Here is a 72,089-nt window from a genome sequence, read left to right as displayed (position 1 = left end):
ATCCAAGTTTACACAAAACCGAAAGGTACATGACCTTCAACAAAAGGGTAGTCCTATACATGCCATTTCAAAGTTCAACCAAAATTATACCAAAATGGAGGCTTTGATAGTGTGGATGACTTCGACTTCAATGATCCCGAATCCGATAGCTAACGAGCAAAATCTATAAAGCAGAGAAACAGAGAAAGCGGAGTAAGCAATTTATGCTTAGTAAGTTTGAGCAAGAAATTCCAACACAACAAAAGCATAGCATTCATAAAGCTAACGGATAGTTTCATATGCACAAATTCTCAATATCATACTCATTTCAAATTCCAACCCCTATGTTCATACATAAGGGATCACCTTAGTCAAATCTGGAAACTCATTACTCGATCGAGCGAATATTATTCGAAAGGAATCAACTAATTCAAGCTCATATGAACATACCTCATTGCTGGAATTTTTCAAGCGTATTAACTGAAATTTTACAGCAAGATCGCTTATTCTCGAATCACGTACCTTGAATTTAACCGGATATAATGACTCGCTCAAATGCCTTCGGACGAAGCCGGTTATAGTGACTCGCACAATTGCCTTGGTCTTAACCCGGATTTGGTAACTTGCACAAATGCCTTGGTCTTAGCCGGATATAACAACTCGAGAATGCCTTGGTCTTAACCCGGATATAATTACTAGCACAATTGCCTTGGGACTTAGCCGGATATCATTCCAATGTTCATTTACACATATATCAATATTCACGACACATCCATAATTCATTTTCGTTACTAAGGCTCAAACACAAAAATATTTATCAAACCTTTACAATTTCTACTCAATAGCCACACACACAAGGAGCATGATTTCAATATAATTCAAGTAGGGTCATTACTCAAGACTTACCTAGGATGTCGTCGAACGATTTCAATGGCTATTCGACCACTTTTTCCTTCCCTTTGTCGGATCTAGTTCCCTTTGCTCTTGAGCTTAATTTAACAAATAAATCGATTTAATCATTTGAGCATCGAAGAGGAATTCAAGGTACTTAGTCAATATATATACTCATTAGGCATTAAAGTCGCATATGTATGAAATCATGAATCGAACTCAACACATTAGTTAATATTCCTCTTAGCGAATTTTCTAAGCCAAGAATAGGCATCAATATGCTTGCCTCTAACCGAATGCATGCACACCAAATTTCCCTTCATGTGGCGAATATGCATGTCCATGTTGAGGCCAATTATACACTTAATACCACACAAAACAGCATACATTTTACTAACTAACGATTACATATCGTAGCTCAATACACATCTCTCATTTACTTCATAACCGAAACATCATCACAAGCAAATATACACTTGAAATAGTATATATGTCATACCAATACATCATGTGCAAACATATACTCATGTAGGTGCAAGGGCCGATTCTCGAGTGGCTTATATCCAAATATATACACATCCAAAGCTTAAATCTTACTTACCATGCAACATGCATGAATCATACTTATGGATATACCATGGCCGAATACACCACAACACCATTCCGTTTCAATTTGGTCATGGTTAAACAAAGAACTTAGTATCTCATTCAAAGATGCTAAAAGAAAATCTAAGAGTCCTCAACCCCCCATCACATGTATCATTATCAAGCTTGATATTTAGCATGCAATGGCATTAACACCACATCCACCTTGGCCGAATGTCATTCCCATGACATAGCAAGGATTTGAACCATGGGCTAACAAGAACATCAAGCTAGCAACTAAAAACATGCATGAATCTCATGGCACAACCTCAAACATACCTTAATCTTGATGCAAGTATAGCCAAACCTCTTCCTAATCCTCTTCCAAACCAAACATGAGGCAAAATTCCTTCCTTCCTCTAGTATTTTGGTCAAGAGAGAAAAATGGATGAGCAAAATTTTTTCTTTTCTTTTCTTCCATGCACTGCAGCAATGGGGGGTTCACTCACACACACATTTTTTTTTTCTTTCTTTATTACCCATACTTATTTCTTTATTGTTTCTCCCTAATGCACCAACAAAACATGTTTCATGACATGTTTAGCCCATACTCTCTTGTCATGGCCGGCCATCACTTGTAAAAAAAGGGGTATTTGACATGCAAGGCCATTGTTTTGCATGCATGCTTTAATTAGTCATCACACATTCCCCCATCATACTTTCAAAGTTTTCTACTAGGTCCTTTCTAGTGAAATTCACATTTATAACTCTAAATTAGAGCATCAAAAATGTCACACATGAGTTAACACATATTATAGGCAATAAAATAAATATTAAATTATTTTTATGCCTCGGTTTTGTGGTCCCGAAACCACATTCCGACTAGGGTCGTTTTAAGGCTGTCACATGTACAGTTTAAGTATGTATCTTTCTGTATACGAGCATGTTAAGCATGTTTAATCTAATATATCTACATCTATGTATCTGTGTTTGGGGTGGGAATTTCATATGTGGAGGAAGCGATCTGTTTGGCGACTCTTCGCCTATATTCTGGCAACCTAACTGCATATTATCTGTTATGTGTTGTATCGACACTATATGGTGTGTAGGGATGGGTGGGGTGTTTTTAACTCCACATGGTGTGATGGGATGGATGAAAATGGTGTAGAGGATGGGGGTAGGATTCAGTTTATCTGTTCATCATATCTGATTCTGATATCTGCTTCTGTGATGGACTTAGGTCTGGATTTGTATCTGATTGTATATGTTACATGTCAATCTCTAATGGGTTACACACTGAGTTTACATAAACTCATATATATTTATTTGTTCTGTTTAGGTAATTCTAGACATAAGTGGGTTGGTGCAACGGAGGTTCAGCAGTGACCATTCGATGGGAAACTGTTTCCATTTATTATTTCATGGTTTTTACTTAAATTTTAGGCTTTCGTAAGAGTATTGTATTTTTTGGACTGTTAGGTTTAAACTTTTGGTTTGTTTGCGTCATGATTTCTAAACTGCAACGATTCGACAAAATATCGATTTCACGCGAACAAATGTTATTTTTGAAAACACGAGCATGGTTTTGTTTTTAATGGTTTTTCAAACTTCTTCTACAAAATAATTTTCTTAACCTTAAAGGATAAGATGTAATGGTTTTAGTAATAAACATATAAAGGAATACATTTTATAACTTAGATGTTATATCAAAATGTCATTGGTTTCAAAACCTTTCTTCGTAACATTCTTGGATTCAGCCATAACGTCTAGGTTGGGTTTGGGGTGTTACATTTAATTTATTTATATTTTATTTATCTTTATTGAGATTTACTTAAGGTTTTAGGTAATGGATAGAAAACCTTTAGAGGATAGTGGTGTAGCGCATCAAAATTTTTTGTATTGAGTTTCACGAAATTTCAAAAACTTATCAAAATTTTATCGAGGATTAAATTGAATAGAGTAATGCAGTTTTAAGGAATGTTTTGTAAAAAGGGATAAGTTGGGAGCTTTTATATGGATATTTGACAAAAAATAAAAAATTTCCTTTCTCTTTTTGTGTTAAGCATAAATATATAGATATCATGGAATTCTCTTCCATTTTTGTCACTGTTCACCATGGTAGCCATAGAAGAGCAAATTTTTCAAGTTTCATCATCTTCCATCAATTAATCGTTCAAACTAGTGAGGAAAACATGTTTCTACCATCTTTCGAATGATTTTTGCTTCATAAAAATCGATTTTGAACTATCGACAACAAAACTCTCTAAAAAATATCTTTCATATTCCAAAAGGCCAAAAATTGGTAGAGAAAGTGGAAATGATCGATTTTGAACTATAGAAAACAAAACCTCCCAAATAATATCTTTTATATTCCAAAAAACTGAAAATTAGTAGAGAAAGTGGAAATGATTACTTCCGATAATAATTCTTCATATGTACTTTGATTTATATTGAGGTCTTGAAGCAACTAAAATCATGTTCAAATTGTTTGAAACAAATTTCGAATTAGTTCGGTAGCGACAATAAGTATCAAATTAGTGTAACGTAGTTTACTACATAGTTTGCGTGCCATGTGTTCGATTCAATGTTTATTATAATTGATTATTTGAATGTTATTGCTAAATGACATGTCGAATATTTTTTTAAAGCAAATAAGGCTATCGAGTCATCAAAACTGAAGGGCAAGGTGGTCGAATGAGACAAGCGAACATTACTAAGCATCAAACGTTTAGGAAATTCAGTTTGTGATTCTTTGCATTAAGAATTTACCTTGTGTTGTGTTAGTTTGATTAAATTTCTTATTTCAAGTGTATTGCTAAATTGTTAATTTAATAAATCAATTGAACTTCCAATAAAATTGCTTATTGCTCATTGCTCATTGCTCATTGTGTATTGTGCAAACTGCCTTAAGTGTCTAGGAATATTGTCATTGTAATGCTTCGTACATGTGATGTACGGATGGCATTGTTTAGTCATATTCAACAAGTAATGAAGTATTGACATTGTAGGTGTTTGCACCATTGCTCATTGTGGTAGTTTGGTTGGACACTCAAGTGTCCAAAATTTTTTCCTACTTGAGTTACTTAGGAAAAAATGATTTACTAAATAGATTAATTTAGTGATTGAATTGTCATTGATACTATGGAAAATTTTGAAAATGTAGTTGTTATTGAAACTATTTCAATCATTGAAATCCTTTAATTGATATTACATGATTTTCTACAGCTTAGTGAAACCTTGATTGTTTTCTCGCTATTGGAAATTATTATTTATTATGCATTGAATCAAAATTGATCGATTTAGCTTAATGTATAGATTGTTTGTCTCGAGAGCAGGTCAAGGGCAGCGAAGGGAGTTTGTAGCAGTAGCTTTTCTCAAGTCTTTGTGCTCTCTTAATTCGTTCGTAATGGAACACTTTTGGTTTTCAGTTAAACTTTTATGAAGGCATGACCTAAGACCTCATTAGTTATATAGTTGTTACAATCTTGTTCTAAACATTAAGGGTATTAAGCTTGTTGATTGGTAATTGGAATTTGTATGTTTATTGGAGTATGTTTGCAACATGGTTGGTTTAAATTTATGTTATTGGTTGTTTTATTATAGGTGATTGCTCCATATTGCTAAATATGTGTTTAAATATGTGTTTTGGTCATGTTTTGATGGTTCAATTGTGTTAGTAATACCTTATTATCATGTTAGGCTCGTTTGAGTACCTTAGGAAATTATTGATGCATGTTTCAATGTGATTTTTTTTTTTTGGAAATTCTATAGGCTTAGCAAGAAGTATCGGTACTTCTGGCCAAGTATTGGTACACTATGGGGTTAGTATCGATGCTTATACCTATATATATCAGTACAATGTTGATAGTAAGTTAATTGAAACTTTAGGGATTAAGGGTATCAAAACAAGTGTTCAAGGTATTGGTACCCCCAGGTTAAGTTCTGATACCTATGCCTTTATGTATCAATACAACAACCCCCGGGGTTTACTATCCCCTTTGTATTGGTACCTACGACCCAAGTATTGATACGTGGGATGTAATAGTCTATTTTTCGGTGGTGTCAGAAATAGTGGTTTTAGGACCAAAATTTTGTCGAGTCTGTAAATATTATTGTTAATATTTACAAGTCAAAGACAATGTTATAGTGAATTTTGATTTGATAAATTTTTCTAATTGGACGTTTAATTAAAGTACAAGTGGTTTGACCTTAAAGTTAGTGGTTATGGAAAATGAGGTACCGAGACCTCGTTTCCATAAATCGAGCCTGTAAATATTTTTATTAAATATTTATGGAGTTTTTATATAGGTGTATTTAATTTTGATCCAAAAATTTTAGTGATTGGATGGTTAATTAAGGTACAAGAACTAAATCATAAAAACCACAAAAGTTAAATAAATGACTTAGATGGTAAAAGTGAGAGGACTTATATGACAATTAAGCCATAATATATATTTGTGTACGGTTAGTACATGTTTTTAACACATGTTTTGTTAAAATAATAACAGGTTAATGTTTAGATAAAAAGATTAAAAAAAAAAAGTGAGTTGAAAGAGAAGGTTGTCTTCATTATCATCTTCCACCATTCGATGCAATTGAAGAAGAAATTGGAAGCTTCAGAATTCTTCCAAGTTTTTGGCCTTTGCATGTAGTGTAATTAATGTATGTTTTTCGTAATTTTTATGTTTTTGAGATAGTTGTAGCTTAATCTAGCAAGCTCGGGTACTGAATCGTAAAATTGTCAAAGTTTTGAAAAGTTACCATTGATGAATTTTGATGTTCTTAATTTTATATCATTGAGTTTAAAGCTTTGATGGTAAATAAAACTATTTTATAAAGTGATTTGTGCTAGTTTCGAATTTAGGGACTAAAACAAAAATATGTTGAAATTGACATGAAATATTTATATATATATATATATATGTTTGAGGGCTTTATAAGGATGTGTTAGAAGTTCTATTTAAATTTTGGGCCTTAAAAATGAATTATATGCTTATTTCGACTTTAGGGACTAAATTGAATAAAAAGTAAAATTTTAGGGAAATTTTGAAAAATGTTAAAAGATTTCATATACATGAAATAAGATGATTTAAAGTCTTTGAAATTAATAATTGGAAATAAATTACTGTATATATTAAGAACTAGTAGGTAATCGAGGAAAAAAGAAAATTGCAGATTAGTCCCTAACACTCTTGCTTTTGATGTTTGCCCTTGGTAAGTTCATACAATTTTTAACCATTATATATGTTGATTAATTGTGTTATAAATACTTATATATATACTTAATGAATCTTGAATGAAATAACATTTATATAGAAGTTGTGTTTGAATTTAAATGAAAGGTATTTAGATATGTATGGTATAATTAAACTCTGTGTGGAGTATTGCACAAGATTGTGATGAATTTAAAATATGCTTTAGTATAGGAAATGTTCTGATAACATGATTGTCCTAAATCCTGAATAAGTGCTCTTAATAGTACTTTCGTACTCTTGATAGCACATCTGTGCTCCTGATAGCATATTTATCCTCCTATTTGCATTATGATGCTTTGATTACACATTTGTGCCCGGTTATGCACTCCGGTGCTGTTTGCACGTCGATGCTTCTGTATGCACTTTTGTGCCCTGTTTATCACCTTGGTTTATCTTGATACGGTAAATCGTGTATCCAAACTCTTTTACTATTGTTCATTGATCTATCTTGATTAATAAAAGAAGTGATTGACTTGATGAATTGAATATGTATTAACTACTTTGATTGATTTGATTGAATTGTGTTATCAATTGCCCTGTTACATGAGTATATGAAAGTCACACCTGTTTCTTGCGAAATGAAATACTAGAATTAAAAATGACATATATACATAGTTATATAACTGTATTTTTGGTTGATAAGGTAAATTAATGTACATGTTATTATATGAACTTACTAAGCTTTCGTGAAGCTTATTCAGTTTTTGCGAAACAAGGTTGTCGGATCAAATCCAAAGCTCACACTAATAAGCTTCAGTCTTGATAGATCTTGAAATCGTTTTTACTTCGATTATGTGGCATGTATATAGGTTGTTTTGGGATCATGTGTTGGAGTTTTAAAGGTTAATGTTGTAATGTGACTATCATGGTTTAAATGTATGGTTGATCTTGAAATTCATATGGTATATTTGGTTGGCATGAATGGTAAATGGATGCTTAGTTGATATGTGAGTAGTCTTGAATCATGAAAGATTATGAGAATAGTGATGCTTGGATGAAAGGTTAAGTTGTACATGTTATAAGATAGTTATAATGTGTGGTCTATTTGGTCAAATTAATTTTGTGTTTTGGCAAGATTAAAGGTGGGAATTCGTAAGTTTTTTTTGGTGTTATGAGTAATTTAAATTATGGATAATTTTGCATTTTGAAATTTATAGATTTATCAATTTAGTATTAAGTGAATTGGGATATGTGGTAGAATTTTATAACTTGTTTGTAATGGTACCAGAATGACATATTTGTTAGGCACTATTAGGATGTATTGTTCAATGTTTTGGCTTGAGTATTTTAAATGTTTTGAGTATGGTTTTAATGTATCTAAATGTGTTCTTAGAAGTACTTAAGTGTTTGGTTTGAATCAATTTCATAGTTAACATTTTTTGGTGTTACACGGTTGTCCACACAGTCATGTGTCACATGTGGGCTGGTGATACAGTTGTGTGCCATTGGTAATTAGGAAGCATAGTTAATAACACGGGCACAATTAGTTCATGGCCCAGTCACACGACCTTGTGACTTTTTTTGGAATTTTACTCTTTGATCCACACAGTCTAGATACACGGTCGTATGACTCAGCAATACATGGCCTCAACCTGACCACACGGCCGTGTGACCCCTGTTTTGCATTTTTCCTCTCTTTTGTATAAAGTTTCAATTTAGTCCCATTTAATCCCAAACTTGTTTTAGAGCTTACAAAAGCTCGATTGGGACTCGAATTAGTTTGTTAATCATGTTTTACATGAATTATGAAATGAAAAAAATTGATTTTTAATTTGAAATTGTATGTGATGATCTTTATTTATTGTAGTGACATCCTGTGGCTTGGGTCTGGTGATTGGACTGGGTATGGGGTGTTGCATGGGACACTAATTCACTTATTGGATCTCGAATAATATTTTAAGGCACGTTTTGAGTTTGATAATGATGTTTGAAGATCCATGGATGCTTAGAATGATGGTTTGTGATTAATTATTGTATTGTATGTGCCATTTTTATTGATCATTGTTTCGTGTTGTCCTGGCAACCTAAGTAAAACTTTGTACTCAGGTCGGGTAACTGGATTGGGTATGGGCTGTTACAAGTGGTGTTATCTTATCATATCAAAGATAGAGTCTTGTAGGTTATACCTTATCCTTGAAAGGTACCAATTAGTGGACTGGGGAAAATTCTTAATTGAAGAACACTAAGTTAAAAAAGGTAGACAATTAGGTTAATCCACTCTAAAATTTTTATGCAATCTTTTTTAGCTTTATTTTCTTTATTTTTAAATACCAATTCACCTCTATCTTGGTGTATTTTGAGGATAACAGTTGGTATGATAGCAAGTTTTCTAAAGACATTTTGACCACCAAAAAGTAAAGATCTAAGAGAAGCTTTAGAAAACAGTTATTATAGGTACAATAGAAGTTTTAAAATTTTTCTAAAGTTGAGCATTTTGTGATATTTATAGTAATAAACCCTAACCAAAATTATACTTGTGCTTTGCATGGGACGAACTCAATTGGATCCTAACTTTCAACCAACGACCTTCTTCGCTATCCTCAAACCATGAATCTTGTCGCATGAGCAACATGAACCAGTAAACACAGAAAAGAAAATTTTACTTACTTTCAGTAAGAGAGTAAGTTCTTTCTATAAACCAATAAATTTCGTAATTTCCAGAAAATAGAATGTATTCTTAGCAAATAAATTTACACTACTTTCAGATAGAGTAACGATGTACTTTGTAGTATATTTGTAGGTCAACTGGTGTTCTCTATTTATAGGCAGGTGTACAAGAGTTCTGGTTGAATAAGTCATTGATGAATAATATTAATTAAATAGAAAAAGAAACTCCTACTAGAAGTAGAGTGAGGGGTGGCACATCCTTTTAATTTTACTAGGGTTGTCACCCCTTTTGTTCACACAAGGACTAAGTTGGTCCTCTCATGTATTAGGTTCAATTATATATACTTTCTAGACTTTTTACTCAACGCTTTATAATTTAATCCAACTAAATATTTTTTTTCTATTTCTCAAAATAAATATTATTTAATCAATTAATTTAATGACTTAAATTAACTAAATTAATTTTTCAATTAAATGATTTTCTCAACCCAAATCTAATTTCATTAAAGTCATAATAACTTTACCGTAATAGAATCTATAATGAAATATATTTAATTTCCTTATTCAACAAATCTCATAAATGACTAATTAATTTAATTTCATCTTTGAACTTCAATTATTTAATTTATAATAATTTGAAGAACCTGAAATAATTCTCAAGTCATTTTTGTACTTAGCGAGAAAATACAATCACTGCAGATAGTGATTCATGCAATCTATTTCTTACTTTATTGTTTCTATTCATTTTCATTTATTGGTTCTACATGCATTTTTTTTTTTGGTTATTTTGAGCTAGCAGATGGATCAATTGGATATATATAATTAAGGCTCAAATAATTTATAATTTTGTTTCAGCATTTCGCCTATTAATTACAAACTTATTTAGTCACGAAGTCATTCCACTAGAGTAATGTGAAAGAGCTCTCCCTTGTTACATGTCATTATGAAAGCTACTTACTAAGTACTCGTCGAATGACCTTTCTATAAGTGTGTTACCCTCATAGGATATTTTTAATCTCTTTTTGATAAATTCGTTCTCCCATATGATCCTATTTTATCTCATGGTAGCCATTACATCTTTCTTCATGAAAAGTTGATTACTATGAAATATTAATTAAATCATTTATCACAAAGACAAATAACCCATGACCATATTTACTTTTCATCTATCATGTAATATCAATTACCCTTTAATTGGGCAATGAATTCCAATGTTGTGGAATGATGGTACATACTACAAAAGTCGTATACCCAATGCACCAGCTTTCAATTTCTTATCTATTTAAACTTAGGCTTTTATTTACATCGAAAGTATACAAGTCATGCTTACATAGTCCACCATCCATTCAAGATTAAGGTATGCCAAACTATGAATTTCACAAGTGAATAAATCCATAAACGAATCTAGAATCTATTTTACTTGGGTGTTGTCCAAAGTACTGTCAGTCCATTCAGTCACATATATTGTAACACCCCTAACCCGAATCCTTCGCCGGAAGGGTTACGAGGCATTACCGAAAATACACATATATTCATATCAATCATAAGTAATCATTTTCTTAAACTCTTAAATCAATCAAAGATCTCATTAATGAATCTTATAAAAACATACATAATCGAATATGCATCATCTTTATCTAACCCTATTCGGCACATGAACATTACTACTTGAAATATCCAAAACATCAAAACTACAAACAACATATCAAGCATAGTCCAAACTTATAATATACTTTGGTTGATTCCTCAACATGTGTAACCTCATTTAATCAAAGTACTAAACTAATTTGACATAATAAACAAGCCATTTTCGTATGGCTTATATGTGTACAAATCAAAATGAATCGTATCGAAACTAGCCTATACATGCCACATAACCAATTCTCAAAACACTTATTTACTGAAACAAAAACTGGATAGTGTGAAGATGTCTCCCAGACTTCCAACCCGAGCAAATCTCCGAAGCTCTATAGACATAGGAAAAACACACAGAGTAAGCTTTGAAAGCTTAGTAAGCCATAAGCAAATAAATCATTTCAATGATAATTATAATTCCATAACACTAAACTGAATTTAAACAATCTCAATCACATGTACATCCATTGTACTTTTAAGTTCATATAACCTCATTAAATAGTTTCACTTATTTTATTTATCAATAACATGTAACTATGCTTTTAAATTCGAATAATAACCGTTAGCTCAATTATATAAATCAAACTTGTACATATTCATTACGTAACCAACCAAACCATTGTCATTGCTTCACTAACTGATTTATAAATATAAAAATCATGCATCATAATATCACCATCTTAATATCCATTTCATGTCTAAATTTCAAATTAAGACCTAGTCATATCTCAAAACCATTTTTCTTATTTCATATTTCCCATGTTCAAATCATGGGACCACAAGTCCATATAGCAAGCACATATATCATATATTCATCTGTGTACCTTTCTTTCATTCATTGTAACATGTTTCACATATTATTATTAAATACATAATCACTTTACATTTCTGAGTTTCAAAGATAATTCACATGTACCAGAATCATATATTTACGAACACGGTTACCATATCACGTTTCCTATATAATTTCTTTGATTATAGTCACTTGCCATTAATCACATCTCATTTTCACATAGATCATATATTATCGGATCATAATCATATCCACTTCTAATCCAAATAATCATAATCATCATACATACATTTATCCATATAAACAAATCCAAAATTCATAGTATAATATCACTCATATGTATACATAGCCTACATGGCCGATGATACCAAATCATGTAAATGTCATTATACATTCAACTATAATTCCACTCATTTATGCAAGCTCACAAGACAAGATTTAACTTCATATACAAGCATCTCTTAATTGGCCGAAAGATACCATTGGGAACATACTTTATCTTAGCTAAGTGAACTTGGCTGAATCTACTTAGCTAATTTCAACATCACATGATTTCTTACTCATAAGATCAAATGTATAAAATTCACTACATTGTTTATATCCCGAAATGATGAATAGGTATACATGTACGAATTCAATATATCATCACATGACATTTAATAATTCACTTCAATAGATTATTTCACAAGGTCGAATATACAAACCTTGTATAATCTTATGTATATATATACAATTGAATATGTCACTTCATTATAAGTTCATACCTAATCTCATATGCCAAATCACTTTAAAATCACATATAACCAATTATACCAAATGTTCATTGACAATCGAATTCGTATACATACTTATTTCACAAATATACATATTTTGACAATAAATATCGAAACACATACGTACCTTATTTCAGATAATTAATAATCCAATTTATCCAAACCTTTAGGGCTCGTTTACCACATTTGATCTCACATCGGTGTATAACCTTCTAGACTTATAACTTAATACAATTCACTGGCTTAAGGCCTGCTAGGCACGGACCCCGATTTTATTCACTAGCACGAAGCCTGCTAGGATTATAACCTGAAATCTTACATCGGCACTAGGCCTGCTAGACTCAAGGTCTGATATTTAATCACCAGAAATAGGCCTTCTAGGCATAAAGCCCGAATAAACTTAACAACACAAGACTTGCTAGGCTTTTAGCCTGAATGAATCCACCGGCACAAGGCCTGCTAGGCTCGGAGCCTGAATATCTCAATCACATGTCTTACGCTACCGATCATTAACAGAACACTATCAAAGCCTTTGAATGATCATTTCCAACTCAAAATCACATTGGGCCATCACATTTAACTCATCACAATAGTATTCACCCTTATAAATCACATTGGCATTCACATTAAAACATAAAAAATATCCTTCATATCATAATACACATTCGACTTTCACATTGAAACATAACATATATATTATTCACATTATAAATCATATTTGACTACCTCAATATACATCCATTAAAACCATTCATCATTTTAGATCACCTTCGGCATTCACTTTTTCACCATAATAATATCATTCACCTTACAAAACCATTCGGCAGTGGTATAACAATTTCTAACAATTCAATTCGGCACTTATATTTAACATTTATTTAAATATAGTACATAACATAGCTTAAGGACTTACCAAACTCAATTTTTTAGCATGAAATTAATTTTCTCCCTTAATGCTCAATAATTGATTTAACACACTTAGTGCTTAGAAATTAATTCACACACATAGTGCTTAAATCTAACTCGCACACTTAGTGCATCCCTCAAACTTATTACTCATTTATACATATACACAATAAGCTCAAACATCAACCACATATTAACTTATTCATCTCCCTATTCAATATCTCATTCGGATATATTAAACTCACATATATATATATATATATATATGTATGTATACATCTTAATAGGCTATATCAAACTACACCTAGATACACATTCGGTTATATCCAATCACACATATATAGACATTCAACTTTATCCAACTACACATATATACACACTTAGTTAAGTCAAACATATATATATATCATATTCAGCTATATCAATCCATGTATCTATCACATTCGATTATAAGACATTCACCTAAATATCACATTCGGCTATAATAATAGCCTTTATATATATATATATATATATATATATATATATATATATATATATATATATATATATATATATATACTTTCAATAAATTCATAAACCTCATTGACATTTGACTTAATTGCTTAAAAACTTACCTCGGTATTAGCTTTTGATAAAACGATTACTCGACTAGCTTCGACTTCCCGATCCAAATCAACTCTCTTTTGATCTTGAGCTAGTTAAAAGAAATTTAAACTTATTTAATTAATTAACCATTTTATTTTCACTCAAAATCATATAATATAATAATTTAAATAATACCCCTTTTAAAATTAGGCTTTGACATTTCGGTTCAAACATCCTTAATACATCAAAATAATTAAATTCTTCCCATGGCACACTAAAACAGAATATGTCTTATTCAAATATCAATTCTCATATTTCATTTATTTAACCATTTAACCCTCCTATTAAATAATTTTCACAAATTAATCTTAAACTCAAAATCGCATAAAATCGTAACACAAAAGGCATTCATCTAACACTTGATTTCTAATTTCTAGCATCAAACTCAAATTTCTTAGCTTATCAACTCATGGCCGAACATCAATTATTCACCAAAACAAAAATTAACTCATGGGTTTTAGAGAAAATTAAGCAAGGAATTCAATGATACTAAAAATTAACAAAAACAACATGAATTTTACCTTGAATTTTTGCTTTCAAATGGCCGAAACTTCAAAGCCACAAATTTTATTTTCTTTCTCCTTTGTTCGGCCTCCAAGATGAACTACATGCATGTTCTCTTCTTCTTTTTTTATGCTTTGTTTATTGAAACTTCACTTAATAATAATTTACTAGTTTAACCTTTGAAAAAAAATAACATAGCTTTATTTTTTTATGTCCCATACCGTCCATATCAATTGTCTAAGGTTAAATATCATCACAAATACTCCAACTTACAAAAACAACTTCAATTCGGCCCTAAAGATACAAACATGCATGGCTTTCCATTTTATGTTTTATAATACTTATAAAAATAATTATCTCACAAATAACTTTAAAATAAACATATAAAGACATCATGCATTAAGCCATTACCGTCCATATATTTATTAATGATATAATTGCCATTCAAAACCTCAATATTCTAAAGACATAACACTTTAACATTTTCATGATAGCATGCTTATTAATCAATTGCTGCAATTTAATCCTTTTTAATAATCAAGCACTCAAATCATCGAATCTAAACACAAAAATTTAGCACACCTAAGTTCATACATTCAAAACATAGAAAATGATATTTAAATATTTTTCTGACTCTGATTCGTGGTCCCGAAACCACCGTTCCGATTAGGGTCAAATTCGGGCTGTTAGAATATCATCAAGTATCATAGAGATTTCGGAACAATTACGGATAATTGTGATATTTACTATTCATAACAAAGCTGTCCACTTGAGTCATAGTCACTAAATTATTTATATCTTGAGCTATAGATTTCTAAATTAAGATCCGCTTGATTTTTCCGAAACTAGACTCAAATATCTTTTTACCATAAAATTTCCAGAATTTATGGATTAGCTAATAAGTACAGTTAATTCTTCAAATTTATCTCTGTTCTGCTATTTGACAGTTTCAACCTTTCTTCACTAAAAATTAATTATCTCTTAGTACAGGATTTGGATGATGTTTCCATTTGTTTATCTTGAAAATAGACTCATTAGGAATTTAAGCCCCAAGTATTTTTATACAATTTTTAATGGTTTTCCAAAGTCAGAACATGGGAACTCGAAATCCTTCTTACCTTGTCTCACAAAATTTACTATATCTCATAATTTACAATTTCATTGCTTACACCATTTTATCTGTGAAAAACTAGACTCAATAAAATTTAATTTCATATTTATTCAACTTCTAATTCGATTTCCACAATTTTTGGTGATTTTTCAAAATCAAACTACTGCTGCTATCCAAAACTGTTTTAATGCTAATTTTACTCTTTTATAATCATTTTTAAATAGGCATTTATGCAAATCCATTTCTCCTTTCATATTCATTAGGCCAAAAGGTAAAGGGATAAACATATCATGTCTCAATTTAATTTGGCCTAAAAGCCTCACACATGATCATTAATCAAATTTACCACATATTTATACATCATAAGTATAGACCTATAATCACAAGGTCGTCACAAAATCATTCTCATAGGTATGACTTACTCATTTACATTCTTACAAAATGTCCAATATACATCAAGTTCATTACTCATGAAATTTTTGTACATACCTGTACCCTTTCAACATGATCATACCTTTTCACATCTTTGACATAATCCTTGAATTACCCGTTGAACCACTTGGAATACTAAAGGATACTCGAGGAAGATTATACACATAGTAAGATGCCAATGCCATATCCTAGATATGGTCTTACATGGGATCACACATATAGATGCCGATAGCCCATCTATGGTCTTATATGATGTCTCATATCAATGTCAGGTCCCAGACATGGTGTTACACGAAATCACATATCGATGCCAATGCCATATCCCAGATATGGTCTTACATGGGATCTCATATCGATGCCAATGCCATGTTCAAGACATGGTCTTAGATGGAATCTTATGTCGATGCCAATGCCATGTCCCAGACATGGTCTTACATGGGATCTCATATAACCCTAATGTCATGACATTTATATCCTAACTATTCTTAAGGTTCAACTAGGGTTTCGAGATATCAAACTTCATCGAATCGTCATCGAGTCATCATTAATTAAATCCACAAAAATAATTACACAATTCATGCAATATTAAAGCATTAAAACATAATAATGTAATGTTGTATTATTTACACACGAACTTACCTCGATACCAGAAATAGTGAAAAAGACCTAACCGTCCAATACACATTTTTCCCTCGTTCTAGGCCCTAATCTTGTTTTTCTTAATTTATAACAACACATTCAGCTCACTTATTAGTCAAATTATTCATTGTAACCCAAAATTTATATTATGGAAAAATTATATTTTTGCCCCTAAACTTTATCGTAAAATGAAATGTGTTCAATTTCTTTACTACCCATGCATAACTGAACCTCTTTTATACTTATAGTAGCTCACATTTTCATTAAATCACACTTTTATGACATATTTTATAACTTTTACAAATTAGTCCTTTTAGACATTTTTATCGAAAATCATTTAGTAAAAGTCGTTTCTCTAACCCTAAACATGCATTTTCTACCATTAAACACAAAAATACAAACATATTAATCATGGATCAAAACCCTATACTTTAACCATGTCTCAAATTAGTGGTAGAAATAGATAGATCTTGTTACGAGGATTTCAAAAACATGAAAATCATTAAAAACGGGGCTAGAATGGACTTACAATCGAGCTTGGAAACTTGAAAAACCCTAGCCATGGTTTTCTCTTGAAAATTTTGACTAAGGAGGAAGATGGACAAATTTTTCAGTTTTTATTTTGTTTATTAAATCATTTAATTAGTAAATAAGCAAAATGCCCTTAACTTAAAAATATTCTATTTCACCTATTTCATGTCCATTTTTGTCCAAAAAATTATCAAATGGTCTAATTACCTTTGAAAGACCTCCAATTTAAAATTTCATAGCAATTAGACACCTCTACCTTCTAGAACTCAAGTTTTGTACTTTTTATGATTTAGTCCTTTTAACTAAATTGAGTGCCCAAACATAAAAAATTTTTAACAAAATTTTCACGAAATCGTTCCATCAAACCATAAACCATAAAAATATAATAAAAATAAATTTTTCCTCGTCGGATTTGTGGTCCCGAAACCACTGTTCTGACTAGGCCTAAAATCGGGATGTTATAGAAGATCAGCTGTTAATCGTGGAAAGGAGAAGGTTATTGAGTGATCATCTTCGATTTTAATAGCTTTTGTAATTCAGTAAGTTTGTAGTACTTGAACTCAAACTCATTAATTCATTTTTGTTAATTTAGTTAGTACTTTATGTTAATGATCTTTTTTATGGTAATTGATTAATTCAATTGAATTGAGGAATATGAATGATTATATGATTGAATATGAGATAAATAAATAAAATGTACTTTAGTTGTGGTTGCGTTTGATGGAATTGTGAAACAAGGTATTGAGGATGTAATAACTGTATAACGAATATCGTTAATTTATCTGACTAGTGCTAGGCACATCATTATATCTGTTGGTTTATACGACTAGCGCTAGGCACAACTTTCGTCAGTTTATCTGACTAATGTTGGGCACATCATTATGTTTATCGGTTTATCTGACTAGTGCTGAGCACAACTTTTGCCAGTGTATCTGACCAATGCTGGGCATATCATTATATATGTTGGTTTATTTGACTAGCACGGGGCACAAAACTTGATTATGGTTTAATCGTTAGGCACCGAGTGTCATTCATTGAATGAGTGTTATTGACAAGGTATAATGAATCCAGTGGAAAAGATTGGTATGTGAAAGATATCATGGAAGAGGTATTAAATAAATTATTTAGTATGCTAAATTTCATAGAGATAAATTTAGGTCACTAGGTGTAAGTGTGATTCTTTGAAGGAATGAGTTTGCTTAATATTTGAACCCTTCTTTGAATGTAGGTTAGGTACTTACTTTTTTCCATCAACTCAATGTCCATGACAAATCTCGAACTCAATATTGGTGACGTATTTCTTTTTGTGTCGTGGCATGTACCTAGGATAATGATATTTTGAGTAATAGTCTTTTAGTCTATAGTTGAATCTAGTATAAGTTACTTAGACTAAAAGTCATATAAACTTTAGAACTATGTTATGTCTTGAAACAAATGTTTGTATATAGTTATGAATGAAATAAGCATGTGGAAAAGCTTAACTCTTTTGGATGTGTATAATTGTTGATGTGAATTGGTAAATGCTTTGTGAAATGGAAACTTGGAAAGATTGTTTGTATTTTGTCAATTTGGTGAATGTTGATTGAAGATGAGAAAATGGTTAATGTCATATGCTCTTTTAACAAGGCTATGGAATAATTAGTTTGTAACAGCCCGATTTTGGGCTCAGTCGGATCGATGGTTTTGAGACCACCAATCTGAATTTAGAGAAATTATTTTATTTTTATTTTAGAGTTATAGCATATTTATATTAGTGCGTGAAAAATTTGGTGAAGTAATTTTAGCGTTTGTTGGCTTAATTGTGAAAAAGGGACTAAATCGCATAAAGTGAAAAAGTCTTAATTTGATAGCTAAGGGGGTTAAATTTTCATGTATCATAAATTGGGGGTTTTAAAAGGGTAAATAGACCCTTATATTATAGCTTGGTCGGCCATGAGACAAAGAATTAAGGTAGTCAAATGTTAGGTAAAAATTTGGTGGCTTATTTGACCAAAAAGAAATAAAATAAAAGAAAGATAATGTCATCCCTTTTCACCATTTCTTCTCCAAAAAAAATTCAGCCATTGTACGGGTTTGAAAGCTTGAAAAATTCAGCAACTTGTAACCCTCTCAAGTAAGTGATTTTGATGGTCTTTCTTGATGATTTTTGTATTTTTAAAACCCTTATAGCATGAGCTTTCAAATGAAGGGACTATTTTGCAAAATGGTTGAAAGTCTAGGGTTTCACCATGAAAGTGTTCATGTTGTTTTCTAAAAATTTATGAAAGAAAATGAATCATGGTTGTGAAATAAACTATTTTTGTGCTAGGACCTCTCATGAAAACCCTAATAGGACCATTTTGTAAAGTTTGTAAAATAGATAGAAATGTTGTGAAATATTGGAAATTTGGGACTTTCATAAGAGATATAAATGGTCGATTAGGCTTGACTAATAAGGAAACTCGATAAAAATCAATTTCTGGGCCTAAAGGTAAAATGGTCATTTTGTGAAAGTCTAGGGGCAAAATGATAAATTTGCCAAAAATGTAACTTATTGCTTGATTAAATTACCTAGTGATTAAATGGATGAATTTTTATTATTTTAGATCAAGAAATGCAACATTCAAACCTAGACCGGGGGAAAGCCAAGCAAGTAGACAAAATCGACTAGTCGCCTACATTTTGTGATCCGAGGTAAGTTGTATGTTAATAATGCAACTATATCTTTATGATGTGTAATTGAGTTGATATGACATAAATTGTCTTTATTTTGAATATGAGAATACATGCCGAGAAATTTACGTAGTAAAGACTTTCATTGAACATTCAGAATAGACTTGGATATTTGTATCGTGATAATGGGTGATATGTGTGCTAGTGTAAGACATGTCTAGGACATGCATCAGCCACAGTATCAGAGCCAGTGTAAGACATGTCTGGGACATGCATCGACATTGGGACGAGAGCTAGTGTAAGACATGTCTGGGACATACATCGGCCTCGCGATATATAAGCTAGTGTAAGACACATGCAGGATATGGCATTAGCTTGTTCGTGTCGATGTAAGACACATGCGGGACATGGCATCGACATCGATAGATGAGAGCCGATGTAAGACACATGCAGGACATGGCATCGGCCTCGCTATATGAAAACCAGTGTAAGACTATGTCTGGGACATGGTGTCAGCATCTTAACCCATGTTAGGGCTATCGAGTATCCTGTAGAATTACAAATGGTTCAACGAAAGATTTATGAAAGAAAAGTTATGATCATGTGATGAGTGGTACAGGTACCTATATGAAATGCAATGGATGACGATGAGTGAGTTGTACCTTTATCTATTTATGGTATTCATGAATAAGCTCTGAAAAGTTATGAGCATTTTGTTTATAATGATTAGTTGATGTTTATTTTCATACAACTTACTAAGCTTTATGCTTACCCTATTTCCTTTCCATTTTCTTATAGTGTCGCCAAAGTAGCTCAAGGATCCTTGCCTACGTCAGAGAAGCTAGTCACACTATTATCCGAAGCACTTGGTATAGTTAGATCTTTTATTGTTGATTATGGCATGTATAGGACCCTTTGGTTTTGTTTTAGTGTCACATTGTTTTGGGCCAAATGCATTGGCTTGCTTTAATATTTGACTCATTTTGTACAAGGCCATGAAAAATGGCTAATATTGAAAATTATTATATGAATGCAAAGTAGTCTTTCATGAATGAGAAATTTTTGGTATGGTTGAATACATGAATTGTATATAGACTTTAGCTATGGTTGTTGTTATGTTATGTTTCAGGGTGGCAAAGGGCTTGGTAGATATCCCTATATTGACCATACAGGTAGACACATATGCGTGTGCCTAGGCCATGTGTGACACACGGCCAGCCCTATGGGCTTGTTGTCCAGCCGTGTGTTGGCCTTGTGTCCCCTGCACGTAAAAATTTCAAGTCAGTATGCATACTAGTAAATACACAGGAAGAGATACGACCATGTGTCTCAGCCGTATGGAAGACACGGCCTCTGGCCACAGGCATGTGCCTCAGCTATGTGCCTTAAATTGGATGCTGACGTCAGAAACAGAATGTCAAGGTTTTTAGACACGGGCTAGGATACGGGCCACAGACACGAGTGTGTCCCTAGATGCTTAGGTCGTGTGTGTCACACGGGCCATCAACAAGGCCATGTTGTAATGACCACACAGGCATGTTGCCCTTCCATACGGGCGTGTGCCATGTTACAAGAGTTATTTTTATTTAGTCGGTTTTAAGACCTGAGTTGGTTCCAAATGGTTTCCAATGAAAGTTTGAGGCCTCGTAGGCCCACACTAAGGAGTTTAAATAAAGTTCGAAAGAGCTTTAAATTTAATTAAGTCTTAGTGACTTGGAAATGATTGTATGCATGTGATTAAGTATGGTAATGCCTCATGCCCAGTCTCGGCCTTGGACTTGGGTAAGGAGTGTTACATAGGCTTTGTTTGAAGTGCCTTTGAATGGCACATTGGTTAGCACATAAATTATAGGTAATTGATATGTTTTGACTTGTTTGAGAGTATTTTTTTGTTATGGTTTTAGGTTTGGATTGGTGGCCAAGTTAGGTGTAAATTTTACCTTGTTTTTGAAGCAAAATTTGGTATACACGGCCTAAGACACGGGCTATCACACGGCCATGTGACCCACACAGTCTATCCACATGGTCGTGTGTCTTATTGTCTTTAGGTACAAGTTTTACACGGCCTGCGGCACGGCCTTGTGTCTTAAAACAGATTGTTACACGATCTGAGACATGGTCAGTAACAAGCCTGTGTGTTTTAAAACAAATTGTTACACGGTTTGAGACATGGCCAGCTACACGGCCGTGTGACTCAACATCAAATGTCCACATGGTCTAGGTTGTGACACTTGGCCTAGCCATATGGCCGTGTGTCCCCTGCTTTCAAAATTATTCAAATTTTCTTGACTTTTTCGTTTGGTCCCAAATTGACCCCAGAATGTTTCTAATTTATTTTTAGGGCCTCATAGACTCGTTTTAAGGCCCATAAGTGTATGTTAGATTATGAATGAATTGAGATTGATCAATTGTAATTATGATTTAATATTTGTTGGTATGAATTGTTAAATATTTAGAATGTCATCGTAATACCCTATGACCCCGATCTGGTGACAGGGATAGGTTAGGTGTGTTACACCTATACACCGCTTAGTGTCGGTATGACACTTTTCAGAGTATTCACAACTTGGCTGCTTGATAATTAGACGATTTATCGCCACTTACAGAAATATGTGTGGCTGTGTCACCAGATATGGTAGAGGTATATCTGCCTACACTTCCTCCATATACACAAACCCCCCTAATGCACATACAAAAATTAACAAATAACAAAATATACATGAAATACATGCTCCCATAATAGATAAGGATTAGACCTACCATAAACACGGTTCATGCTGTGTATATATCATATTTACATACAACACAAATTAATATTTTTATGCTTACAAAACATCAGAATTCATATTTTAAAGCTTAATTAGCACTATATAGACCTTATGGAAGGCCTATGTTCATCTCGAATGATACTTACGACCCTAGGGTAAAATTCAAAATTTTAGGCTCACACGCCCGTGTGGCCCACACGACCTACATGGCCCACCCATGTGGCCCACATAGCCTAGCACACGGCCTTACTGTAACAGCCCGGTTTAGACCCTAGTCAAAATAGTGGTTTCGGGACCACAAATTCGAGTAAAAAAATACTTTAATATTATTTTTCGTGCTTATAATATGTGAATTGACATGTGTGAAAGTTTCGTATGAAAATTTGATCATTTGTGCTTAATTTAAAAAAAGGACCTAATCGCGTAAAATGTAAAAGTGACCTTCTATTTGTTTAAGTGCCTATTTGTTATGGTTTATTAGTTATGAGGTATTTATAAGGTTATTTGACCATGGAATGAATTAAATGACATTAATGGGCATTAGTTGGTGGAATTTTAATGATTAATAATAAGGTTAAATTGGTAATATGCATATTAATGTTATATTAATTAAAACCAAAGCTAAATTTTAGCTTAATTCTTTCATCCATTGCCCAAAATACAAGAAAAAGAAAAGGGAAAAAGAGTTCTAGGGTTCGGCCATTGTTTTGTTTGAGTGAGGTATGTGTTTTGATCCGTTTTCGATAATTTCTACGTTTTTGTGATCGTTGCTTAGAGTTCTATCAAGCCCGTGTTTGAATTTCTGAAATTTTTAATGATTTTGAGTTGAGCTATTAATGAAACTATGAGTTTTATGAAGTTTGATGTTAGTAAATGAAATATATGTATTGGGTTAACATATTTTGTCTTTGAATTTTTGATGAATTTGAGTAAAATGGGCTAAATTGTGAAAATTTTAAATTGAGGGACTAAAATTAGAAATAAATGAAATATGTGGACTTTTATGAACATTATGAGAATTTGGCTAGGCATGTGTGCAAAGAAATTATGTGTATTTTGTGATTTTGTGAATTAAAGACTAAAGTCAAAATATGAAAATATGAGGGCTAATTTGCAAAATGCCTAAATATGTGTTTATGGATTGATTTGAATGATTTGTTGAATAAAAAAGCTAAATTTGAATATGTTTAGATCAAGAACCAAAGAAAAGGAATTAGATCGGGGGAAAACGAAAGTTGTTGAATAGTTGCTCGTTTCCGTTCATATCTGTACAATGTAAGTCGATATACAAATAAACATGTTTAAGTTAAATTATTTATGTTTATATGAAATTGAATTGTGATGAATGATTATATGAGTTGAGCATAAGATATCCGAGAAAGTATCAACAAAGTTTCGACGTCCGAAAAGCCCCGTACGAACCATATGAATAGTTAGGATATATATGTCATGACATAGGATCCGATATGTGTTTTCATGTAAGACCGCATCTGGGACGTTGGCATCGACTTATGATTTACGTGTAAGACCATGTCTGGGACATCGGCATCGTATTTAATTTCATGTAAGACCCTGTCTAGGACAGTGGCATCGATATTTGATTACATGTAAGACCAAGTCTGGGACTTTGGCATTGTATGAGCTTTCCTAGCTATCCGAGTATCCTTATTGATTCCGAACGGTTCAACGGGCATTCCAAGAAAATCAATGACTATGTGAACATGTATCCAATTCAGGCACGTATGAAATGTATATTAAGTTTGAGAATGAAAGGTAAGTATATGTTTATATGTGTGAACATATAAAGTATATTTGTATTATATAGAAATGTGATGTACATGTGAGCAAATGGTTCTAAGTATTTGAGCTAAATGAGAAATATGAACATGACATTGAATTATGCTATAAATCATATAAATGATTTGTTTATAGTTGTGATTTGTAATAAGTTTATTTGTATATGGCTTACTAAGCTTTTGAAAGCTTACTTTGTGTGTGTTTGCATTGTTTTTTTTAGATATCGTAGCTATCGGGAGCTCGAGGATCATCGAGGATCATCACCACACTATCAAACTCTATTTTGGTAGATTTTGAAAATATAAATATTAGAGTATGGCATGTATAGGCCAGAGGTAGTTGAATATGTTTGTAAAGTGTATATTGAGCCATGTGATATGGCTTAATTATGGTTGAACTTATGGTTTGATTTTGGTATATGATATGTGATACAAATTATGCATATGCGATGTGTTCTTGAATGGACAAGTGAATTGGTCAATTTGGTATGTTTTGGTGTGTGTTTATTTGATGATTTGGCATAATTTGGTATGGTTATTGAGCATGAAATTGGTTGATAATGATATGGCATAATTGGTGTATGTATTGGTTGTGAAATGGTTAAACATTTGGTATGCAGCTGATGCTTATTTGTTGCTAGTAAGGAGGACCCTTAATGGGTGGCATTTTGGCCGTGTAAATGGCCTATTTTTGCCTACACGGGCATAGACATGGGCGTGTGTCTCAGCTGTATTACTCGAGGGCTATTTCGAAATGAGCCTGGGCAAACCACACAGTCGCACACACGGGCGTGTGCTAGGCCGTGTGGCCAAGTCAGTTTCAACCACGAGCTAGACACACGGACGTGTGACTGGCCGTGTGACTCAAGTCAGTAGCCTCCCTAATTTTCACACAGTCTGGCACACGGACGTGTCATGTGGCCGTCTGGACAAGTCAGTATGTATGCCCTATTTTGACACGGCCTAGACACACGGGCGTGTCTAAAACCGTGTGAGGCACACGGCCTATTCACACGAGCATGTGACCTGTACAACTTTGAAAAATGTTTAAGTTTTTGAAAAATTTTGTATGAGCTCGGTTTAGTCCCTACCCCTTTCTAATGCATGTTTAAGGTCTCGATGACCTATATAAGGGACTCTATGGTAATGCTTGAATATGATTGTGGATGAGGTATATGAATTATTCGTAAAATGTTCCTATTTGTCTAGTAACACCTTTGACCTCAGCGACAGATACGGGTTAGGGGTGTTACACTCACACACTCCCGTGTGGCCCACACAGCCCAATTGGCTCAGATTGTGTGTCTCACATGGCTGTGTGGTGTCAACAATCCCCTTTTTCGGCTTTCGCTATTCGCTATTTTCTCGGATTTTTGTTACACACCTGATTCGATTTGATACGGAAGCAATCACAAGACTTGCCGAACCTAAAAACAATGTTCAATCGACTAAATTAGCCATGATTCCTCAATTTTTTTTTTCCCAAATAACTCACTCGATCAAACGCGAATATATGCATTACTAAATCCAAAATTGAACTCTTAAGCATTCAACAACTTACCAAACGTCCACAACAATTCCTCACACAATTAATTCGCAGAAGGGGAAATTCGGCCTTTTTTATTAATACCTAACAACGAATGTTTCATAAAATTAACCCATGCTCCAAAAGAGTAATTAAAGCATTAACCATGAACCCTTATAAAAATCTAGAGAGAACATTTACTTACCAGAACCCAGAAATTTACAATCGCAAAGAGAGCAGAGATTGATCCTCACCAACACAAGAACAAAATTGAAAGCACCACCACACAGGAATCAAGAACCGATTGAAGTGAAAGAAAAAAAAAATGGAAAGAAGCGACGCACAAAACGATAGAACAAACAAACAAACGAAAGAAACAAAAAAAAATAATAAGAAGAAACAGACGTGAAACTATTGGGGAATGTGGGAGTAAAAAATTAATTAAAAAAAAAAAACAAAATGAACATGAAACAGAGGGGGGAAACGTGGGGTATTTTGGGAAAAGGAAAATTAATTAGTTAATTAAAACCTATTTATTTAAAAAAATCAAATCATATCCCACTTTCAACTTGCTGACAAAGGGTTTTGAACTCATAACCAATCACATGCATTCAAGGCCGTAAATAATTAAAGTAAATAATTTATTATAACATATTTTATCATTGATATCAAAGATTAGATTTTTGGGACGTCACACTTTTTTTATAAATTGAGATTATAAGTTATGACAAAAATATATCATCTTTAACGTAATTACTCTACTAAATTATAGTGAGATTTATTTCCAAAATAAATTATATTTTTCATGAGGACTCGAGTTAAGCTTCTAGCTTAAAGAGAGATTTAATTTTAAAATTTAATTGTGTAATTGGTTCAGTATTTTTAAAGCACATTTTCTATAAAAATTGATGGTTCGAAAATAGTGAAGAAAAATATGTTGGCAGAAAGTTGGGAAACGACTAGACTACTTAATAAAAAACATAGATAATAAAAGTAATAAATTTGGTAAAATTTATTACTATAAATAATAAAAAGGCTTGATTTATAAAATTTTAAAAGCTATCAAATTTTTCCAATGAGTTACTTTGGATTGCATGCATGCGGTTGGCCAGGTAGATTGCCTTCGCCAGAACCCGATGCTCTTCCCCTCCTTCATGCATGGTGGTTGATGTGAACAATACTAAGGTTGTTTTAGGGTTGGTTTATCTATATCTTAGTTGTTTTATAAAATTGAATAGTCTAATTGAAGATGAAACAAATTTTATTAAAACTTATATATTGTTTTATTTAATGTTATTGCGGTTTAATTATAGTTCTATTAATTGCTTCATAATGTGATTATTTATTTAAGAGTTATTATTTATTTATATTTGAGAGGAAGAATAGAATTTCTTGAGATCGAATTTAAGTTTTCGATGCTTACATCATATTTAATTTTAAAACAATTATGTTATAAGAATTATTGTTTAATTATAATATTATAATAATATTTTTATTATTAAATGTTAATATAATAAAATAATCAACAACAAAGATAATATTTTAAATTTATCTTAAACTTGTGCGTAATTTAGATTAGCAGCCGGAAATACTGTTCTAAAACATATTTTAAATTGAAAAGGAATAGAAATGAAATATTGATTGGGAGAGGTGAAATTCAATTTCATAAAGTCAGTCTAATATTTTTATTAATCAATTATAAATAATTTATTTAATTAATTATTAAAATATAAAATTGGTAACATACATAATAAATGAAAATAATAGAAAGAGCCATATCCAAGTGGGTAGCTCAGGCCTGAGGGCACCGTTTCTAAGAGTGCAAATTGGGCAATTTCTACATTAAACTGCTATGTAGAATTCGGGCCAAGGCCCATGGAGATGCAGGTGAGATAAGGCGGCTGAGTCAAGCCCCTTGAGTGGGCAGCAAGGATGCACGCCATTGCCAGCCGTATGCATATGCTTGAAAGTTGAAACATCATAACATGCCCATATTTTAACTCGGTTGTTTTATGGTGACGAATTAGTCTCGTTTTCCTTTAGCCCCAAGCCAATCCTTCCCTATATATACTCCCCCTCTCCCTCTCCCTCTCCCTCTCCCTCTCCACCCTTTCTACTTGTCGGCTTTCTCATTTTCGAGAAAAGGGAGACCCCCCTCACTTGTTATACCCCCACACAAACAGGAATCATAAGCATTAAGTTTTGGTTTTCATTTTCTTCATCAGGTGCGTTCCCTTTCTCATCTCTTTGCATGATTCCAGATTTGGTTTTTGGGATTTCCTGTAACTGAGATGTTTTTCTCTTTTTGATTGAATATCAATTTCTCAACTATTCGTTTGATTCTTTTGTTTGTTTTGCCTATCTGTTTACCCTTTCGAACCAAGGGATTGCTGGGGTTATTGATGTTCTTTTTATTTTTGTGGTATTACAGTTTTAGGAGGAGGATCAAAGCTATAAAGTTAGTATTTGAATCTTTTGTTTCGTCCACACACACACAAAAAAATTCCATCGGATTTACAAAGTTCGTTGACTTCAACTACAAAATTATGAGCTTTCAAGGCCGAAATAGATCAAGAAACCCTTCACAAAGCACTCGTCAAGAATGGGTTCCTAGAGGATCTTCATCCACAACCACCACCGTTGAAAGCAGCTCAACGGCCGCCTCTAATTCAACCCCTAATGTCAACCAAACCTCAACACGAAATGATAATAGGTACAGACAAACTGGTCGGCCCACCAACCATAGGAGAGATAGGGAAAAGGGAAGGAGTGAGACTCAGGTGGCGGTAAGGAAGGAGGTTGATCCTAATTTGCCACAGCTTGTGCAGGAAATTCAGGACAAGCTTATAAAGAGTACGGTTGAATGTATGATTTGTTATGATATGGTACCGAGGTCTGGTGCTATATGGTCGTGCTCAAGTTGTTATTCTATCTTTCACCTCAATTGTATTAAGAAATGGGCGAGGGCACCCACTTCTGTTGATTTGGTGGCCGAGAAGAATCAGGGTTTTAATTGGCGTTGTCCGGGCTGTCAGTCTGTGCAGTTCACATCCTCTAAGGAGATACGGTATGTTTGCTTTTGTGGAAAGAGGACCGACCCTCCTTCTGATTTGTACTTGACTCCGCATTCATGCGGGGAGCCCTGTGGAAAGCCCCTTGAGAAGGAGCTGGGATTAGGTTCTAGGGTGATGAAGGATGAACTTTGCCCTCATGTTTGTGTCTTGCAATGTCACCCTGGTCCATGTCCTCCTTGTAAGGCGTTTGCTCCACCACGTTTGTGTCCTTGTGGTAAGAAAGTTATTACAACCAGATGTTCTGATAGGAAGTCGGTTCTTACTTGTGGTCAGCGGTGTGGTAAACTTCTTGAGTGTGGGCGCCATCAGTGTGAACGTATTTGCCATGTCGGAGCTTGTGATCCTTGCAAAGTTCTAATTAATGCCCCCTGTTTCTGCAAGAAAAAGGTTGAAGTTGTCATCTGCGGTGACATGGTTGTGAAGGGAAAGGTGAAAGCAGAAGATGGCATTTTTTCTTGTAGTTCAAAGTGTGGAAAGAAGCTTAGATGTGGTAACCATTACTGTGATGAAAATTGCCATCCTGGTCCTTGTGGGGATTGTGAGCTGATGCCAAGCAAGATCAGGTCTTGTTACTGTGGGAAAACAAGCTTGCAGGAGCAAAGGCAAAGTTGTTTGGACCCAATTCCAACTTGTTCAGAGACATGTGCCAAGTTCCTTCCTTGTCAAGTGCACCGATGTGACCAAGTCTGTCATGCTGGGAACTGTCCACCTTGTCTAGTTCTTGTCACCCAAAAATGCCTCTGTGGATCAACTTCGCGGAGGGTGGAATGCTACAAAACAACACTTGAAAATGAGAGATTTACATGTGACAAGCCTTGTGGGCGTAAGAAGAGTTGTGGTAGACATCGATGTAGTGAGCGATGCTGCCCTCTCTCAAACTCTAATAGTCTTCGCTCCGGTGGTTGGGATCCACACTTCTGCCAAATGGCATGTGGGAAGAAGCTGAGGTGTGGACAGCATTCTTGTGAATCTCTTTGTCACAGTGGTCACTGCCCCCCATGCTTGGAAACGATCTTTACTGATTTGACATGTGCTTGTGGAAGAACTTCAATCCCTCCACCATTGCCTTGTGGTACACCACCACCTTCATGTCAACTTCCATGCTCAGTTCCTCAGCCTTGTGGCCATTCGTCTTCTCACAGCTGCCATTTTGGAGACTGTCCACCTTGTTCTGTGCCTGTGGCGAAGGAATGCATTGGAGGACATGTTGTTCTTAGGAACATTCCTTGTGGGTCAAAAGATATCAGATGTAACAAGCTCTGCGGGAAGACCAGGCAATGTGGATTACATGCATGTGGGAGGACATGTCACCCAGCGCCATGTGATGCATCATCTGGAGCTGAGCCTGGTGTCAGGACCTCTTGTGGGCAGACATGTGGTGCCCCTCGGAGAGACTGCAGGCATACATGTTCTGCACCTTGTCATCCCTCTGCACCATGTCCTGATGTTAGGTGTGATTTTCGAGTTACAATCACGTGTTCTTGTGGCCGGCTAAGCGCAACTGTCCCTTGCGATGCTGGGGGCTGTACTGGTGGCTTCAATGCTGATACAGTTTTTGAAGCTTCTATTATCCAAAAATTGCCCGTGCCTCTTCAACTAGTGGAATCAACTGGCAAAAAGATTCCTCTTGGACAAAGGAAGCTTATGTGTGATGATGAATGTGCTAAGTTGGAGCGCAAACGGATTCTTGCAGATGCCTTTGACATCACTCCCCCAAATTTGGACGCACTTCATTTTGGTGAGAATTTGGTTGCGTCAGAGGTGCTTTTTGACCTGTACAGGCGTGATCCGAAGTGGGTTCTAGCTGTAGAAGAGAGATGCAAGCTTTTGGTACTTGGCAAGAACAGAGGAACAACAACGGGTCTGAAGGTTCATGTGTTCTGTCCAATGCTGAAGGATAAGAGAGATGCTATCAGGATAATAGCAGAAAGGTGGAAGCTTACTATTAGTGCTGCTGGTTGGGAGCCCAAACGTTTTATTGTGGTTCATGTTACTGCCAAATCCAAACCACCAGCTCGCATCATTGGGGCTAAAGTGTCGACCAGTACTGGGGCGTTACACCCTCCTGTTTTTGATCCTCCAGTAGACATGGATCCAAGGCTTGTTGTTTCTTTCCTAGATTTGCCCCGAGAATCTGATATAAGTGCATTAGTGTTGAGGTTTGGTGGGGAGTGTGAACTTGTTTGGTTGAATGACAAGAATGCATTGGCTGTATTTAGTGATCCTGCTCGAGCTGCAACAGCTATGAGGAGATTGGATCATGGATCAATTTATACTGGGGCAATTGCCTTTGTTCAAAGTGGTGGAGCATCATCTGCTAATAATGCGTGGGGAGGAACAGGGCCAAGTTCTGCTGTAAAGGCAAATCCATGGAAGAAGGCTGTGGTGCAGGAGCTTGGTTGGAAGGAAGATTCATGGGGTGGTGATGAGTCTCTTGGTGTCACTTCAGATCCGGGCTCTGCATGGAAAGGCAAAGATGCTCCAATTGCTGCTTCAGTTAACCGCTGGAGTGTTCTGGATTCTGAAACAGGTGTAAGCTCATCTTCTGGAGCAGTTCGATCAGAAGATCCTTCAAAGCTGGCTGGGGTTCAATCCTTGTCAAAAATGGATTCAAATGCTGCCAATTCAAGTTCAGCTAGGCTGCTGGGTGGGGGTTTAAATGAAACAGAGCCATTGGAGGTTGTAGATGATTGGGAAAAGGCTTATGAATGAGAGTGAAGAGAGAAATATACCTCTAACCTTGTGGTCAGGGAGATGGGGCTGCCCAATTTCATTTTCAAGTGGTTGGAAAAACTTCAGTTTTGTTTTGCTTGTCCAGTTTACACCTGATATTAGCATATGGGTGTTATGATGATCTTTCTAATTTTTTTTTCTCGCCAAGACTTATGCCCCTTTGGCTGTAATGGTGAATTTTTGTTGCATTTGAGAAGCAGCTAAATATACAACCTTTTTTCAATGGAGCTTTTCCGATCTTATTTATTTTATTTCATAAAGTGGTGGTTTCTACCTAAGGAAAGAGAACTTTTAGGCACATTTATTGTTCTGTCTTCTGGTATTGTGCTTCTGCTAGATGGATGACTGGCGTTAAGTTCATTCCAGATGGAGGGAATCTTTCTATTGAATTTCTGTTATACAAACAGTGATACCTCATTAATAATTCTGGGCGGTTTGTGTTGAATTTGATTGCACATGGAATTCCTATAAACGAGGATAATTTTCTGCAGACATGAGAGGTGCTAAATGCATTTGCAGTAATTTGCAAAGGTGGTTGGGAGAAACTACTGTGGAAACTGAGGGATCGGTAAAGAGATGTAGATGTGGAACCCAGGAGATGAATTCACTGAAGAGGCAATAACTGCGCCCTCCTACCCTGTTGCTTTTCATTTTTTCTGTATAAGTAGAAGGGAATTGACATATCTTATTGTCCCAAAGATGAATTCACTGATGTGGTAACTTTCTATTTGTCTCTATGATTATTTCTATTTTCTAAAGCCAGATGCTTAGGATTGCTGGATTAGCTGCTTTTCTGCAGTATAATGATGAAAACAGTAGTAGAAGTATATGTATTCCTCCAACCATTATCATATGAATGCTTTTTATAACAGACCAATTGTTGACACTTAAAACCTGGTGTTAGAATCTTGGTTGGATGGCTGTGTTGTCCATACGGTAGTCATTTTGATTAATGCTTTGGAGGAGTCAGTTGGAAGCAGAGTTGAATCAGCAACCATGCCTTGTTTCTAATTTAGTTCCATTTCATGGATGCTAATGCTATATTTGAGATTTCTTCTGCATTGAGAAATGATGAGGTTTGATATATCAATCTGAGCTCTAGAAAGTAGAATGAATTCATGTTGGGGAAATCCCAAGCGTAACTCCAAGGGTTCATGTTGTCTGTACTGGCCTTTTATTCATTGAAGTTCAATGGAGAAATGGAAATTTTAAAAGATTGCATATCATTTCTCAACTTTCATGGGTTGCATCCCACGTTACGAGCTATCTATTTGAAGACTTTATCAGTTTAACCAAGCTCAGGCCAAGACTAAATGTGTCCTCTTTAGGTAATTTAATATTAGTTACTCCAAGGGAATGAACAGGTACAAAACTGCTATCTTAAATTAATAGCATGAGTGCAGAGCAAATGAGAGCTACTTGCTAAGGGAAGTTCTCAATTAGTTGCAAAGCATAAGTTGATCAATATGGTCTATCCAATCAGTTGGACATACTTGGGGACAGACATTGTTGTCCTCAGTTTGAGTAGCAGAAGTAATGAGTCGAGCTGAATTCGAATGTATTGTATTTGCTTTGGTAAAATCAAGAACCGAACCAAGTTCAAAATTTTCAGAATACATATATATATACCATTCTTGTTTGCTTCATTAACTTTATATAATTGAACTCATGTTTACTCAGCAATAACTGCTAGCTCTATATTAACAGGTTTTTTATATTTGAAAGCACTCATCTTCATATGATCTGCGGCTCCAAAAGGATTTGGTGGCTTAGTGAGACTGTCTGCTTCACCTTCCAACATTTGAATCACAACTTTCATTGAAGGACGATCTACTGGATACCATTGAATGCACCAAAGTCCAACAATCGTAAGTTTTCTTGCAATCTCGGAATGGCTTTCGTTTTCAATTCTTATTCTTGTCTCTTCTCCATTGTCCAAATGATTATACGCCCATTCTGGGAAGTACACCTGGCTTGTGTTCTCCACTGTGACATTGATGTTTTTTCTCCCTCCAACCATTTCAAGTAGTAGCATTCCGAAACTATAAACATCTGATTTATATGAAACGTTCCCAAAGTTCCTAGATAAGACCTCGGGTGCTATATAGCCCATGGTTCCTCTGGCTGCTGTCATAGAAACTGCACTTTGATCCTTGGAACACAACTTAGCTAGACCAAAATCAGATATCTTAGGATTGAAGTTCTGGTCTAACAAAATATTGTGAGGTTTGATGTCGAAATGTAGGATCCGTTGCTCGCAACCTTGATGTAGGTATTCAATCCCTTTGGCTATACCTAAGGCAATATCTTGAAGCTTATTCCAACCAAGGACATGATTCTCGCCCTTGGCTGAAAATATGAACTTCTCTAATGACTCATTCGGTAAGTATTCATAAACAAGTGCTCGTTTGTATCCATCAGCACAAAATCCGACTAAGCGAGTCACATTGACATGGTGGATTCTGCTCATGGAGCCCACTTCGTTGATGAACTCTTCCCCATTGCCTTTGGAGTCATTGAGGATCTTAACAGCTACCAAAACATCATTAGACAGCCTTCCTTTGAACACGGTTCCGTAACCACCCTGCCCGAGTTTGTCCTTGAATTCATTTGTTGTCCTCTTAATATCAGCAAAAGAGTATCTTGAGGGCTTAAAAGCTTTATAATCTTCTAAAAACTTTTCAATCTTGCCTTGGCTCTCTTTCTTTTTCTTCTCCTGATGGTATACATAGTATAGTCCAATGACAGTCAGTAGAATAAGAAACGAAGTTAGGATTGCACCTGCAGATAAAATATGCTCCAAATTAGTACGTTTCCTCTGATAGCAACTTAAATAGAGGAGAACTGCAATGAAGTTGACAACTCACACAAGCCTTGTGTAAAATCGTATGCAATAACGGAGAGAAACATTGCATACCTGTAATAATTAGCTTTACCTTCGTAGGAAGCCCTGTAAAATAATGGAAATGTATCAGCTTTCTGTGTTCCTAAATATAATTTTAACCATGACCAAGCGTGTAAAGGCATGCAAGTTAGTGTTACTATGGTATCAGGGGATGAGGAAGAAAAAAGGAGTTGTATATAGTGAGATTGGTAGGGAACAATAAAATTATGAGTTTTTAACATTCTAATCATAAATCAAGAGCAGGATTATCTTAACACAAGAGAGAGGACCAAATAATTTAATACTCGGAATGTGTTAGAATTCATATAATATGAGTAATTAAGGTGTCAGTTTATGTAAACATAAAATATAATTATTATACAAAAGTAATATAAATACACAAATAAAGCATAGTGAAGCTGTAAATTAAATGCTGGGTTTTAGAAGTTCCTGTGTTTAATTCCTGGAAAAGCTTTTTAAATTTATTATGACCTATTTAACTTTCTTGGTTTAGTAAGAGAGTGAAGTATAGCCCAAATTCTTGTAAAATCTATTAAGGTTTCTTCAGTAAACAATGAACTCTACTTTTAACTCACCCAGCCTGGAGTCTTAAACGTGTCAAATTATTGGTTTAAGTTCATAAACTAGTATATAGTATAAGGTTAAATATCACTAAATATGAAATTATACGTATAGTAGGTTGCAAACAAACCAAAAAAAAAAATGTAACTTATTGTTCAGAATAAAATGTAATTGTACTCGCAAATTATTCTCATTGAAGGAGTAACTAGTTGGTTTACAAATTTGTAGCTTTTCATTCACTACTGGTTATAGTTATGAACTTGTAAAAGTAAATAATTGAAAACACAAGTAAGTTGGTAAATTAATTATAACATGCGTAAGTGTAAAGCAGCCAAGAAACATACAAGACAGTTGAAGTAGAAGGGCATGTACCTGTTTGGTTGCTGGGTTTGGGGGTGTCATAACACTCTGTTTGAGGTGGTGTACTAACATTCTTCAGTCTACAACTTCTTCCTTGTGCTTCACATTCAATGCACATGGGTTTGGACCATTGTAAGGTAATACCAAATTCAAAATCTCGAGGAATTGCTGAGATGTCAACAAATTTGGTGCAATTGACGAGGTTAAAGTTGTTGCGAGTATCGGGAGGTAAAGCTATAATTGGACAGGCACCGACTCCATAGCTATCTTTGTCTGACTTTTCTGAACAATTGAACAATGTAATGTTTTGTAGTTGTCCGAAGAATTTGAACGGAGATGCTGATAAATTGAGAGAAGGAAGCTGCTGATAGAGGCAAGTCTCACCATCCGGACCAGATACGTCAATTGTCTGTTTTTCGTAATCTATATACTGGACCGTCATCTTCACTGACCGTGGCAGGTGGAGCATGGTCTGTTTATTTTGGGAGCAGGAGAGTTGGAAGCCAGGATCAGGATAGCCACAGCGCTGGTCTTTTAACCAGAAGGGAAATCGGACAGGTGGGCCGTAGCGTTTGCAGCTTGTGACCTTGCATATTTCAGAATCTAGTGCTGCTACACCACCTTCATCCACCATCAACATGAAGGCAACAAGGAGAAGGAACATCATCCCTGTTAACTTGGGGTAGGATCAGTTTAGAAAAGCAAAGAGATGTGGTTTGTGGTTCTAGCATTTATTATTGCATGCAGATATCTAAGAAAATTCCTACCTTTGGATTGGACTGTTTCAAACTGCATACGCGTAAAAAATAATATATGCGTCAAATCCAATTCAGTTCAATTAATCTAACCATTAACCGATACAAAGCACAATAGATGAAAAACCTACAAAGCCAAAAAAAATGGATAAAATTCACACATCCGTTCTTTCACTCAGCTGATCAACTCTGAAATGGAAAGGGTATAAAACAGGTGAAATTAGTAGATATCCAAAAAAGCAAAATGCAAAATGAGGAATGTGGAAGTCAGACTCAACAACTTTAATTTCAGGTATTAATTGCGTGAGCTAGAAGGCCTTGAAGAAGTAAAGAAATTAAACCAAAGACTTGATGCGGTTGGCATGACTGGGCTTTTGTAGTCCTAGTGATTGGAAAATTCGCCCGATATATTGACTTATATGAACTGCAAACGCGTACACGTAAAGCTATAAGCTCCCATTGCAATCAAACAAAGCGACCTACATCTTCACTAAACTGTAAACTTCTTTTGGACAAGTGATTGGGAGGATTTACGTTTATCATCTTCTCGTCATTCTTCTATTCTTTTGGCTTATTAAATTCTAACATGTTAACAAAACTTGCAGCAACATTAGGCTTGCTTTCCCTTGCTGCTTTCTCATTTTTTGAAGCTGTTAATGGTGCGAGACGACTCACAAGTGTAGGCTGTAACCCCTCTTCCTGCGGAAATTTAACCAACATCAGGTCCCCTTTCAGATTAAAAGCCGACCCTCCCCAGTGTGGCCCTCCTTCCTATGAACTGATTTGCCAAAATAACCGCACCTTCTTGAGCAGTGATTTGGGTTTCTATGTTGCAGACATCTTTTATGATGGCTTTGGAACAATTCGATTGGTGGATCAGAGTCTGGACGCTAAACAATGCTCCATTCTTCCTAAATCCCTTGTATGCGGAGAAGTTACTGATTTTATCTATTTTGTGAGTTGCCGAGCACCCATGGCCTCTTCTCTCTACGTCGACGCCGCTCCTTGCGCGAACGCCTCCTCTCCCTACCCTTACTTTTATGCTTTATTTAGCGCCGACTCGCTGAACGCCACTGGTTTTGATGAGTCTTGCACCGTGGAAATCCAGGTGCCGAGACCCGTTCGGTTGCAGTCTTCTAACATCAGCGCTCTGCGTCGTCTATCCATTTTCGATATTCACCGGGAGCTTCTCATGGGTTATGACGTGCCATCGGAATGCGCATACACGCCTCGTTCCAGCAACAACATCACACTTGCCAAAATGTAAAACTTCACAACAATCAATCAATTTTATGTTGCCAATGTTGTTGAGGGGAGCCATCAACATCGGGGAGTCTTTGAAGTGTCTACGATACTTCAATAATTGCTCTTAAAGAATTCGACTTTCTCAACAATAATAAATTTCCTTTTGTACTTTATAGAAAAACGAACATTGTTTTTATTGAATTAGCCTTTGAAATGTAGATTATGGCGGTTGAAGTTCATCCTCTACAATTACTTCGATAGCTTTCGAATATTTCTCGCCCACGGCTTTCCATCGCTGGTCACTTATACTAATTATTATACTTCAAGTACGCTGCTTTTTAGTGTTCCATTGGAATTCCCTGTGTGTTTGCTTTAGAATTACTAATCTTTACTCATTTTCACTTGACAGGGACCCAGTTTATCTTCCTTATTCTAACAGGTGAGAATCAATTTTACCAACACTTTTGTTTTTACTATACGATTATTAATATAATCAATCATTGGTTTTCGTTATATAATTATGAGTCGAATCAACATAACTCTAATTCAGATAAAACAAGAAATTTTTGTCTTTATGCTTTTTATGTTGATGCCTTTGAATTACTGATTTTCTTGTACAGGAGTTGCTATTGCTATTAGAACTCTAATCGGGGTTTCAAGCTTGAGTATAGTTGTAGTATTTAAGTTTCGAAGAAGACACTTGTGTGTGGATGATACAATTGAAGAATTTCTTCGAATGCAAAACAAGTTAATGCCCATAAGATATTCTTATTCAGACATAAAGAGAATGACAGAATCCTTTAAAGAAAAATTAGGGCAGGGTGGCTTTGGATCTGTATTCAAAGGAAAGCTTCGAAGCGGTCATTTTGTTGCAATAAAGTTGTTAGAATTGTCAAAATCTCAAGGGCAAGATTTTATCAATGAAGTTGCTACCATTGGAAGAATTCATCATGTTAATGTGGTAAGACTTGTGGGGTTTTGTGTAGAAGGATCGAAACAAGCCCTTGTTTATGATTTTATGCCAAATAGTTCTTTAGATAAGGTCATATTTTCAAAAGAAAAGAACATCAATTTGAGCTGGGAAAAAGTATTTGAGATTGCAATCGGAGTAGCTCAAGGAATAGAATACTTGCACCAGGGATGTATTATGCAGATTTTGCATTTTGATATCAAACCGCATAACATTCTTCTAGATGAAAACTTCACCCCAAAAGTCTCAGATTTTGGTCTTGCAAAATTGAATGCTATAGATAACAGTATTGTGTCTCTCACTGCAGCACGAGGTACTCTCGGATATATTGCTCCAGAATTGTTTTACAAGAACATTGGCAATATCACACATAAGGCTGATGTTTATAGTTTCGGAATGTTGTTAATGGAAATGGCGGGAAGGAGAAGCAATTTGAATGCACAAGCCAGACAATCTAGTGAAATATATTTTCCTTCTTGGATTTATGACCGATTTGATAGAGGGGAGGATTTAGAAGTGGAAGATGCCACTGAGAGCGAAAAGAAAACTGTAAGGAAAATGATCATAGTTGCTTTCTGGTGTATACAAATAAAGCCTACGGATCGTCCTTCGATGAGTAAGGTTTTAGAAATGCTTGAAGGCAATGTTGAGCTCCTTGAAATACCTCCAAAGCCATTTCTATTATCTATGGAAAGATCATCTGAGGACTTTGAAGATGAGCTCACCACATCAGCCGATGATGCTACTACTACCATGAGCATGGAAGGGGCAGAGTATAATATTCATAGCTCAAATGACTAACTGACTGAGTTAGAGTAAGAATTTCCCTTACGAGTAAGAATTTCCCTTCTTTCTCTTTACTACCATGTTTTTGTTTGCACTTATAACTTGATCTTTAACCTGTTAATAAGGTTCAAATTCTGAAACTTCCATTAATTTGGTTTATGAAATCCGTATATAGAATAATCATGTTTTTATCTTTTAAGAGCTTACAAGTAGAATACTAATAGCAAATAATGCAGTTATGATCAGCTAGAACCAGACTAAATTCAATAGAAAGCGCAACAAAGTGAAAATTGGAATATTTTCAGATAAGGTGTACATGTAGTAGGACCTAAAAACTAGAATAATTTTGAGAGAGAATTCACATATAACATATGGTAAGATTGGACATGAAACCAAACTTTACACTGTCAAATCCTTATATATGTATATAGAATATATACTCCTTATTCTCTCAACTTGTTTCTTCTGTGGATATTCAGGGATCTGACACTTTGATCAGATGATTCTCCATGAAGGAAAGGAAGCTACTGCGTGAAACCGAACTTTGCTCTGTTCCATATAAGAGATTGCTGTACACGGTCTTCTGTCAATCTTTCCGTGTGTTTTGTTAGACATTTTGGTTGTAAGTTGTATAAATAGTGCAAAAACAATGTTGATGACATAATAAAAATGTTGGTTGTGTAAAGAATATTTCGAAGCACTTTATACTGTTGTATTAGGAATTATTTTATGAATGCATTTTGCAAGTTTTCAGGAAAAACTTGGTAGGGAGTGATTTAGATCTTATCATGAGTGTGAGACTGTTATATGATAAGTGGTGGGACTTGGGCAAGGTGCCATAAATTATGTAACTAAACTCCTTGTTAGTTTCTTCATACATGAACATCACAAAGTTAGCCAGGCTGCAAAATTGAAACTTTAATCAGCAAATGTCATCCTTAATAAATCCACAGACTACCTACTACGAAAATCCAAAAAGGAGTTTGGAGGACTATATGCATTAGTGTTGGTGCCATCGACTTCCTAAATAAAGCTACAATTTTCACCCAACTCACTACCATTTTGTAGTTGTAGTGATTTGTTTTAGTTTCCTTGTCGATGTTATGTCTTAAATATTTGTAAATCCAAGGTATTGTGGGTTTTAAGCAATTAAATTTGGTCATTTTATTAAAATTTTTACAAAATTATATATATATATATATATATTTAAATAAATGAAGAGTCTCTTTCAATATTCTATTTTATGTAATTTTAATTATATAGGTAAAAGCAAATTGTGTTCATTTAAATTACTGACCTCGAAAAAAATTATTTAATACCTCAAATTGTTATAATAAATTGTTTAATTTACATAATATCATCACTTTTCAAAAATAAGGCTTTTTTTTAATTTATCTTTTAATCCATACATATACTTAATCTAAAAGATAGCTGTGAATTGGTTTTGTAATTTTTTAAAAAATTATATTGTTTGAATTAGGGTTATATAATTTTTACCTTTAAATTTGGTAACTAGATTCACTCTATATTTTTATTCATTTTGGTACATAAATTTGTCAACTAGATCCATTTTAATTGTTGAACTTGGATTTTATCAAAATTTGATGATATAACCAGTGTTCTTGGTATACTAGTCCAAGCAAAAGGGTTGAACTAATTGAATCGCAAACTACTCAAAATTAATAAAAATAAAAAAATTGTTACAAAAACTAGAAGTTGAACATGTTGAACAAATTCAATAAAAAAATTTATTTTTTTAAAATTTTGTGATTATTTATTGTTGGTAAGGGCGAGTAAAATTCGATTCAACTCGAAAAAAATTGAAAAAAAAAGTTCAAAATTTAAATTATCCAAACCGAATTAATCAAGTTAAACGAATCAACTCGATTTTTTTTTGAATTTACTTTCTCCTAAAAACATTTACTTCCCCTCAAACCCCCAAAACTTTTTTCCTTTTGTTTTCCACCTAAAACTTTTACTTCCCCAAACCCCCAAAACTTTTCTTTTTACTTTCCCCCCAAACTTTTACTTCCCTTAAACCCCTCAATTTTTTTTTCTTTTCACTTTCCCCCAAAACTTTTATTTCCTAGTATACCTCTTTTTTTTTAATTTATGTATACTATTTATATTATTGAATTAAATTTCACATTTTGTATTATTTATTTTATTGAATTGTTTAATTATGCTGAATATTTATTAATTTATCTTAAAATTAAATTATTGATTATGCCATAAAATATTCATGTTAAAATTTTTATTGGTATCAATTTCACATTTTATCTTTAAAATAACTTTTATTAAAAATCACATTTTTTACATTTAATATATTTTTTAATTTCTAGTGACAAGAATCAAAAGATAATTGAAGCAACTAAGCAAGTAAAGAAGCTAATCCGTATGTAAAATATTAATAAATAAATATAAGGGGATAAAAGTTAATAACAAATTTGCTTATGTAGGTGACAATGGCTACAAGGATTCAAAGTCATTTTTTAATTTAATTCAAATAAATATATTCGATTTGAACTCTATCTCACTCAACTCAATTCGAGAAAATTTCAAATCAAGTTAGGATGATAAAATAAGATTTGTGAACTTGATTAAATCAAAAAAATTTCATTCGATTCAATTTGACTTGATCAAAGGCTTACCCCTAATTGTTGGTCTAGTAGTTGAACTGATCAAACCTATTGAATTGAAAACCAGTGGTTTGATCGATTATTAGAGCATTGTATGCAACACTTTAAGATTGTATCACGCCAATTTATATAAATTTTTTTAAATTTTCAAGTGATGATGTGGCATAATCTCAGAGTATCACGTCATCGAACTTTTATATTTTTCAAGATCATGAACTAAAATGAATCTAATTGCTAAGTTTAGATGCCAAAGTGAATAAAATATACAAATACTAAATTAAATGTAATTGTTAAATTCAAGTAAAAATTATATTATCATCTTCAATAAAATTCATATTATATCATAATATATGAGTAAATGTTATGATGATTAGAAATAACATAAATTTATATAATTCATCCAAACATAAAATATTATAAAGGAGTTAACAAATTTTATATATTTTCATGAAATTTTAAAAAGAATAAAGAAATGAGTTAAAAAAGTAGTTAGGTTCTTTAGTTATGATATCTTAATAATATAATATTAACAGAAAAATAGTTTTTCCTTTAATACTAAATATTTAGTAAATAATAGTGCTTGAAACTTTATTTATTTCATTCTTACATTTACCTTTAAAAATAACATCCAAAAGATATAGGATTGAACTCTCAAAATTTGTATTGTATATTTTACATTTGTTATTAAATTAGATAAATTTTTTAAGTTGGCTTTTAAGTTTTATTTTAATCAAATTGATTTTTTGAGGTTGATATCTATTACATAAATTCATGCTTACGATGAATAACATAACATAAACATAGATGTGACACGTGGACAAATAGAAGAACATGTCTTCTCTTTAATTATTCTAAAAATAAAAAAAGCTTAAAATTAAAAAATAAAAATATATATTATAAAAGTTCAAAATGGAAGATAAATCAAATTTTAAAATAAAAATAGTTTAAATTTCAAAAATATTTTAAAATTTTAACCAATAAAAAATAGTTACAAATTTACAAAAATAAAAAAAGTTAAAAACTTTTAAAAATTCAAAATTTAGTTTAATTTTCAAAAATTGAAAAAAGGAAAAGTATTATAAATATTCAAAAGATTGACTGACATTCACCAGGTATTGACCGATCAAGTTTTTTTTTAATTTATAAAACATTTTTAAATTATTTGAAATTTGTATACATTTTTAAAATTTTCTAAATTTTAACTATATTTTTTATTTTTCTGAAAATTATTATTTTATTGAATTATATATTTTATTTTTTGAATTTTTATTATATATTTATATATATTTTAAAAATTTAGAATAATAAAGTAGAAGACACATGTCATTCCCTTATTTGCCCACTTGTCACATCCTAATTTCGCCACTTCATCTAATTGTTTAAAAACAAATGATGTTAACTGTAAGGAACAATTGTGTAACTAATGGTAACCTCAAGGATCAATTTGATCCAAAAAAAATTCAAGGGTCAATCTATATGTTATGCCTTATATTTATAATTAACATTTAATGTTTTTTTTTTTACTGAAAATGCCTACCTTTATTATTCATTAAGAACTTATGTATTTTATAATTAAGTAATTTTCACATATCATTATTTATATTTTGTTGATATAGAGTAAAATAAGAGAGGAGGATAAAGAGGAGTTCGGAGTGGATAATGGAGGTTGATTCATCCGTAGAAGTCGAGAGCCAGAAATGATAGGCTAATTGACAAGACAAGTGCTCAGGTTGCAAAAAGGTCGATCCTCTATGCATAATTTTTTTAAGGTATTTATAGGAGAGGTCCCATTGTCTACTAGTATATATGGGTAGAAGAATTCAATCCCATTAAATGTGTAATGGATAATCATATGCACGTATCATGAGATTCTATCAATATAAGTTAGTAGAACCTAAATAAACTTTTTATTGTATTGGGAGTATGTTCACAATTAGGACGGGCGGTCATGCTCAGGAAGTCAATGTAGAGTCAACAATACCTCTTTGTGCTAAATATTTAATTATTTCATTGGTTAATAAATTATGTATGAATTTTATATATTATAAGTACGAATTAAATTATTATATTTTCATGTGTCGTATTTTTTGGTATTCTTCATTTTTCGTTTTATAGTCCATGTTTCGTGTAACACCCCAAACCCGGTTTGGACGTTATTGTAATAACTCAAATTTTACGGTTATCGGAAAAAGTGTATTTTCGAGTCTCCGTTACTGAAAAATGGATCCGTAAATAATTATAAAAAAAATTTTAAAAAGTTAATTAAGTGGTTAATTAGAGTTTAATTAAGTGAATTTAGCTTAATTAAGGATAATTGATAAAAGGATTAAATTGAATAAAGTGTGAAAGTTTAATTATAGATTAAAAGAAAATAAAAGGACCAAAATGGAAATTATGCCATTTAGCATAAGATTTTTACTTAGATTTCAAATTATAAAATATATATATTTATTAGTAAAATGATATTAAATTAATTTATTATAACTATATTATAAGATATTTATATGATAAATAAATTAGTACAAAGACAAATGTATAGTAAATAAAATATACAAGTGTATGGATAAAATACATATATTTGTAAAACATGTATTAGATATTAAATAGATATTTATTATTTTATAAAAGATATTTATTAATTAAATAATTATATTATAAGATTTTATATGATAAATATATTAAATAATGACAAATGTATGGTTATAAATAAATACAAATGTACTAATAATATACACATAAATAAATAAATAATATTTATTATTTAAGTATAAATATATATATATATATATATATGAAAAAGAATGAAAAAAGGACAGAAATGAAGAAAACAAAGCAAACGAAACAGAGAGCAGGGCAAGGAAAGAATGAAAAAGAGAAAAACAGAGAGCAGGGGAAGGAAAGAATGAAAAAGAGAAAAGAAAGAAGAAAAGGGAAAATTGAAGGTGTAATGCTTGGAAGTTTAATAGGTAAGTCAATTTAGCCATTTTTACTTAATTTTGATGTTTTAGAAGCTTTGAAACAAGATTTTGATAAAATTAAGTTGATATTTTGAAAGTTAATAGATTTCTAGATAATGTTCATGTTGAGTAAAATGATGAAATAAGGGTTTAATTGATAGAAATTCAAGTTAAGTAATTCATAAGTTCTACGTTGAAGGGCTAATTTTTAAAGTTCTTATGGATGAGTGCTGGAAACATATGATGAATAAACATAGAATTGAAGCTTTAATTTTGATTTATGATAATTTTTTTAAGTAAAATTAATGGAAATTGATTTTAGGACCTAGTTGTGATAATGTTTGGAATTAAAGTCTAGTGCTGAAATTATGATTTCCAAAAGTTGTAAAGTAGTTTAAAGTGATATAATAAAGTGTTAATTGAGAAAAATCAGCTCAATTGAGAGGCTAATTGAGTAGGGACGAAATTGTTATTTATTAAAGCTTAAGGGAAAAAAATGGTAATAAATAGCTTGCACTAAAACAATATTGGACAGCAGCAGTAGAGTAAATTTGAAAAATCACCATAAATTGTAGAAATCGAATTAGAAGATGAAAAAAATATGAAATTAAATCTTATTGAGTCTAGTTTCTCATAGAAGAAACGGTGTAAGCAATGGATTTGTAAATCATGAGATATAATGAATTTTGTGAGACAAAGTCAGAATATATTTGGGTTCCCCTGTTCTGAACTTGGAAAATCATCAAAAATTGGATTGAAATAGTTATGGGCTTAAATTTATATGTTTAGAATTCTGAATGAGTCTATTTTCAAGAAAAATAAACGGGAATATCATTCAAATTCTGTACAAGGATATAATTAGTTTTTAGTGAAGAAGGGTCAGAACTGTCAGACAGCAGAACATGAGTAACTTTAAAGAATAAACTGTACTTATTCGATAAACCAAAAATTCTGAACATTTTATGGTAAGAATATATATGAGTCTAGTTTCAGATAGAATTAGCGGATCTTAATTTGGAGTTTTATAGCTCCAGATATAAATAATTTAGTGACTATGACACAGATAGACAGCTTGAATATTCATAAAAGTAAATAATAAAAATTATAGATGATGTTACTTACAAGTGTGTTATATACATTAAGGATGTGGAATGGAGAGGAGGAGGAGGAAAATATATATGAATATCCAGCTAGCATGGCTAATTTGCATGTTTTAGGCTTAAGGACTAAATTGAATAAAAGTAAAACTTCAGGGGCAATTTTGTAAAAATGTCAAAAATGACCAAATTGAAGGGAATGAATTGTTTTATTATCCAAATTAATAAATTGAATAAAATTGTCAATTTAAGATCGAGTGAAAATCGGGAAAATGATAAATTACCAAAATGCCCCTAAATCTTGATATTTCTACAATTTCGCTAGGTAAGTTCGTGTAACTTGAATTATATTCTTAAATGCTTGAAATGTATACTTTTTATATGAATATGATTTGAATGTTTATTATATGAAAATTGATAAAACATTGATATATTTGATAAAAAAAAAGGGGGAAGAAATCCCAGTTGAATGAAAGAAAAATTCGATGAATCTCTGAAAGGGAATTGATGGTAAAAAGGATCTAGCCCAGACAGGTGATCCTATCTTGATATAGCCCTCTCGAAGAATATGTGGAAAATGGATTTAGCCGGACAGTAATCCGAATTAGGGTCTCAATTTAGCTCGACGGTAATTCAGATCCAAGCTCATTAGAGTAATTGTCGTTGCAGGGAATTTAGCCTGGACTGATAATCCCGACAATACTCTATGAGTTTATATTATAGGGGATTTAGCCTGGACTGGTAATCCCACTATAAGGATGAGGTTCACGAGAGTGTGCTCTCTGATATGAAATGTGTAAGACTATGGTTGAAAGATACCATGGTAACCTGATATGAAATGTGTAAGACCATGGTTGAAAGATACCATGGCAACATGACAGAAAATGAGTAAAACCATAGTTGAAAGACACTATGGCATCATGTCAAAGATAAATAAGACCGTGGATGGGAGACGCTATGACATCTAATGAACAATTGATATTCAGGTAATATGTACCGGATGACGAATGGTTATATGAAATGGTTGTGCGAAATGCTTACAAGAACTGGTCATATGGAAATATATGTACAAAATAGTTGTATGAAATAATTATGAAGATAGATAAACGAAATAAGAATAAGTACATGGAATATAATTTATGTTAAGTTTGATATAAACTTTACGGAATAAATATACATAAAATATATGGAAATGATGGAGCATGAAATATTGATATAATGAAATGATTGATATATAGTTATGAAAAAAACGGTAAGAGAATGATATGTTTCATGACATGTACATATATGATTGTCTTTGATATGTTGATACAAGGAAATTATGTAAGTAAAGACAATTATTAAACTCAAGTGTGACATGTCGAGAAAATAAGTATATCAATGTTGAATTTATATGAAATATGTGCAAGTATACTAACAGTGATGTTGTTTGACGCTTAGACAAGTACCAAGCTATTGATTGAATGGTAACATGTTTAATTATAAGGAGCATTGAAATGGTAAGTACTTAGATGAAAATAAAATTTAAGATTTTGTGAAATTTTTTTCTATAATCTCGATTTAATTCCAGTTGGTTTCTAGTGTATGTTTGGGGCTTCGAGGGCCCAATAGAAAGACGTTATGATTATTTTCAAAATCTGAATAATAAATGACTCAGAATTATCTGAAAATGTTCAGTAAACTCCGGTAATGCCTCGTACCCTATTCCGGCAATGGATACGGGTAGGGGGTGTTACAGTTATGGCTGAATCTGGCGATGTCACATGAGAGTGTTTTTGAAAACGCATTGACCTTCAAATCGTTCCAATTATTAACTTTTACCTAGTTTGGAGAAACCGTGTTCTAATTGATTTGATTTAAAACATTTCTTTCACGCGGAAGCTTTTGAAACCCAAATAATTTTTTAAAACCGCTTCATTTACGAAAAATCTTAGTTTATTTTAGAAAAACCATATTTTGTTGCATTGTAGTTTATAAATCCATAATCAACAGTTCAAAATCCCAAATTAAAACCCAAACAGTCCCAAAGTCCATCATACATAAAATACCAATAAAAAATAAGTGATGTAACTGCAAAAGCTGTAAATAAGCAATTCGATAGTGGTCACTGTTGAGCCCTCCGCTGTACCGGTCCATCCAGTCTGGGGATTACCTACACAGATTAAATAGAATAGGGTGAGTTTTCGCAAACTTAGTGTGTAATCCCCATAGAAAATATACACAGTAGCAGAAGTCAGTCATATATCCCAATAATAGTTAATTCGGGCCTGAGCCCTTTACAGAATCGATGTGAACCTTAGTCCACTCAGATATAGAATCAAATACGAACTGCGCTTTAGCCCATTTCAGATATAACATGCATAACAGAGCAGAATAATAGAATCATGCCCACCAGCCCTACAGACCAACTCCGTCCAACCCAACATACCGTATGGGGATAAAATCGACCCACCTAGCCCTACACATCGTGCTGTACCAAAATACGACACATAATCAGATAATTGCAGCTGAGCTGCCAGGTAACAGGTTTGAGAGCCTTTCAGAATACTTCCTCCTTCATAATACCAACCCCACCTCGATGCAATGCGTCATACAAATATGGCATGCTATAAAGCAATTTAACAGATCATACAATCGGTCAGATACACATGCTAAGAGTAACATGCTTAATACATACATCACATAATCAGATCATAGAATTAAGGGTCTAAGTGATGCTTACTGACCTTACGGTAGGTCACAGTCGACTTGGGCGACCAGTGCAACCTTACAGATTATTCCAAAAAAATAGGCTCACACACTCATGTGGCCTACCCGTGTGGACTCATACGCCTGTGTGGCCTACACGGCCTGGCCCAGAATTTCACACGCTCGTGTAGTTCACTCGTGTGGGCCAACATGCCCATGTGGCCCACACAATCCAATTGGTCGAGTCCGTGTCTCGCACACGGCCTCACCAGCCATCACACGGCCATGTCGTGCGCCCGTGTCACGTGTGCACGACCTAGTTCATCGACTACACGACCGTGTACTGCCACACGACTTACCACACGGGATACCACACGCCCGTGTGGCGTCGATAATTTTATTTTTCGGCTTTTACCACTACTCATTTTTTATGTTTCCGGGTATACTCCTGGTTTGTTTTTGATGCATAATCACTCCCGAACAAACCCAAGCCTATAATTGAACACATTTACTCAGTTAATCTCTTAAATGAATGAACTGAACCAAAAACCCCCAAAACGGATTAGACATTTCTTGAGCGTAAAACCCTTACCTTGCGAAACACGAACGCTTCCCACTATGATTCGGCACTAGAATAGCCTCTCACACCAGATTTTCGGCTATCAAAATAGTTGACAAAAAAAATCCCAATTATTACCTTAAAAACCAAAACTTTAAGGCACCAACACCACTTATCGAATTCGCACGATACTCGATTAGACAACAAGGAATCGTTGTGAATAACAAAGACGAAACCACGAACGGAAAAAAAAAAGATAGAAGAAAAAATTTTGGTAGAGATGAAAGGGAGAAAGACAACTAACGTCAGAACCAAAAGAGAATTTCGTAAAGTTTGAAAAAAGAACAGAAACTAAACTGATTTGGTAAATCCCTTCAATCCCTTAATTTCCTCCACTAGACCCATCTCTGGTAACTACTCAGAATTCTACTACCTCTAGAACTCTATTGCAGAGTTGAACAAAAATAAACCTCCCTCGCTCACGCAAGGATTTGAACTCCAGACCTTTAACACACCAACACATGTCTGAACCACTAAACCAGCAAGCCTATTCTGATATGAAATTATAAATATTTTAATATAAACATTCTGACTAGAAGCTAAGGCTTAATTTAGGAAAAAGCCAAAATTCGTCAAAGCTAGGGCTTAAACTTGGAACCTCATACACACACACACCTAGAACACTAAACCACTAAAGCAGACACACAGTTGCGTCAAAACTTAAAGAACCAAATCAATAAGATTTGGAGCGTTACAACTCTACCCTCCTAAAAGAAAATTTTGGCCTCGAAATTTACCTGATCAAAATAGGTGAGGATATTGTCGCCGCATCGCATCCTCAGGCTTCCACGTGGCCTCCTCAATGCTATTATTCTGCCATAACACCTTCACTAAGAGGATAGACTTCCTACGCAAGACCTTAACGTTGCGATCTAAAATCTGAACCGGCACCTCCTCAAATGTTAGATCTGGTCTAACATCAATCTCCTCCACAGGAATAATGTGCGTAGGATCAGAGCGGTAGTACCTCAAGATCGAGACATGGAAAACATCATGTATGCGATCTAATTTTAGAGGTAGCTCCAACTGGTATGTAGCTGGCCCCACTCATTTCAGACGGTACCACCCAATAAACCAAGGGCTCAACTTGTCTTTGCGACCAAACTTCAGAATCTTCTTCTATTGCGAAACCTTAAGGAAAACAAGATCTCCCACAGAATATTCTATCTCTCGACGCTTCAGATCTGCATATGACTTCTCATTATCAGAAGTTACTTTCAGCCGATCTCGAATCAAAAGTACCTTGTCCTCAGTCTCAGAAACCAACTCTAGACCCAGAATACGTCGTTCACCCAACTCAGTCCAGCATAAGGGAGTGCGACACTTACAACCATACAGTACCTCGTAAGGTGCCATATGTATACTAGATCTCTCACGGAATATTCTATTTCTCGACGCTTCAAATCTGTATATGACTTCTCCTTATCAGAAGCCGCTTTCAGCCGATCTCGAATCAAAAGGACCTTGTCCTCAGTCTCAAAAACCAACTCCAGACCCAGAATACGTCGTTCACCCAACTCAGTCCAGCATAAGGGAGTGCGACACTTACAACCATACAGTGCCTCGTAAGGTGCCATCTGTATACTAGATCTCTCACGGAATATTCTATCACTCGACGCTTCAAATCTGCATATGACTTCTCCTTATCAGAAGCCGCTTTCAACCGATCTCGAATCAAAAGGACATTTGTCCTCAGTCTCAAAAACCAACTCCATACCCAGAATACGTCGTTCACCAAACTCAGTCTAGCATAAGGGAGTGTGACACTTATAACCATATAGTGCCTCGTGATGTGCCATCTGTATACTAGACTGCTAGTTGTTATTGTAAACGAACTCTGCTAATGGCAAGTACTTCTCTGAACTGCTTCGAAAATCAATAATACAGCCCCTCAACAGGTTCTCCAGTATTTGAATCACCTTTTCCAACTGACCATCTGTCTGAGGATGGAAAGCAGTATTGAAGTCTAACCTCGAACCCAAAACCTCATGTAGTTTCTTCCAGAACCAAGACGTGAAACGAGAATCCCTATCAGAGATGATCGAGACAGGTACCTCATGTAGCCTCACTATTTCAAAAATGTAGAGTTTATCCAGTTTTTGCAGAGAAAAGTTCGTCCTGACCAGAATGAAATAAGCAGACTTTATCAATCGATCTACAGTGACTTATATAGAATCCTTGTTAGTAGGTGTTAGAGGCAACCCACTAACAAAGTCTATCATTACTCGATCCCACTTCCACGTCGGTATCTTAACTGGCTGCAGCAAACCCGAAGGTAACTGATGTTCAGCCTTAACTTGTTGACTAGTCAAACAACGAGTAATAAAGTCAGTAACCTCACGCTTCAACCCTGGCCACTAGTATAATTCTCGCAAATCTCGGTACATCTTATTCCCGCCGAGATGCATAGCATAAGAACTACTATGTGCTTCTTTCAAAATCGACAGTCTCAAATCCTCATCATTTGGTACACAAATCTGATCGCGAAAACACAGTACCCCATCATTGTTAATCCCAAAATCAATAGTAGCACCACTCTCAACCTAATGGAAATGCAACTCAAGAGACTTATCCCCCAACTGTTTATCTTTGATTTGATCAATCCATATCGGTTTCACTTGAAGTTTAGCTAGCAGACTCCCATCGTCGAAAAGACTAAGTCGAGCGAACATCACTCTCAGATCAATTATGGCTCTCCGACTCAACGCATCGGCCACCACATTGACCTTACCAGAATGATGCTCGATGGTGCAATCATAATCCTTAAGCAGCTCAACCCATCTACGCTGCCTAAGATTCAACTCTTTCTAGGTGATGAGATATTTGAGGCTCTTGTGATCAGTGTAGATAGTAGATTTCTCACCGTACAGATAGTACCTTCAGATTTTCAGCGCAAAGACTACCGCCGCTAACTCTAAATTATGCGTTGGATAATTAATCTTGTAAGTCTTGAGCTGACAAGACGCATAAGCCACCACTTTTCCGTCTTGCATCAGAACACAACTCAGACCCACATGTGACGCATCACTGTATACCACGAAGTCTTTACCAGGCTCAGGCTGTATCAGAACAAGAGATTGAGTCAGAACAGTTTTAAGCTTATCAAAACTCTTCTACTGTGCATCAATCCAAACGAAAGGAACTCCCTTACGTAGCAACTTAGTCATTGAAACCGCGATCAAAGAGAACCCTTTTACAAAACATCGATAATATCCAACCAGCCCAAGAAAGCTACAAATTTCAAACACATTCTTCAGCTGTTTCCAATCCAACGCAGCCTCAACCTTACGAGGATCAACACGAATCCCTCAGCAGACACCACATATTCTAAAAAGGTCACTTCTAGGAGCCTGAACTCACACTTACTGAACTTCGCATACAGCTGTTTCTCACAAAGAGTTTGTAAAACATCTCTGAGATGCTCATCGTGTTCGTCTTCAGACTTAGAATATACCAGGATATTGTCAATAAATACCACCACAAATTGGTCCAGATAAGGCCGAAACACACGGTTCATCAAGTCCATAAATACCGCTGGTGCATTAATCAAACTAAAGGGCATAACTAGAACTCGTAATGTCCATAATGAGTCCTAAATGTCATCTTATGCACGTCAGCTTCCTTTACTCTCAACTGATGATATCTTGATCGTAGATCGATATTAGAAAACACAAAGGCTTCTCTGAATTGGTCGAATAAGTCATCTATTCTCAGAAGTGGGTATTTATTCTTGATTGTTAGCTTGTTCAGTTGTCGATAATTGATGCACATCCTCATTGTCCTATCTTTCTTCTTTACAAACAGAACAGGTGCCCCCCACAGAGACACACTAAGATGAATGAACCCACGATCTAACAGTTCTTGAATCTGAGCCTTAAGATCTATAAGCTCCTTCGGTGCCATTCGGTAAGAGGCGATAAACACCGGAGCTGTACCAGGAATCAACTCAATCCCAAACTCTACCTCTCAGCTCAAAAGTAACCCTAGTAGTTTCACAGGAAAAACATCTAGAAAGTCCCTTACGGTTCTGATATCCTTAACCGAAGAGTCCTCAGAATCAGAAATACTAACATAGGCCAAAAATGCCTCACACCCTTTCCGTACTATCTTTTCTGCTGCCAACACAGAAATTAAATTAGTCAGATAGTCACATCGTTTCCCAATCACGACTACCTCATTGTTCTTCTCGGTTTTCAAGACAACCATTTTTGTTGCACAATCTAGACTCACTCGGTGTTGAACCAGCCAGTCCATCCCTAGAATCAGATCAAACTCCCCAACGGAAGCTCTATTAGATCAGTTGGAAACACTGTCCCTGGACCTGTAGCGAAACGTCTCTATATAACTTATTAACCTGGACAGCTTGCCCTAAAGGACTTAACACAGTTACCTCACTATCAGTACTCTGGAATGGAATCCCCAAAGATTCAAACATAGTACTAGCTACATATAAGTGTGTAGAGCCTATGTCTATCAGTGTAAGATAAGGTACATCAAATATTAAAAACGTACTCATGATGACGTCTAGTGCATCTCTGTCCTCACGGCGATGAACAGCATAGACCAAAACAGGCCGCCTCGCCTCAGTTGATACAGCGCCTTTGCCCGATGCTCTCTACCATTGGCCCATACCGTTACCACCCCTGACTTGATCTCGGCCCCTAGGTGGCTGCTGAACTACTCTCGACGGTCGTGTAGTGTCAATAACTGGAGTTTGCATCTGACTAGTTCTTAATGAAAAACTTCTAACACAATGCTCAGTAGGTGCAACAGTCCTCCAACACTCATCCGGATAGTGACTACCACAGTGTCCACAAAGCGCCACCGTAGTAGGTGCAGTGGAGGCCCAACGCTTATTGGCCCATTAGTCCTGGCCTTTTTATTAGGCCTCATCCCAGAATTCGAGGGCTCTAAATCCCTCTTATCTTTCTTTTATCTCGATTTTGGCGTTCAATGCGCTTTACCTCTTCGGCGATCTTTACTTTTTCAACTAGAGCAGAAAAATCACGCTCCTTTTGCAGAGCTATCAGAACACTTAAACTATCCTTGAGACTATCCTCAAATCGAGTACAGTGCTCATACTTGGTCGTCACCATGCCTCGCGTATAACGGCTCAATCTTAGGAACTCGGCCTTATACTCGGCCACTAAACAATTTCTTTGAGTGAGATTAAAGATCTCCTGCCTCCTAGCGTCAATATAACTGGCCCCCACATATTTACCTTGGAAGGCTGTTTTAAAGAGATCCCATGTCAGTCGTTCGGGCTGAGTGCCTTCCTTAACGGTCAGCCACCATTGATAAGCCTCATCGCGAAATAGTGAAACAACCCCTTTAAGTTTTTGCTCAGCGGTAAAGTCCAAGTCATCCATAATTCTCTTTGTGGACTCCATACAATAATCGGCCACGTTAGGGGCGACTCTAGCAAAACCTCTGAATAACTGAGCCTCATTGGACCGGAGTCGTTCTGTAACCAACCCTCAGCCCCAAATCTAGTGTTGGGCCCAGCGACCCTTTCTAAAATCCTTAACATGACTTAAGACAGTACGTCGTCCCCAATCACAAGATCTCGAGACCCAGTCTCTGTCTCAGGTAATACCGGTATCTCCCTAATATCTAAGTTAGGCAGATTCTCAGATGACGAGGACCCGACTTGAGCCCCTCTACGGCTTCTGCCATGGCATTTAGTACCCCGTCCACGAGTACCACGTGCACTCATCGTAAATTTTAGAATTTATCTGTATTAGCAGTTTTATGCATTAGTTAACAGTTCTGGTATTTTATTAACAGATATTTTATGCAGTACAGTATCAGAATATTCAGAGTCGATTATCGCGAGTAGTAGTCTCACTATAGTTTTTAGTTTACATTACCTAAAGTGTTTTTAGTGTAATACACTACCAAAGTAGTTTCAGTATATTCTAATCATACTTTCAGTCAATTTTAAACAGAGTTTTAGAAACTTGTAGGATCGACGTCGGAGATTCGGTGTACCATAAACTTTTTCCAAAAAATTTTCAAATTATTTACAAATTATTTCCTTAAAACCAATCTTTAAAACCCAAATCCACAGCCGATTTTTTACAACTCGGCTCTGATACCACTAAATGTAACACTCCAAACCCGGCCTGAACGTTATGGTTGAATCTGGCGATGTCACATGAGAGTATTTTTGAAAACGCATTAACCTTCAAATCGTTCCAATTATTAACTTTTACCTAGTTTAAGGAAACCGTGTTCTAATTGATTTGATTTAAAACATTTCTTTTACGTGGAAGCTTTTGAAACCCAAATAATTTTTGAAAACCGTTTCATTTACGAAAAGTCTTAGTTTATTTTAGGAAAACCATACTTTGTTATGTTATACTTTATAAATCCATAATTAACAGCTCAAAATCCCAAATTAAAACCCAAACAGTCCCAAAGTCCGTCATACATAAAATACCAATAAGAAATAAGCGATGTAACCGTAAAAGTTGTAAATAAGCAGTTCGATAGTAGTGGTCACTATTGAGCCCTCCGCTGCACCGGTCCATCAAGTCTAGGGATTACCTATACAAATTAAAAAGAATAGGGTGAGTTTTCACAAAGTCAGTGTGTAATCCCCATAGAAAATATACACAGTAGCAGAAATCAGTCATATATCCCAATAATAGTTATTTCGGGCCTAAACCCTTTATAGAATCGGTGTGAACCTTAGTCCACTCAGATATAGAATCAGATACGAACTGCGCTTTAGCCCATCTTAGATATAACATGCATAACAGAGCAGAATAACAGAATCATGCCCACCAGTCCCGCACATCAACTCGTCCAACCCAACACACCGTGTGGGGATAAAATCGACCCACCCAACCTTACACATCGTGTTGTATTGAAATGCGGCACATAATCAGATAATTGCAGCTAAGCTGCCAGGTAACAAGCTTGAGAGCCTTTGAAAATACTTCCTCCATCATAACACCAACCCCACCTCGATGCAATGCGTCATACAAATATGGCATGTTATAAAGCAATTTAACAGATCATACAATCGGTCAGATACACATGCTAAGAGTAACATGCTTAATACATATATCACATAATCAGATCACAGAATCAAGGGTCTAAGTAATGCTTACCGACCCTATAGTAGGTCACAATCGACTTGGGCAACCCATGCAACCTTACAGATTATTCTAGAAAAATGGGTTCACACGTCCATGTGGCCCACACGGCCCAAATTGACCTATCCACACGGCCTGGCCCAGAATTCCACACGCCAATGTGGTTCACCCGTGTGGACCCACATGCCCATGTGGCCCATACGACCCAATTGGTCGAGTCCGTGTCTTGTACACGACCTCGCCGACCGTCACACGGTCATGTCATGCGCCCGTGTCACTCGCGCACGACCTAGTTCATCGACCACACGGTCGTGTACTGCCACACGGCCTACCACACGAGTGACCACACGCCCATGTGGCATCGACAGTTTTGTTTTTCGGCTTTTGTCGCTACTCGTTTTCTGTGTTTTCAGGTACATACCTGGTTCGTTTTTGATGCATAATCACTCCGAAGCAAACCCAAGCCTATAATTGAACACGTTTACCCAGTTAATCTCTTAAACGAACGAACTGAACGAAAAACCTCAAAACGGATTAGACACTTCCCTAGTGTAAAACCCTTACCTTGCGAAACACGAACGCTTCCCACTACGATTCGGCACTAGAACAGCCTCTCGCACCAGATTTCCGGCTGTCAAAACAGTTAACAAAAAAAATCCCAATTATTACTTTAAAAACCAAAACTTCAAGGCACCAACACCACTTACCAAATTCGCACGATACTCGATTGGACAACAAGAAATCGTTGTGAACAGTAAAGACGAAACCAGTATCGGAAAAAAAAAAGATAGAAGAAGAAATTTCGACAGAAATGAAAGGGAGAAAGGCAATTAATGTCAGAACCAAAAGAGAATTTCGAGAAAACTAAAGTTTGAAAAAAAAAAAGAAACTAAATCGATTTGGTAAATCCCTTCAATCCCTTAATTTCCTCCACTAGACCCATCTCTGGTAACTACTCAGAATTCTACTACCTCTGGAACTCTATTGCAAAGTTGAACTTGGAACCTCTCACACACACCCAAAACACTTAACCACTGAAGCAAATACACAATTGTGTCAAAACTTACAGAACCAAATTAATAAGATTTGGGGCGTTACATTCGGGGTTATGATTGTTCTTCCCAACAATATTATCTCCAAGGTTAAAACATGTGTTCTCTCTTTAAGAATACAATTTGACTTATCATTGCACCCAACACTTGTTTATATTTACATGAATCATTATTATATGCTAGAATTTTTATTTAAAATTTTGATAAATTAATTATTCGAATATATAACATCTTTTAATCTTTGAATTGATAACACTTTTCTTATTTTTTAAAATAAAGATATAATTATTTTAATATAAAAATGATTAAAATTTTATAAAATATAAAAAATTTTATTTTATCAACTATTTTTACTATTAATTATTTTTTGTTATATTTCTATTATTATGTTAATTATTTAAAAATATACTATGATATTAAATAGTTTCATCCAATTAATTAAGGTAAATAGTTATAGTGGGCCGTTAGCCCAGCCGCGGCAAAAATACAAAAACTTGTAACAAAAACTTGTCAAGAATGGGATTCGAACCCATGCCCTTTCGGACCAGTACCTGAAACTGGCGCCTTAGACCAACTCGGCCATCTTGACCTTCTGTTTATAATATAAAGATATTTAGCAAATAAATATTAAAAAAATTGGGAATAAAATATCCATTAAAAGAAAAATGAAAAATGCAAACGTTTTACACGCTTCAATTAAATGGGTTGTTTTCTTTGCTGCCACTATTATCATTTAGTTGATTTAATCCATAATAACATTTATTCAGTTGACCTTTGCAATAATAAATAAAAACAAAAAATGCAAGTGTTGAGGGGACTTTGTGCCTTTTTGTCTGTCTGTCAGTTCTAAATCAACTCATTCATGGCGATGAGTATAACTCTTTATCTGTAAATTGAATTTCAAGGGCTTTAAACTTTATTGGCTTAAACATTCTCTTTTAAGTAATAACATGTGCTTGGAGTAGACAGCAGAACGATATGCACATTCTTTGTTGATTTGCATGACTGGACTGAAGTGAAAAGACAGCAATAAACAAGCAACTCAAACTTGATCTCATTATATAGACATAATTGTTCTCATCAATTATAATCATGCACTGCTATATCCTCGCAATACATATGTATGATCTTCAGCCTGCAACTCAGTAATACCCTGAGAATGCATCTGTGTAATTGCATAAACCTTTATAGTTAGTACTAATTAGTACATCATCTTTGAAGTTTTATGTTTCAAAGTAGCAAAAAGATGCTCAAGACAGAATGAGTAAGCTAAAATGGAACATGTTAAAGCTTTGAAATCAAGGATTTATGCACCACAAGCTGCACCACAACCAGCACCACCACACCCAGCAGTACATCCTCCACCATAAAAATTGGTGTCACCTGAGTCAGTTTTCTCCTTGGATACACCATCCGCGCAAGAGAATAGTATGGCTGAAATGGAAGAAAGGGTGAGCAAAGCAGCCCATAAGACTAGGAAAAGACCACCTATCCCACCTCCATCCACATCACTAATTACTTTCAGTTCCCTAACCATCTTCTTCTTCTTCTTCTTCCCCAAGCCTTGATTAGTGATATTGATGGATGGTGTGGTTTAATTTCCTTGAGTGAAATGAGCATCCAAAGACTCAAGTAGTGAGTGTTCTTATATATTTGCTAGTAGCTAGGTCATTGACTTAATAAAAACCATAAGAATGATATAATAATATATGCTCCAAGATCCGGAAAGCCTTAGTGAGATATTTCCTTAATTTTCCACTCAGCTTTTTGTGATTCTTCTTGTTTGCACTAGAATTGGCAGGCATGAACCATCAGAAATTGACATGAAATATTAGTAGTGGGTCAACATGCAGCACTACAAATGAAATATGTATGATGCATGGTTGGTTTTATATGCACTTCCACTCTTTCTTGTCACTCAAAAAATTGATAAAAAGGAAAAAAAAAAAAAAAAAAACAAGCTATATGTTAACTGCTTTAATCCATGACAGTCAAATTCTGAGAATCTGTGTGTGATCAGCACTAATTAGATGGTTGCTAGTGGCCACCATCTTGAAATACATATATATATATATATATTTATAATTCTCAATTATTGAAGGGCAACTTTTTCCTTAGTAGTAACTTGGGCAGGCTGGAACTAGTCCAATCTTATCCTAAATTAACTGTGGAGAAGAGAGTTTAAAAATGCAATTATTTGTCTAATTAGTGGACACTTCCCAAAAACAGCTTTAATAATAGAAACTTTTTAGAGAGTTTCCAAATCCTGATTGAATTTTTTAAGCATAATAATTTATTTAATTTTTAAACTTTTAAAAATTTATTTTAATCATTCATATAATTTATTGTTCCTTTACTTTTTGAATTTACTCTTTTGTCAAATTATCACAAATTAGAAAAAAATTAACAAACATTAATTTTACTAATGTGTGTATATATGTGGATCATGCCATAGGGATGTTATATTAACAATTAATTAATTTTAAAAAAATTGAGAAATATCTAAATATATATATAGAAAGTTATATTAAAATTATTTAAAATTTTGTAAAAATAAAATAAAAATTTAAATTTTTTTATTTTTTAAAATTAATAATTAATTAATTGTTGATGTAGTATTCATCTTATAGTCGAGGAGTATGTCAACATCAGTAAAATTTATATTTCTCATACATTTTAAGGCGATTTACAAATTTAAAAGTTAAAAGATACGATAAATGATGGAGAGTTAAAATAATTTTTTATGTAAAGTAGGAGGGATATTGTTTATAGCATCACAAAACACATGTATGTACCACTCATTCATCTGTTTTACTTGTTTTGGTGAAGATTCTGAATTGAATTCTGACAAAAAGTATGGTGCTATCATATCCCACTATCATTTAAATCCAAAGCACTGCACTGAAGCCATTAACTTATGCAATGCAAAGCAATTAGTGGTGTAAATGTGGACAGCAAACAGAGGAGATCAGAAAATGGTTTTTTGCTTTCATTTAGATTCATTTATCAGACTGTAAGTCTGTTTTATTAGACCACCCCATCAAACAAATTTCATTATTTTACAGGATTTTATTTACATTTACATGTGGAATGGTAACATTTGGGCTATTTACGAATGTTTCTTTTCCTTGACTGTTCCTCTGGGTATCTTGTTAAGAAACCTTTTGTACACTTTGCTCCCCTTTCTAGTCATTTGGCCAGCATGATAATCAACTTCATCCTCATACCGAGTGTACAGATATGGCAGTGTTTCCATGCTCACAAGCCCTTTAAAGAAAAACTATTATTGCTTGAATGCTCTCAATGCTTTAAAAATCATTAATAGTGATATGATTAAATCTTACCAATGAAGAGAAGGTTGACGAAGTCGAAACAAGATCCAATCACCGATAGTACGTACAGAGAAATAATGACCAGAAAGAAATTGACAGGATCATTCCCACTAGCAATGTGGAGGAGCTTTTGAAGGAACTGATTGAACCTCCAATGGAAGAAGTAAACAACTTCACTGAAGGCAGCTTGATCCGATAACAACTGAGGGATCATTGGACGTTTCCTTGGAGATGAAATGTGAATCAATATTAGGTTTGGATTAATGAATGTTAGGGTTTAGGGTGGGGAAGCAAAAAGAAAAGGAGAATATATATATACCATCCAAAATAATCAGCAGAAATGCACCAGATGAAGATGGCAAGCATGGCGGTGATGGAGATGTGACAGAGGAGGGTGACGAAGTTGTACTCGACCACCTCGAAGAGAAACCAAATGGTTGTCACTGCCGTTAACAAGGCGGCTGATACCTTTGGGTTCCTCCATAGTAATACATCAGCAACTGAAATTTTTATTTACTTTTATTAGACTCCCATTAACAAAATTTAATATCGTTAATTAGCCAATATTAGTTCATTAAAATATTTAAAAAATATATATAAATGAATTTATTTTTGATGTGGTCTTATTATAAAATAAAATAAGTTTGTTTTCTATAAAGGTTATTGATAATGTCAAAACATCCACGTAAATGATTTATTGACAATATTAATATATGGTATGAAATATAAATTTAATTAAAAAGTATTCTTACTTATCCACTATTTTCATATTAAATTTGTTTTTTTTTTTAATTGCTACCACAACACAAATAACTAAAACTTTGGTTGAAATTCTTTTCGATTTCAGTCTGCAACACAAGGCTCTTTCATTCCAACCTTATCACCAAACACAAAAGTAGTGAATATATATGGGTATGCCAAAAGAGAGATGGAAAGAATACCTTTTCCTCCACCAAGAATGGCATGCATAGGCCTTTGGCGTCCAAAGAGCTTTCCCCGTGGGGTGATCTCATTCTCGGATTCTGATGATGAGTCATATATCGGCATGGTTGAATTTCTGTATATGTATATATGGCTTTTGTTGTTGATGCCGGAAATAATGTTTGTCTGTGAATCACCAGTTTCATTGAACCAATTTTATATACGAAATTGGATGGGGGGAGGGTGTTCTAAGCTTGGTAAGAAAGTAAGTGAATAGTGGGCATAAAGAAGAAAGGAATGGCTTGGGGCCTTTAATTTCCTTTGCAAGGGTTATTACTTTGCATGCCCGCCACTGATCATATAAAGTAGTGAATCTTATTTTTCCATCTTGCCTTAGGAACCCCGGCCCCTCCCCCTTCCCCTTCACATATACTCTTTATTAACAGGGAGTTGAAGTAGCTTCTGCTTAATTAATAACCCTTTTCCATTAGCTTTTATTTCAGGCATAACTTGATGCCTCCAACCCCACTTCTTGTTCTTTCTATTAACTTCTATATTGTTATTAGAAAGGCGTCTTCATGAATAATCATTTCCTTAATCTAAAGTCACCAATTATAGTTAGATGACATATACTTTACTACATCAAGCCATAAGAGGTTGCGTCTCCATAGGCTCAAAATATGAGCATTATTTTATGATAAACCCGACTTGACAAATAAAAATAATAGTTGGATTGTCTTGTTCTCGATTAGCAAAATGAATTTTTAATATTGAAGTCTTTCTTTGGTTGTTTTATGAACTTGGCTTCATTTTCTTTGTGGCTATTCTTACATTTATTTTCAGCATTCGTAAAACATACATATGCTAAGGCACATTGCAATAATATATAAAACCAAAAATTTAGAAACAAATTAACTAATATAACTTTTGTTGCATTTTATTATTTATAAATAATAATTTTAATTTAGCTAAATAAATTTAATTAATAAAAATTCATCGTAAATATTTTTATTCTATTAAAATATTTGTATTTAGAGTTGGGGCTCGGATCAAGCTTACTTCAAACTCAATTTTTTGGGGTTCGAGCTAGACCAAGCCGGGTGGGCTGTAATGAATTCAAAGAAGTTTGAATTTTATAATTTATAAATATTTTAATTTTGAATGTAATAAATCATTTTACTTTTATACAAAGACAACAAAATTTAAATTTGCTTTATAAAAACATAAATTATATATATTTAATAGAGTTCTTTTATATAAAATAAGTAAAGTGCTTATTATATAATATTTATTATGCTATGATATTATATAAATTAATGCAAATATCTTTTATTTTTTTATTTATATCTAATTTATAAACATAATACTCATATTTTAAAATATTTATTCCAAAGCTCAAATATATTATACTAAGTTCAAACTCAAATAATATATGCATTATTACACAAATTAAAAAAAAACTAATTATAGCCCAAATCTCAAGCCCAAAATAAAAAGAAATTAAACTTAATACATAAATACAATTTGTAAAAGTTAAAGCCCAATTGAAAATCTAATTCAATAAAAATAATATTTTATAAAATATATTAATTTTTAATAATATTTTATGTATTTTCAGTTATAATTATAAACATGTATTTTAATATACTTAAGTACACATAACTGTTGATGCTATGGGTGAGTTTGAATGGGCGGTGCGTTTAATTGCGGTTAGTGTAAAAACAGCGTTGGCGGTGAGATTAGATATTATAGCGATCTTGTACCATGAGACAAAAAGTAAACTAAACGCACTGCACCATACCGCCGTCCCAAACCCACCCTATATCACATACTATAATAGTAGAGTAGTAGATAACATATTAATTATTACCATATATTAATTATTATTATTATTATACTAGTTGAGATATGCTCTAAGTCACTAAACATTTCATATACACTTGAAAGTTAGCCCTTCTACTATATTATATAATGTTATACCATATTATATAGTATATAATATATTAATAGTTTATATATATGCATCAATGATTAAACATTATAATATCATGTAATACTATATCTTTTATTCTAATCTATAATATTATAGTTATATATAATAGTAGTACATTATATATTATTTTGTTTATTATTATATTATTTGAAATATGCTATAAGTCTCTATACCTTTCATATATTTGAAAGTTACTATATTATAAAATGTTATATCATATCATATCATATCATATCATATATTATGTAATATAATAATAGTTATATATGTATTGATAGTTATATACTTTATGAATTTCATAATATATTTTGGAATAATATATTCTATTTGGATATTTTATTTTTCTTTTAATTGTTAAAAACTTTTAAAATTTGAATTTATATTGTTATAGATGTTTTTTATTAAAATGTATGGTTTAAAATTAATTTAATAGTAATGTTATTAATATCCTATAATAAATTAGTTACTTGTGATAAGTATAAGGTAAGTTATCATATTATTAAATTAATATATATTTTCATTATATATTTTAATTATCATTAAATTTAAATCTTATAGATTATAATAATTAATTTTTGGTGAATTACAATAATAGGATAAAGCCTGAACAACTAACGCGACTTGAACCCAGCTCACACCTAAGCGTTGAACGCTCTTAATCATCGTGTCATCACATAGGTTCAAATTTTAATAATTATTAATTTTATATATTTATTATAAGTATATAATTATAGTATTAAAAATATTTTATATAAAATTAATTTTTTTAAAATCACTTTATAAATTAACATAAAAATATTATTAATTACTTTTCCTATTAATAAAATTTTAATATAAATATCAATGCATTTTAATAAAATAAAGAATTATTTTTGTTTATATATATCTTTATTTTAAGTAATATCGTAAAAGTATATTAATTATTAATGTCTATTGTGATTGTTAAGTTATAAATTTGAGCTTTGGGTTGGATTTTTGGGGCTCGGGCCATATCAATCTCAGACTCAAATTCTTACGTACCCAGACTTTTCTCGGGCTCAGACTTTTTCTGGCCTCGGATCTGTTACGGATTCGGGCTTTCTCGAACTCAGATTGCCAAGACTTTTTTACTCGGGGTTGTTTTGCGAACTCTACTTTTATTGAATGAACTTATATATGATAAATAAGTTAAATTTAATATTGAATTATTTCATATTAAAATTATTATCTTTCCATTAATAAAAAATTAATTATTTATATAATAACTAAATTTTATAAACAATACATTTATATAATAATCTAATGTATTGTAATTATATTGATTATATATTATCTATTAATTATGATGGTTAATTTATTGACTATTAAGAAAAGAAAAATAAAATTGAAGAGTGATGAGTTTAATTTACAATAATATCAATTTTTTAATAATTCGTAGAATGGTTAATGATGTTTAAGACTTTTTATTAGAACTATATTTGAATGATTAAAATAATTGGCATATGTTAATCATTTTAAGTAATATTGCTTTGTATAACTTATATAAAGTAAACATTGAAAATCATAAAAATCTTTAAATATGATTAGAAATATTATTATATTTGAACTATTAAATAAATTAATATATTTAAATTGTTTTAAACAATTAGAATAACAAATATATTTTACACTGATCACAATAATTAAAAATATAGCACTTAAAATTTTAAACATGTAAAATGACGTACAACACATGTGACATTAGAGACTATTATTAATAAAAACATGTTTATTAATTGACAATTATTTTACTAAATTGATATTTAAAACATAAAATTTAATTGACATTGAAAAAGACACGATTTGCACATTGTTCTAACTTTGATGTTTGAACTACTGTTGGTATAGATAATTTAGTTGGCTACAAAATAGATTCATCCTAACTTCTGTTAGAACTGATAATGGGACACAACATATTATGAGAGGACAATTTTAAGACAAAATGAAGTAAGGAAAGAAATAACATGCAATATTTGTCAACACAGTTTGGATTCATCAATCCTACTTCATGGACTGTCGTTTAGAGAATGATTTTATTCCACAATTTGTCCAAATCAACTAATGGCTAAAGTCCAAACTATCCTTAGGAAGAAAAAATCCTTGAAAAATCAGTCATCGGATCAGAAAATCAATTCAACTCCCCTTTTTCTGTGAAAATGCACAAGAAGCTCCCCCTCACTAAGAGATCTTCTCCAAATAGCAAATCATGTCAACAAACTTGACCTTTTAGCCACTCGTATTAAATTTTAGCATTAATTGAATTATTTAAACTTTCAAGAACTCCAACACCTAAGCCTTTTGGATAACCAAAATAGAAGAATATGTTGCATTTTTAGTTAGAATGAGAACAATAGTAGATTTCATATTAGCTCAGCAAAATTTTTCTTTGTTAGCCACCAATCACTTCAATGTCATAATCAAAGCATGTTGTTTATTTAGCAAAATAACCTCCTAGAATCAATAAGAATATAACAATTATAACAACATCCAACAATATCATATAAGATGCATCAATTCAGAGTATAAAAAAATTGAAATCAACCATAAGTAAAATTAGTTGTAACAACCTTAACCTATCTTCATCTCCGGATTAGGGTTATAGAGCATTACAACGCATATCATAACAATTTCTAACATTTAATCATTCAAATATCAAATTAACTAACATATAATCAAATTCAAAAGCCATTCATTGCATAAATAAGTGGGACTTACAGGGCCTTAAAAATAATATTAGGAATAACTACGGACTAATTTGAATCAAAACATAAAGTTTTAGAAAATTTAAAAAATTTTGAAAATAGGAGTCACACGGCCATGTGACATAGCCCAGACCATGTGGGTAATCGAAGTTTGGACACACAGCCGTGTCCTAGCCCGTGTGAGTATTCGAAATAGGGCTATATGGCCGTGTCACAGGTCGTGTGCCAAATCATGTGTGCATTCGATGTTGGATCACACTGTCGTGTTGTATGCCGTGTGCTAGACCATGTTACATATTGATTTGAATCACACGGCCATGTCACAGGTTGTGTCTTAGACCGTGTGAAACCTGCACTTAAGAACAATAATAACACACTGTCATATGATTTGGCCGTGTAAGGCACACGACCGTGTGATAGACCGTGTCTCAAGCCATGTGCTGCCTAGATTACCTCTAATACAAGCCACTTTCTACCCAATTGCTTATGTGCCAAGACATTCCAAAAACACATGATTACAAGCCTTCAAAACACAATCAAATATACTCAAAACATCCCAAAACAATCAACCTATGTTCCTAACCAATGTGCCATCATTAACACTATAATTCAAACACTTAAACAATCCAACATTTAGGCTATGTTATCAAGTCACAAGCATATATCAATTGGATGCTTTTAAGTTCAAAATCTACCTTACATTCAAGTCAAAACTTACCATTTCTCTACTCATCCATTCATATTCAAATACTTAACACCTATACAAGGTTTATACCAAATAACCAAACAACATAACAATTCCATACACACACAATGTCTTGACATAATCATATTTAGCTATTACGAAACATAAACATCATTTCATCCACCTAACCATTACCATATACATGATCTATTCAAAACATATACAACTTCACCTATTACATGACAAGTTCCACACCATATTTGAATTTTCATACCAAACCATGAACTAGCACATTATTAACTAAATCATATATTCATCACACAAGTAGAAACCATACTACTTGTAATAAGTACTTAAAACATATACAAGATACTCCTATTACATGCCACATATCCTAAAATTAAACATTTTCAAAATCGACCAAAAAGAATTTAGATAGTGTGATATTTGCGTTGATCCCATCGCCCGATTCCGTAAAATGTTATCTACAATGAAACATGAAATGAAACAAGTAAGCTTTAATAAGCTTAGTAAGTTCACAGGTTAAAATGATAAAACTTACTAAATAAACATAATAAATCATTTAATAACAATGTTAATAGACATTAGTCCTACCAACCACAACCAATCAATGGTGAGTTATACAAATATACAAGCTAAATAATCCATTCAATCATATGAATTCGATCAATATCAAGCCACAATATACTATCAGAAATCAAGCAAATATTTATACAATTCAATATGCAAGTCATTTAACCATCTTAAATCTGTCCGATGAATGATATAACAGATGTGGATACACAGTTATCCACCGAAACACACCAAAACGCTCCAAAGAGCCAAACCAACTGAAAACACGCCTTGACACCAAGTGCCTTGCCCGCAGGCTAACATTCTTCCAGAACACACCTCAGTAGCAAATGTCAAGCCCGAAGGCTTTACATTCGCTCCCAGTAACACGCCAGAATCATTATAAATATAACACGATCGTTCACAACAAATGTTGGACTTCGGTATATTCAGTGGACAGGAATAGATCAGGAATCATCATCTCATCTCAAGTCAGACCCATACAGTGCGCGATATAACCTATTGACATGCCAATTATATCCTATCCTATGTTCATCCAGGCTCAATATAGGTAATTGTATAACATTTTACAATTCAGTTCGTTTTCTTACCTTATACCAATTTATTATAATTCAATTACATATATATATTTATTAACAAACCAAAACTCAGATATCAATATAATAATATAAATCATATCTAATTAAATCGTATGAACTTAGCAAGGCTTAACTGCAAAGATAGCAAAATTCAGGAACTAATAAGCAATTTTATCTTTTCCACAATTTTCTACCGGTTCATGATCTATACGATATTTTATTTCAATTATCAGCCCCAAATGTTTTAAAACAACTTAATTTAAAGTATATAACTTCTTAGTTGACATTTTACACAATTGCCCTGTACTTTTATACTTTATTCAGTTACGTCCCTAAACCAAAACAAAATTATTTCAACAATTAAACCCATTATGCCGAATGCTAAACTGCTTCAAATTAGCCACCAAACCTTTTAAATTTTATAAAGAACCCATGCTAAATTTGCATACTTTCAATTTAATCCATAAACTTACAAATTATTTAAAATTACTTTGTAAACTAAATCAAAATCAACTCCAAGCTTAAAACCAACCCAATTACCACTAAAAAGCTTCAAAATATCTCAATGGCATATTTTTTGTACTTTGATAATTTCAAAAATTAGCCCCTAAACTAATTAGATTTTATTACTACTAGATCAAAACTTAAATTTCATGAGAAATAAATTAAGAAAACCCTTACATGCATGGGAGAGAAGCAAAGCCGAAACTTCAAGGTGCTAAAATGGTGTTTCGGTTCTCAATTTGGTCAATGGAGAAGATGAATACCATTTTGCTTTTGTTTTTATTAATTTAATGTTAAATTTAATAATATTTTAAACTATAATTTCAATTAATATTCATATAGCTGGCCACTGACTTTAAAAAATGGCCTAATTGCCATCTAAATCTTTGCAATAATATTTTCCATCATTAAACTCCAATAAAATATTAGCAACCAATTATTGCACTTTTTACGATTTAGTCCTTTTTCCTTAATTAACCAATTATACATCAAAATTTCTAGACCAAACTTTAATACACCTATATAATAACTTCGTAAATATTTTATTTAAATATTTATAGACTTGATTTATAGAAATGAGGTCTCAAAACATCATTTTCAAAACTACTTAACTTTAGAGATAAACCATTTGAACTTAACTAATCATTCAATTAACTAAATTTATTACTTCAAATTTTACAATAATGCTATATTTGTCTCGTAAATATTAAATAATAACATTTACAGACTCACTCGTTGGATTTGTGGTCCTGAAACCACTATTTTCGACACCATTGGAAAACATACTGTTACATTAGCAGTATTACTCTCTTTTACTCTATTCATCCCTAATCAGATTACTTCAAGTTGTTTAGAGGAGATGAGATTAAGAGCTACCTTTTTAGCAATAAGGGTTGTAACTTGTGGAACAACAATATCATTTTCCAGAAAATCTAGATGGAGTATGCCTAATCTTCGGTATATTTTCAATATGGTCAAATGAGTTGCAATCTCATGCTTTACATGAGCATTGATCAAATGTTGATATTTATAACTCAAATATGCTCGATCCTTCCTCACACAAATTTGCCTATGTTGTGATATCCTTATTCTATTCGTTGTTCGAACATGTTTAGCAATCGGGCTAAAATTCTTTCAATCTCATATCATTTTAAAACAGTAGGATCTAAAGTGCCCTTCTTTACTACAATAATTACATACACATTTTCCTTTCTCTTTGTTACATATATGTTGTTATCTCGGTGTTGTTCCATTAATTGTTGCAATATTACATTGAATGTTCCTTGTACTTCTCTTATTTGATCATTCATCAACTTGTAACAAATAGATCCAGTATGTTCGACCTTTCCACAATGGTAACAAACATGTTTTCTATTCTTCTTTTTACTTGTCTGAAAGGAAGAAGTAGCAATCATCGTATTATATTTAACAAAATTCGTAGGAGAAATGGGTTTCTTAGAAAGTTTGTTACAACCAAGTTTGAATGTCCCAAAAACTAAGATATTTTCACTTTACCTTCCATATTTTTTTAGAATAGCTTTAACATCATTTAACCCTTACTCGTTTGCTTTCAAAGTTACATCTATTTTAAAAATCATCTTATCCTTTTCTTTGGTAGTTTCATAAAGTATTGTGTTAATCTTCTTAAGATTGGCAATAAAATCATCTTTTTGTTTAACCACAATTTCAAATCCTTTCTTTTTTCTCCTTTGAGAATGATAACTTCTTCCCTTAAGAACTCGTTTAATTGGCACAAAAATTCTATGTTCTTCAACATATGGCTAAAAGCTTCCTCTTGGTTGTTGAAAGGAACATCATTGTCATGGTTTGAATTTGATGCTTTAATCCCTGAAGGTGGATGTGAGATAGAAAAACCTTTCTTCTTAAACTTCATTATTGCAAACTGTAGCTCAGGATCTCTTTCAATTGCGTTTGAGGCCTGCTCTGATACTGAATGAAAAAGCCTTCGTTTGCACTTCATTTCAACTTTGGTGTTCAAATTGTTGTTGGAGCAGATGACTTGGTTGGCTACAAAATAATTTCATCCTAACTTCCGTAAAAACAAAGAATAAGGTAGAACAAATTATGACAGAACAGTTTTAAGATAAAATGAATGAATGAGAGAAATAACACACAGTATTTGTTGACACAGTTCGGATTCCCTAATCCTACTCTATGGAGCCTCGTTCAAAGAATGATTTTATTCCACAATTTTTTCGAATCAACTATTAGCTAAAACCCAAATTACCCTTACACCGACAAATATTTGCATCCCTAATATTGAACCCAAATTGTTACAAATTACTCTCCCTAAATGCCTTACAATATATTCAATAAAATCTCCAAAGAATACCTAAAAGAGTTTCACAAAATATCCTAAGGAAAACACGATAAGGATAAGGATAATGATATTTTCTATAAGGAAAACTTGAGCCAGTCATTCTTAGCAACAATAAAATGGGCTTTCACCACGTTTATGACTTTTCTGGTTTGGCCAAAGATAATCATTGCCATTTTATTATCAATAATGCCAACTTAAAAGAACTTTGACTGGAGCAAGCACTTGTTCTAATACCAGTTCCAATAGTCCATGAGATAACAAGAGATAATTGAACACACCATGGAACAGTCAAAAATTCCAACAAAAATCATAATGATATATTAATTTCTTGATTTTATCATGACATTAACCAAACAATAATTAAAAAACTCATATGGCAACTCTTATAACACTTAATTGCTAGTGCTTAATTAGTGATTTTGCTTTTTTACTAGTGATAAATTATAGTTATCATTTTAGATTAATTATCATTTAGGCTATTTTTGTTTCATTTAAAATAGCTTTAGAAAAATAATTTCTAGAAAATAGATTGCTTTCCTTGAAAAGCTAAAATGTTGTGTTTGATGGTTCTGGATAAAATATTTTTTTGTTGTTTGACAAACTTGAATTTTTTTAAAGTTTTTTTTTTAGTAAAACAAACATAGCATAAATTATATTTGCTACAAAATATTTTTCACGGAGAGCACACAAACAACACTTCAAACACTACTTTCAAGAGATAATTTTGTATTGTAATTTCATTGAAATGTAAACTATTCAAATTTAAAGATAAGCGATATCTTATTGTTTTAAATTATTTATTGCTTGAAATAAGAAAATATTTTACTATTAGATTAAAACAAAATAA

General features: G+C 33.4%; 4 protein-coding genes and 1 non-coding gene across 7 annotated transcripts; 2 read left to right on the top strand and 3 right to left on the bottom strand.

The window, feature by feature from the left end:
- The first annotated feature begins 27,925 nt into the window (after positions 1-27,925).
- Positions 27,926-32,060, top strand: LOC108456651 (NF-X1-type zinc finger protein NFXL1). The gene is made up of 2 exons (XM_017755214.2): positions 27,926-28,255; positions 28,462-32,060. Exon 2 carries the CDS (start codon positions 28,577-28,579, stop codon positions 31,814-31,816), a length of 3,240 nt encoding a protein of 1,079 aa, XP_017610703.1. The 5' UTR covers positions 27,926-28,255; positions 28,462-28,576; the 3' UTR covers positions 31,817-32,060.
- A 1,324-nt stretch (positions 32,061-33,384) lies between these two features.
- LOC108456653 (rust resistance kinase Lr10-like) lies at positions 33,385-36,703 on the bottom strand. 2 transcript variants are annotated; one of them, XM_017755219.2, is made up of 3 exons: positions 35,676-36,703; positions 34,774-34,787; positions 33,385-34,553 (listed from the first exon to the last, which is right to left on the bottom strand). In XM_017755219.2, the coding sequence occupies exons 1-3, from the start codon at positions 36,328-36,330 to the stop codon at positions 33,510-33,512; spliced, it is 1,713 nt and encodes a 570-aa protein (XP_017610708.1). In that variant the 5' UTR covers positions 36,331-36,703; the 3' UTR covers positions 33,385-33,509. The 2 variants fall into 2 exon arrangements, with proteins under 2 accessions (XP_017610708.1, XP_017610707.1); XM_017755218.2 differs by having other exon boundaries at positions 33,385-34,618; positions 34,755-34,787; positions 35,676-36,656.
- Positions 36,704-37,004: 301 nt separating this feature from the next.
- LOC108456652 (PR5-like receptor kinase) lies at positions 37,005-40,179 on the top strand. Of its 2 annotated transcripts, none has more exons than XM_017755217.2 (5): positions 37,005-37,681; positions 37,883-37,989; positions 38,073-38,102; positions 38,284-39,448; positions 39,899-40,179. In XM_017755217.2, exons 1-4 carry the CDS (start codon positions 37,005-37,007, stop codon positions 39,432-39,434), a joined length of 1,965 nt encoding a protein of 654 aa, XP_017610706.1. In that variant the 3' UTR covers positions 39,435-39,448; positions 39,899-40,179. The 2 variants fall into 2 exon arrangements, with proteins under 2 accessions (XP_017610706.1, XP_017610704.1); XM_017755215.2 differs by having other exon boundaries at positions 38,284-39,467.
- A 17,903-nt stretch (positions 40,180-58,082) lies between these two features.
- Positions 58,083-58,163, bottom strand: TRNAL-CAG (transfer RNA leucine (anticodon CAG)). Its single transcript has one exon. It is a non-coding gene; the product is annotated as a tRNA-Leu (tRNA).
- A 2,379-nt stretch (positions 58,164-60,542) lies between these two features.
- On the bottom strand, positions 60,543-62,363 carry LOC108455905 (reticulon-like protein B9). Its single transcript, XM_017754481.2, has 4 exons — positions 61,848-62,363; positions 61,226-61,406; positions 60,919-61,130; positions 60,543-60,841 (listed from the first exon to the last, which is right to left on the bottom strand). The coding sequence occupies exons 1-4, from the start codon at positions 61,951-61,953 to the stop codon at positions 60,684-60,686; spliced, it is 657 nt and encodes a 218-aa protein (XP_017609970.1). The 5' UTR covers positions 61,954-62,363; the 3' UTR covers positions 60,543-60,683.
- Positions 62,364-72,089: the final 9,726 nt, after the last annotated feature.

The sequence above is a fragment of the Gossypium arboreum genome, chromosome 9 (assembly GCF_025698485.1).
Source record: "Gossypium arboreum isolate Shixiya-1 chromosome 9, ASM2569848v2, whole genome shotgun sequence".
Lineage (NCBI taxonomy): Eukaryota > Viridiplantae > Streptophyta > Magnoliopsida > Malvales > Malvaceae > Gossypium > Gossypium arboreum.
Note: the sequence above shows the minus strand (reverse complement) of the source record. Positions and strands in the feature narration are given on the sequence as shown.

What these genes read in the sequence shown, in the direction of transcription:
- LOC108456651 (XM_017755214.2), top strand. Translation starts at nt 28,577, where the DNA reads ATGAGCTTTCAAGGCCGAAATAGATCAAGAAACCCTTCACAAAGCACT.
- LOC108455905 (XM_017754481.2), bottom strand. Translation starts at nt 61,953, where the DNA reads ATGCCGATATATGACTCATCATCAGAATCCGAGAATGAGATCACCCCA. An exon ending in TCTGCTGATTATTTTGGATG is followed by an intron (nt 61,131 to 61,225) that starts GTATATATATAT and finishes TTCATCTCCAAG; the next exon opens with GAAACGTCCAATGATCCCTC. An exon ending in CGTCAACCTTCTCTTCATTG is followed by an intron (nt 60,842 to 60,918) that starts GTAAGATTTAAT and finishes TTTTCTTTAAAG; the next exon opens with GGCTTGTGAGCATGGAAACA.
- LOC108456652 (XM_017755217.2), top strand. Translation starts at nt 37,005, where the DNA reads ATGTTAACAAAACTTGCAGCAACATTAGGCTTGCTTTCCCTTGCTGCT. An exon ending in AACATCACACTTGCCAAAAT is followed by an intron (nt 37,682 to 37,882) that starts GTAAAACTTCAC and finishes TTTGAAATGTAG; the next exon opens with ATTATGGCGGTTGAAGTTCA. An exon ending in TACTAATTATTATACTTCAA is followed by an intron (nt 37,990 to 38,072) that starts GTACGCTGCTTT and finishes TTCACTTGACAG; the next exon opens with GGACCCAGTTTATCTTCCTT.
- LOC108456653 (XM_017755218.2), bottom strand. Translation starts at nt 36,330, where the DNA reads ATGATGTTCCTTCTCCTTGTTGCCTTCATGTTGATGGTGGATGAAGGT. An exon ending in CAAACCCAGCAACCAAACAG is followed by an intron (nt 34,788 to 35,675) that starts GTACATGCCCTT and finishes ATTATTTTACAG; the next exon opens with GGCTTCCTACGAAGGTAAAG. An exon ending in GGTAAAGCTAATTATTACAG is followed by an intron (nt 34,619 to 34,754) that starts GTATGCAATGTT and finishes TTTTATCTGCAG; the next exon opens with GTGCAATCCTAACTTCGTTT.